General features: G+C 42.7%; 1 long non-coding RNA gene across 1 annotated transcript; it reads left to right on the top strand.

Annotated features, from left to right (window-relative positions):
- The first annotated feature begins 24,025 nt into the window (after positions 1-24,025).
- On the top strand, positions 24,026-70,104 carry LOC140475931 (uncharacterized). The gene is made up of 4 exons (XR_011960362.1): positions 24,026-24,102; positions 25,421-25,566; positions 64,633-64,696; positions 67,570-70,104. It is a non-coding gene; the product is annotated as an uncharacterized lncRNA (long non-coding RNA).
- The last annotated feature ends 1,985 nt before the right edge of the window (positions 70,105-72,089 follow it).

Genomic DNA, 72,089 nt, shown 5'->3' with positions numbered 1-72,089 from the left:
GGATTTCATGAAGGTATTCATCTGTGAGAGTAGGGGTTATGATTAAAACAAATTAGCCTTTAGCTCACAGATATTAATTAGATTATCTTGTTGCTTATTTGTGTTCTGCTGAAGTTGCATGAGTAATAATAATCACTAATTTTTGTTAAAGTTATAAACATGGTCCATCTAAGATCTGAAATTTGTAAAGTCTGGTTAAGAACAATCAGGCAGTTTTAAGGGTTATTGAATGTTTTAATTTCACTGTGTTGACTGGGGCTGATTTGATTTGGCTTGCTCTCCCTGTATCATAATAATAGGCATATTGGAAGGATTAATATGTTGATCATGTTATAAGTACACATTCTGTTGCCATGAAGTTCTGCACTGATACTTGAACCTGGAACTTTGCCTTAGAGGCCAATTTATTACTCACTGTGTCACAAAACTTCTAAATTTACCTTCAACCATAGGTCTAATTATTAAATTATACTCCTTGGTTCAAGACTCATCAAGAGTGGAAATAATTTTTCTTTGTCTACCCTTAATTCCTCTTATTGACTTGAAAATTTTGGTTAAGTTTCCCCTTATTCTTCTAGATTCTAGGGAAAACAGCCCTAGTTTGTGCAATCTTTTGTTTTATTTTAACTCTTGGAATCAACAGCACTCTGATAAATCAAAGCTGCTCTCGCTACAAGATCATTATGTCCTTCCATAAGTATGTTCCTGGAACTGCTTACAGTTCCTGGTGTGGTCTAACCAGGGTTTTATACAGCTGTAGCAAAACTTTGATCTCTACTATTCTGGTTCTTAGAAAGACAAAGACTCCAATGTCCTTTTTGCTTATTTTATAGACATGCCCTTTACATTTAATAATCTACTGTACATGTACTTCCAAGGACTTTGGACTTCCAGCATCTTTAGTTTTTCACCATATAGAAAGCACTCTGTTCTAGTGCTTTTTAGTCCCAGAGTATATGACCTATATTTGCCCACATTGAAATCCATTTGCCACTGTTAAATCCATTCACATGAGCTGTTGATATCTCTTTGATCTAGTGTTTACAATACCATCAATATCTGTGGGAATGATGGTTTTCTTTCGTAAAGGACATTAGTGAACTAGACGGTTTTTAGAACGTAATACCATAATGCAGGAGTAGAAAAGTTTCTTCCCTGGGGTTGGCGAGTCCAGAACTAGAGGGCATAGGTTTAGGGTAAGAGGGGAAAGATATAAAAGAGAACTAAGGGGCAACTTCTTCATGCAGAGGGTGGTATGTGTATGGAAGTGGTGGAGGCTAGTACAATTGCAACATTTAAAAGGCATCTGGATGGCTATATGAATAAGAAGGGTTTGGAGGGATATGGGCCGGATGCTGGCAGGTGGGACTAGATTGGGTTGGGATATCTGGTCGGCATGAACAAGTTGGACCGAAGGGTCTGTTTCTATGCTGTACATCTTTATGACTCTAAGTAGGCCATTTGGCCCATCAAGCCTGCTTCACAACTCAGTTAGATCATAGTTGATCTAAAATTCCTGAACTTCAGTTTCTTAGCTTTCTTTCATAACTCTGGATTGCTTAACTAATTAAAAATCTCTCTCTCTCAGCCTTGAATATATTCAATGACCCAGCTTCAACAGCCCTTTGTGGAAAAGAATTCCACATATACAATTGACAATGGATTCATGGTCATTGTTAGACTCTTAATTCCATTTTTTTTTGTTATTGAATTCTAATTCCCCTGTTTACCCTGGCAAGATTCAAACCTGGGTCCCCAGAAAATTATCTGGGTCTCTGGATTAACAGCCCAGCGATAACATCACTAGGCCATCACCTATTTATCTGTATTCCTTCTCACATTCCTTTTTGTACTCCTCTCCCTCCCACCTCCTACTTTTCTTCAACAACAACGACTTGTTGAAGTGCCTTTAACATAATTAAACACCTCACAATGCCTAACCAAACCAGTTAAGGAGATATTAGTTCAGATGACTGAAATTAATTCCTTCAGGGATGTGAGAGTTGCTGGCTTGGCCAACATTTATTACTCTCTGCAGGTTACCATGGCGATGGTGTTGGGAGCAACCTCCTTGAACCACTGTTAGGTGAATTGGCCATGCTAACTTGTCCATAGTATTCAGGGATGTGTGGGTTAGGTGGATGCACTCGTCAGGGGTAAATGTACAGTACTAGGTTGGGGGAATGGCTCTGGGTGGGTTGCTCTTCGGAGGGTCGGTGTGGACTTGTTGGGCCAAATGGCCTGTTTCCACATTGTAGGGATTCTATGATTTCTATGATATTCTCAACCCTCTAATAAAATAAAATTCCTCCTCATTTCTCTTCTGAATGGATGACCCCTTATTTTAAGAGTGAACCCTGTGGTCCTAGACTCTTCCTTCAGGAGAAACAACCCTTCTGCATCTACTTTGTCAAGTCCCCTAAGAATCTTGTTTCTTCAATAAAGTGTCTCTCATTCTTCTAAACTTCAATGAATACAGGCTAAACCTGCTTAACCTCTCCTCCAAATCAGGGATGAGCCTATTCAACCTTTGTTACACCACCCCCTCTGCCATGAAATCTTTCCTTAGATAAGGGGATGAAAAGTATTCACAGTATTCCAGGTGTGGTATAACTAGTGTCCACTATAGGTGTGGCCAGACCTCCCTATGTTTATACTGCATTGCCTTTGGATTAAAGGCCAACATTTCATTGCCTTCCCTGTTACCTGCTGAACTTGTATGCTAGCTTTTTGTAACTTATGCACAAGGATTCCCAAATCCCTCTGTGCTGTAGCTACTTCAGTCCTTCCCCATTTAAATAATATTAAGCTCCTCTATTTTTCCTACCAAAGTGTATAACCTTACATTTCCCCACATTATATTCAATCTGCCAAGTTTTTGCCCACTCATTTAACCTATCTATATCCCTCTGTAGACTCTATTGTCCTCACCTTGCCTTCTCACTTACTTTTCTGTGTTCTACAAACTTGGCTGCATTACATTCACTTTCCTCATCCAAATCATTAATATACATTATAAATGATTCTGGTGCCATGACTGTATATTGTAGCACTCCACTAGATAGCATTCTGAAAAAGCCCCCTACTTGTCCAATTCTGTCATCCACTAGTTAGCCAATGCTCTATCCATGTTAATATACTACATCCAACACCATCAGCTCTTACTTACTGAACCGTCCAATGTGTGTTAACTTATCAACAGCCTTCTTGAAATTCCAAATATATTACATCAACCATTTCTCCTTTATCTATCCTACTTGTTACCTCATGGAATAATTCTAATAAATTTATTAGGCATGATTTACCCTTTGTCAAGGGTACTGACTCTGCTTCATCAAATTACATATTTCTAGATGTGCTGCTATTTCATCCTTAAAAACAGACTCTAATACTTTTCCAGTATCAAAATTGAAGCTAACTGATTTATCATTACCTGTTTATTGTCTTGTTTCATTTTCATTCGTAGTTTCCCAATCCTCTGGTATTCTTCCATAATCAAAGGATTCTTGGATGATTGTATTCATTACCTCTGTGGTTATGTTTTAATATCCTAGGATGCATCCTATCAGATCCAGGGGACTGATTGATCATTTCCCTAGCACTTTTTCTCTGGTGATGCTTGTTGTATTTATTCCCACTTATCCTATTGCCCCTTGATTGTTTAGTATTTTTGGAAAGCTATCAGTGGCTTCTACAGAGAAGGCTGATACAAAATATTTATTCAACTTCTCTGTCTTTTCTTGGTCCTGCATTAATAATCCCCCCGCATTGCTTTCTAAGGGGCCTATATACACCATTGTCTCCCTCTTCCCTTTTACATATTCAAATAATCCCTTATTGTCCATCTAGATATTATTTCCAAGTTTATCCTCACACTTTATCTTCTCTCTTTTTATTCCTTTTTGGGCAAATTTTGTTGGTTTTAACACTTTCACATTCCTCCCACTTACAACTAATCTTTGTCACATTGAACACTTTTTCTTTCAATCTGATGTTATCATGAGCTCCCCATGGTTGGCTTATTCCGGACCCAGAATCCTTTATCACTGAGATATATTTCTTCTGTGGGCCATTTTCTTAATATCTACCATTATTCCTCAACTTATACTGCTCAATCACAATCCCAGTCCACTCTGTCTAGCTCTGCCCTCATTCCTTTGGAGTTGCTTTTATTTAAGTTTAGCAAAGTTAGTTCTGACCCAAGTTTCTCCCTTTAAAAGTGAAAGCTAAATTCTACCATCTTATGGTCACTGTTTTCCACAGGATCTTTTACACTGATGTCATTTATTAAGTTGCATCATTACACATCACCAGGTCAAAATAGCGCAATGCTGGTTGGATCTACAACATATTGTTTTTATTAAGTATGCTGTATAAATTCTTTCTGGTTGTTATCTCTGCCAATCTGACTATCCCAATCTTCTTTAATATGAGAACCATCCGTGATTAATGTACTGCCTTTTTACTTGCTCTTATTATTTCCTGATTTATTTTCTGTCTCACTATCTCGCTCCTGTTAGGGATCCTGTAGATACTCCTTTCAGTGCTTTCTTCCCCTTTCTGTTTCTTACCTTCACCCATATGATTTCTACATCTTCTGATCCAAGATCATTACTTATTATCATACTTACTCCATCCTGTTGTAACAATGCAACCCCACCACCCTTTTCTTCCTGCGTGTCCTTTTGAAAAGTCACATACCTCTGAATATTTGGAACCATATCCTTGTAATGGCAACAAGATCATACCCATTAACCTGTTTTTGTATCATTAATTCATTTATTTTGCTCTGAGTATTATGAGCATTCAAGTAGATAACTATCAATGTTGATTTTCTTTTACCATTTTTCCACCTTTGACACTATTTACTACTGTTTTTAAATGGTGTATACTCTGTCTTTTCCTTGACGGGTGTGATTGCTTTACTGGCAAGACCAGCATTCATTGATGAAATAGTGATCCATGACTGAGCTTGTCTGGTATGTGACTTCACATAGAATCACAAGAAGGTGGCCTTTCAGATCAACTAATCTGTGCTGACGTTTATATACATGCCTCCTCCCTATTTCATTTATGATGTTGAAGTGCTTGTGTTGGATTGGGGGTGGACAAAGTCAGAAGTCACATGACACAAGATTAGAGTCCAACAGATTTATGGGAAATCACACTTCACCTGAAAAAGGAGCAGCGCTTCAAAAGCTTGTGATTTCAAATAAAATTGCTGGACTACAACCTCGTGTCATGTGACTTCTGACTATTACATCTACCAACTGTAGTATCTTCCATGGTTATTTTCTAGCACTTATGTTGTGTGAATGTTACATGCCCAAGCCTACAAGTAAGCAGGTCTTAAGGCTATTTGCAAGCATAAATAACTAACCAGAGCTTATACTAGGATGATTCCCTAGTGGAACGTTTACCCTTCCATTTTCATGAACTTTAGTTTGGCGAGGTCACTTTGATGCCACCTTCACCAAAAAGTCTATGTTGGCTTCAAAGACAATCACTCTCACCTTACCTCTGGAATTCAATTCCTGGATCATATTACAGTGGGTCAAAGCTGTACAGAGGTATGGCCTGAATTGCCTTATGCAATTGAATGCAGTCTCTAACATGGATAAACATGCTTCTGTTAATACTTGACCATATGGCAACAATCTGAAACTGATCACACCATTAGGAGACAATAATCAGGAGCTTGATTCTTATCCCATAAAATAAAAGGAGGAGGAAAATCAAAGAAAAATGTTAAACTTCTCAGTATTTTAGTCAACCTAGCAACTATCACCTAAGTTACAATGTAAGAGATTTTGTTTCGCGTGTTATGATCCTGCTACGGACTGTTAACATTTGAAAAAAGAAATAGGAATACCCAGCAATCAATTGACATAATCCAACTACTTTTCCCACATAAAGCCTGAACCAAGTTTAAAGCCCCACTAGCATTTCATGTGGTGAATGATAAAGTTAGGATTTTCTCTGCTTGAAGTGCCAGCCTCACTGATTAACGTCTTCTGTTGGCTCTCTCAATCCTGTGAGTTGCAGTCTACACCAAAGCAATGTTGCAACTACCTCTGTCAGATCCCAACTGAACGGTTTACTTCTGCCAACAAACACACACAAACAACTTAAACCACCCTCACAACCAGTTTCCATGACAATGTGGCATGCATTAGGATATCCTCAAATAGAAATAGAAATTAATTTTATCTTCCACGTTACTCTTTAATTCTATGACCCACACGAAAAATGTATACTGTATTGCTAATGGAATTCATGCCCCTTTATCCAAACCTTTTGGCTGCATTTCAAGTTTAGAGGTGGATTACTCATTGTTCACCTTATTTCACGATCAACTCTGACGTTGTAAGGTAAACATAGGTTAATTAAACTTAGGCTCGTTTGATTTCCCTTTACTTTAGGATTGTTTATCAGTTTCCAACTAGATGTGCACTTATTTTATGCTTAATACTTCACCTTCCAAACTAAAAATTACATTCATGAAATTAAAAGTTATATTTTAAAATATATGAATAATGCATTGAAGATTTGCAACACCAGCCTTACAACTGTACATCACTATTATGTCCAGAAATACATATATAAGATGAAGAAGGAAAAAAAGTGAACAGTGCCAAACAGATGGCATTAACCTTATGCTTATATTGACAATTTTAATCTTAACTTTGAGCTCATTCTCAGTCTAGTATGAAACTGATTAAAATATCATTGAAAATTTAAAGCACTCATAGGCAGGGAGCAAGTTATTCACATTACGTATATTCAGATTTTTTAAAAAATAGTCAAAATCAATCAGTAATAAGTGCTAAACCTCCATTAAGAAGAGATGGTTTGGTGTTAAAATTCTAATTCCTAAAATGAATTGGCTGCAATAGCATTGTGATTGGCACTGAATTTCAATTATTCTATGACAAAGCTCCAGAGCTCTCATATTATTCTGTAAAGCAATGCTGTTGGCAAATCTCCAAAGGAACAGAGTTTTTGGCCCATCCCTAATTTAAAATCTTTGCACATTCCACTGCACTGGAGGCTAAAAGTACAAAAAGGTGTAAGAAAAGTAACAATCCAAATCTCTGACTCACACACTATCCCACATTTTACAGATATGTCATACAAACATGCTTAATGGTTCTGACTCTTGCTTAGCCTGTGCACTGTTGGATTGTGCCTAGTTATATTTTAGATGTGAAATGGTTGCCTAAGGGTCAAATGTAGCAGTGGACCTGAATGAATGTGAGCCACCTACTATTATGTCCAGGGCACATGCCAGATGTATTTTAAAAAGCCTACTATTATTTTACACGAGCTTGTAGTGAATATTATATGAGAGCCCATTGGATTTATTCCTTCATCACTGTTCACTCTTTATCACCTCTCACTCTCATTCTTAATACTCTCACTTGGCTCTTTCCTTCTGTTGTGAAGCACTATCATGATATTCCTCCTGCATACCAAATGATTAAAGGTTTCCTTCCTTTTTTATTGATTTGAGAAAATTATTTTAAAAATCTTTTATGTACATAGTGCCTTTCGTGACTTCCAGTGCACTTTAGAGACAAAAATATATTTTTGAAGTGTAATTAATGTTCTAATTTGGAAATGCAGCAACCAATCTGCATTCATCCATATCCTACAAACAATCCTAAAAAGATAGGAATCTGTGTTTTTTCCAGCGATTTTGTCTGAGGGATAACTTGGTCTAAATCCAGACATGTTTGCTTGTAGATTCCTTGAACAAGTGAATGTTGAGGTGCCAAATGAGAGATTCCCTCAATCAAATGCACCATTTCCTGATTTAGTACTCATCTTTGAGGAGAAATGGGAGTCTGCTGACCTCATTGTCCATGCTGAAATCCATTTCCTCCATGGTCCACACTTTGTTACACCACTTACCACTGCCTGGGTCCCACAGCAATTAGAGATGGCACTGCTTATTACAGAAGAGGTTGCAGTTTGCAGAACATCTGCCCCCATTAACCTTGAACCAGTAGGAAGGCCCAGCACATGAGCCTGGTAAGTGAGACAAGTTGCAGTATACCTTCTTGAAAAGAGGTGACATGGGGATTTTACTAGCTCCCCAGCTGATAGCCATGAGCTCAATTATGTGCCCAACGTTTTGCGTTCTGATTTCCTATTTCCATGGGTTTTGTTTTTATTTTAGGTATCCAATATCTGCAGTGCTGTCTTTAGCTAAGCATGTTATTACCAGAGGAGAATAGCATCCAGATATTTGTCATGTACCCATGTCAAGAATTCCCAATCTTGCAAGCTCTAATACAGATATAAACAAACACAGAGAATGCACTCTGGGAGGTTCAATGTAACGAGAAAAGTATACAAGAAATTGTAAGATCCTTAGGAGCATTGATATACAGAGGGATCTTGGGGTGCAAGTCTAACTCCTTGAAAGTAGCAACACAAGTGGATAAGGTGTAAAGAAGGCATGCCTTCATTGATCAGGACATTGAATATACAAGTTGTCAGGTCATGTTACAGCTGTATAAAATTTTAATGAGGCCACATTTGGAATATTGTGTGCAGTTCTGGTTGTCACATGATAAGAAGGATGCAGTGAGAGATAAAGGGCATATGCCTGAAACATCAATTCTCCTGCTCCTCAGATGTTGCCTGACCTGTTGTACTTTGCCAGCACCACACTCTTGACTCATATAAGAAGGATGCAGAGGCTTTGGAGAGAGTACAAAAGAGGTTTATCAGGATGTTGCTTGGAGTGTATTAGCTATGAGGAATGGATGGACAAACTTGGATGTTTTTGCTAGAGTGTCAGCAATCGAGGGGTGATTTGATAGAAGTATATCAAATTATGAAAGGCATGGATAGGGTGAGTGCTCTGAATCTTTTTTCCAGGGTGGAAATGTCAAATATTAGAGACCGTAGATTTAAGGTGACAGGAGGAGTAAGTTTAAAGGAGATGTATGAGGCACAGAGCATGTTGGGTGCATGGAACATGCTGCCAGGGGAAGTGGTAGAAGCTGATACAATAGCAACATTTAAGAGGCATTTAGGCAGACACATAAATAGGCAAAGAATAGAGGGACACAAACCATGTGCAGGCAGATGGAAATAGTTTAGAATAGCATCATGGTCATCACAAACATGGTAGGCTGAATGGCTGTTCTATGTGCTGTACTGTTCGATGTTCAATGCTGGAGAAACTCAGCATTTGTGGAGAAAGAAACAGAATTAACATTTTGGGTCAAGTCATACCAGAGTTAACTCAGTTTCGCTCTCCACTGATGCTGTGAGACCTGCTGAATTTCTGCAGCATTCTCTGTGCTTGTTTCCAATTTCCAACATCCACAATATTTTGATACAGACATGGCACTGTGAGGCAACGGTGCTAACCACTGAGCTGCCATGCCACCCCTGTTTAGAGGTCTTGAGGCCAACCTGGACACATCCATAAACTTAACAAAGAGGGACTGGAATAATCTTATTAATAAATCCGACTACAATCAGCAAAATACACACTATTCTTAACGACTAATCAAAACTGATATCCTACTGCTCAGCATGACGATAGCTTTACTTAGTAAAAAGGTGAAGAAATGTTGGAGCATCTAGCTACCAAACAATACATACAATAGGGTTTGTCCTGATAGGTCACTATGTCCATGTATGTACAGGTTTCCCACACACACAAAGGTGACATCCCTTTACACCTTATGCTCTCAGCAACCAGTTCTGCACAACATAAACTGACCAAATGGCTGGGTGAATTGCTACAACCAGTTTTGAGCAAGTTTTCCACTTAAATACTGAAGGGTTCCTTCACATTTGCAAAGACTACACATGGCTTATATATCCACAACATAGCAGGGCACATTGACTCATTTGACATGGCTAGCTTAGTCAGCAATGTACTATCCAAGGAAGCTATAAGTATTTGCACTGCAACATGACATCATGATGATATAGACCTGTCATTAGTGTGTGAATCAATATTCACTGAATTTATGAACTCAACAACTTGCATAATTTAGTTCAGTTTTTACAATACTGCATATATCCAAATAGTATTTGCTGACATGGGACTCCCCCAGGCCCATTTTGTCACAAACATCGATTTGCTTTGTCAGAATTACAGAAAAATCTCCTACCCCTTGATATTTCCAATATGTATATGGTAGAATCCATAGCAGAAATTTCCTATGCTCAAATTTGCATTGGAAATGGAGCATTCAAATAAAATCCCTTTCCTCATTGTCCAAGTTGAAAACTCAGTCATATGTGTGAGAAACATACCTTCAACAGTCAATATACATGTTGAAATTCCCACAGTTTCACGCACTATAAGATTGGCCTTATCAAGAAATCTGACAAATAAGGCTCCAGCCATTTGTTCACTGTGCAAGCTTGTTGCTGGAATAGGATGTATCAAAGGTATCCCCTGATCTAATTTCTCACTGTATATCATGCAAACTCATGAGAGGTCATAGGGTGGCAATCTTGGCCTTTAAAAGTGTCCAATCTAATCAGATTCCCTTGGAAGGATGAAGTGTATCAAGCATTTGAGCACCAGGAGAGGCTAACTATTTCATGATGTTACTGTGCACTAGGAACATGAATGATGTTTGCCACTGATGGGATGCTGTATCAAGTTGAAAAGATATTCTACCTGTCCCACAAGTGAATTGTGTGGTATAAGAATTTCAGTGCGAGTGTGATGCCTGATATTTTGACCATACACCCCAAAGGCTGGCAGCTCAAATTACAGAGCATGTCCTTTCGGCTGTTCAAAACATGCACTGATCATAACCAACCAGCCTGCACTTGCAAAATTCATCACACAGTCATCAACATTAGATGTGATTCTGCAAATGGACAACATTTACTGGATATTCCTGGGGTGCAAAGAATTACACTGACAACTAATGTATGATTGTCAGTTGGACCCACATTTTGGTGCACAATTGAGTACTGGAAGCTCACATTATTAACAAACAGGGCCTGTATTTGCAGACAGAAAGTACATGTGCATGAGCTGTGCCTGTTTCAAGTGAACAACATAAGTGACAGTATTCTCTGGTTCATTTATTTCTTACTAATCAAAGTCAAGTTACCTGGTTTAAAATCTATACAAAACCTGGCAGTTAACATTCAAGAAGCTTGACACCATCCAAGACATACAGCCCACTTGAACCACCATAAACATGCACTCTCTCCACTACTGATGCTCAGTAGCAGCAGTATGTACTGTCTACACGATGCATTGCAGAAATTCAACAAATATCCTTAGACAGCACCTTCCAAACCCACAACCACTTCCATTTAGAAGGGCAAGGGCAGCAGATATATGGGAACACCACCACCTATAAGTTCCCCTTCAAGCCACTCACCATCCTGACTTGGAAATATATTGCCATTCTTTCACTGTTGTTGAGCCAAACTCCTAGTATTACGAGTGCACCTATAGCAGAGGGACTGCAGTAGTTCAAGAAGGCAGTTCTCCACCACCACCTCAAGGGCAACTAGGGATGGGCAATAAAAGCTGACCAGCTAGAGATGTCCATGTTCCATGAGTGAAATTAAAAACAACTGCTACTTTCTCCATGACAACGTGTCTGGTAATTAGAGTCCACTTGCCAATCAAACATCACTCTCCTCTTCTAATGTGTAACATTTGGGTTACACTTTGAAATGGTGTTCTTCCAAATTGTCTGTAAGTGCAAGACAAAAATATGTCAATTTTTCAGCAATATTCAAGGGATAGTTCATTGCATTATAGGAAAAAGTGCAGGTTACATTGACTAGTCCACCATAATTATAATGACTATCATTAGTCAGAGATAACACTCATTTCTCCATTAGGACCTCAAACTAGTCTGTTTTTTCTCCATTCAAATATGGTGTGACATCAGATTGAGTGGAGTTTAATGGAGCTTCAGCACTAACTCTTTCAGAACCATTACTGACTACCTTTCAGAAGCACTTGCCAGATTTGCCACTGTTCCAAATGAAGAGCTGCCTACAAGAACTATAATGCAAAAGGGCAACTCTCACCATTCTTATTTACCTAACGGCTAATCACCAAAACTCATTGAGCTTTCATCCAAAATGATGGGGTGGGCTGACAGCCTGAAAATCATCCCCAAACAGTTTTACCATGGCCATGTTCTTCAAATAATCTACAAACCTCTTCTCATTTATACTTTAACATCATTCCCTTGGCTTTCTCAGTCAATATACTCTAGTCACGATGTGATATTCATGCGAGGTGCCTTCTGTATCATGAAACACAGTAGCTGTTTATTTTATCACAGCTTGGGTAATTGGTGAACTTTAAAATAATTAATCAATGAATTCATTAGAACCATAGACCTATGTTTTTTTTCCTATCTGTAATTATATGATTGTGTTATAATGTTGCAGCTGGCAATGAAAAAACCTCAGATGTAATGTAATAATTCCCTTTAAGGGCATAATGAGAGTTAATGAAGGAATCATTCAAACCAAGTAACTGGGGAACAGTAAATTAGTTGCCAGGCAGCTGAGAAAGAACAGCAACACAATAGAGGACTCATATTATTCCTCAGTAGCTCTCTTATCATTTGGCAATTAATTCTTATGCATTTCCAGCAACTCCATAATTAAGTATCATCAGTGTGGTTAAACAAGGAGAGTCAATCAATATTACCTAATATGACTGTTTTTATGCTTATATACCTCTTATGTTTTACAATCTTTCTGCAGAAGCTTACTATTTGTAGGTGTATTTCTGATGATAGGGAAACAAACCATGAAGTCATGGAGAATCTTTCTCATTGCCATTTCTGGTAGGATTTCAGAAAGTTAAAATGTGTCATTTATTGGTTATTATTTAATGGAACAGATTTTGGAGCACCATAAACTGCACTAAATAACTTGCTGCAATTGGAAACATAATCAAGGTGCAGGCTTGGTGAGCCAGGCTCAAAATCTAACTTTATTCAGCTTTGCTCTGGATATCAACTTCAAATACCCAGAACCAATGGGACAGATATGTACCATAATAGTGAGAGACTGGTAGTAGCTTAGCTAAGCAGTCTAAGGTGATGTAATTGGTGGTGCAGTGGTAGTGAGCTTACCTCTGGGCCAGACACTTGAGGTTCAGGTCCCATCTGCTGTATTAAAACATGTCAAATTATGGTGATTAAGAGTGGAGCTACAATGGATCGGAACTTTGTTCTTGAGATGGTGAGGGGAGTTGAGACTGGGTTTGAGAGGACATGAGAGGAGGATGGGATAAGGCAGTGGTAGTAATAAATGTGAGGTCCTTCTGATGGACCCAATGGATGTAAGAGGAATTCCTATTAGGACCCCCACCAGCCCTTGCAGGGAAACCTGCCAGGCTAGTTGCGTGGAGTGAGTTTCTCCTGCTCACAGATTAATCCTAGTTGGGGCAGGATAAGGCATTAGTTGCCCACTTAAGGGACTCAATTGGTCCACTGATGGATGAATTACCAACTGCTGGTAAAATGGGAGAGGTGATAGCCTAATGGTATTATCACTGGACTGTTAATCCAAAGATCCAGATAATGTCTGAGGACCTGGCTTCGAGTCTTGCCATGGTAGATGGTGGAATTTGAATTCAATTAATAAAATGATGACCATGAGTCCATTGTTGATTGTCAGGAAAAACCCATCTGGTTCACTAATATCCTTTAGGGAAGGAAACTGCCATCCTTACCTAGTCTGGCCTACATGTGAGTCCAGACCCACAGCAATGTGGCTGACTCTTCACTGCCCTCTGGGCAATTAGGGTTAGGCAATTAATGTTGCCGAGCCAATGACACCCCCAGCTCAAGAATGAATAGAGAAATCAAAACAAAATGGCAGTGAGTCAGAGGCACACAAGTAGGTGGCAAACAGATGTTCACTGATTTAACAAACACTCCCTCACTTCCAAACCTGCCAGTGGGGAAAACTTAATCCAACCCGAGAGTTTTGCATACATATTGTTACTAACACTCAACTTTACTCATTATACAGCCAGTGCTGTTTGGTTAGCCACACTGATTGAAACTTCTCATTCTGACTTTTAGCTGATGACAGGGTTTCAACGGACTATAGAGATTTATTGATATTATGGGATTAACTATCAAGAAAATAACTTTAAAACAAAGTATACATTTCAAGAGAACCTTTTGATGACTTCTGTGGAAATGAGTTTTAAGAGAATTGTAAAGATGCTGCCAATTCATGATCACCCACAATCACACAATATCAGAATGCATCCCACTGATTGTGTATTTTTAACAAGTTGTACACAGGTTTGTCTATTGCAAGAGGCTTGTGATCTGCATTAAGGCTCATCCATAAAAAACTATACTGTTTGCAATGGATTCTCTTTCACCTTCATGATTCTTGATGTGAGCCCATTTCTGAATTTCAGGCTATGCTTGTTTTTCATTCCCATTATGTACAGGTATGGTGACATACAGCTGAAGATAAAATATTGCAAAGATCTAACAATCAGTTTGTACCAGTGCAAGCATCATTAATAAACACCACGCACAATATAAGGTAATAGGAACAGACACATCTTTCTCACTCCTACCTTTTTCATTTTTAATAGCAGCCCTTGGTATTTGAATCCTTTGCCACAGTGATTCATTTTCCTGGAACAAGTTGCTTCATACATTTAAAAACTTCATTTAGAGCACTTCAAAACTTCCACTGCTCTAAAGAAAAGAACAATGAAATTTTGTAACATTCACACATAAGCTACAGAATGTTATCAGAATCATCTTTTATCTTTACCACATAATTCTCACAATCAAAGGCATTAATATCATCCTTCTGATTATTTAAACACAATTAAGGAGTATGAATTACAAGTATTATGATTGTTAACGCTACTTTTACCTTATCATAAGGACTTGTTAAAAATAGCCCAGTTCTTTCACGCTTTTGCCCGCCCAGGGTAAACTGCACAAAACTCAGATTATAGCAACATTTTATTGGCCTAATCTTTCCAGGAATATAATCAAATATAGGATATACGACTAATGTAAGTGAATGGACTAGCTGGGAGGACATTGCACCATACAAACCCCACCCATCATTATCCAGCACCATAAAAATCTGGGTGTTTAAATAATGGATCTAATGCTTCTCAGGAATAAGTCAAGAAAAATTGCTACGTGATTAGATGTTTTGACAGTGAACTCACATGCTGATGTAGATGTCATGATCCATAGTCTGCCACAATATTTACTGAGGTCAGCCTCCGATTTTGTTCCAAAGTGAAAAAGAATCAGTAACTTCAAAATTATGCAGTTTTCTTTTTGGGTGGGAAGTGGAAGAGGGCTTTAATATCTTTTTTGGCTTTAGCACTCTTTTCAGTTTGACTTTGCCTGCTAAATATTTAGGTAACTCTTAATGAGCTGAGGGATCCAACAGAAAACAGCTTTATTGCTAGTTTTTGATATTTTGGTTCTTTCACCCAAACTCACATGATTTTTATTGACAGTAGTCAGTCCCAGATTAAATATCAGTTTGTGATTTAAATTAAATTAACCAGTAAGTCAAGAATTGAACAGAAGCACTGCATGTAAACAATAATTACAGGCCTACCTATTCCTCAATGGAAGATTTACAACAATAAACAGCTGTATCTGTTCTACGAAACAGCTTTGTAAGTAGGACTAGACACAAGGTCATTCAATAAAACCTGATTTAACAGTTGTTTACAGATCATTGACTAACCTCTCTGGGTATTTATCTCTGACATGGCCGTGTGCGTCGAAATAATGAATGTCAATGGGTTATTCACCTAATTCACATTGAAGGACAGAATTCAGCATAAGGATTACTGGATAATGATCAAAAATAACAACAATGGTTGATACTTCCCTTCCTTAGTACTGAAATACAGAAATCAATAGCAGTTACCCTTCTGCAGCTAATTAGCTAACCTAATAGAGTTCAGTCCTATGCACTTACATTGCAGTTTCATTATCCAGAAATAATTAATGGACAACTGATTCTCTTTGGATAAAAAATCTTTCATTCTGACACCATTTCCTAGGGTAGTTTTAATACTACTGTAGTGAAGATGACACCCATGTGCATGAACACTTTTAAAAAAGAATCTTGCTCTTGTGTTGGAGATACATGAGCAAAAGTGAATTTATTATTCAATATTAGTTATTCTGAGAAAATGATGATGTGATATTTCCTTGAATAACTGCAATCCTTGATCTAGTATGGTTTCTTTGGATCTTCTCAAGAGCTCAGGCCGAACTTCAGGATTACTTCAAACAATGTGTACAAACAGACTGTACATGAAGGTAGGATTGCTGAGCAATCTGTTCTGTGCTGCATAGATTCCAATCTCCTAGCAGAGTACCAGCACATGACCAGAGCTGATGGCTACATCACATTTAACTCAGAGGCTCATCTACATATTTATTAAACCCTTTCTCTATATTTGTGGTGATGGTCCTCCTGTATTCATGTCAGCTAGGTGATTTTAGGATATAGGCCCAACAATGGTGAAAGAATGGTGATATATAGAAAACCCCAGAGGGCACCCTAAGATAGTGATTCTTCAACAGAGTTTCTGCTCTTTTTTTTCAATGGTGGTAGATGTCACTCGTGTCAAAGGTGTTGTTAAAGCCCCTGTGGTGAGTTGCTGCAGCACATTCTGTGGATCATACAAACAGGTTCCACAGTGGGTTGGTGCAGAATGGTGGCAGATATAACTGTAGGTAAGCTGTCCTATCCTAGATGCAGTTTCTATGTTTGTATTCATTCAGTCAAAAGTATTCTATCAGATTCCTAATCTTATCCTTGAAACAGTGCTTTGAGGAAGCACGAGGTAAGCTGATTGTCACAATATACACAACTTCGATTCTGCTCTTATAGCTTTGTTGTTGATGTGGTTGTTCCCATGTGGTGTCTAACTAATGGTAACCCACCAATATGCTGGTGACAGAGGTTCGAAGATAGTGATATTGTTGCTACCATGTGTGACTTCACTGTCCGAAAGCTGAGCTGTTGTTACCATGTGTGACTTCATTTACAGAGACTGGATTAGTGGTGCTGGAAGAGCACAGCAGTTCAGGCAGCATCCAACGAGCAGCGAAATCAACGTTTCAGGCAAAAGTCCTTCATCATTTACAGAGAGCTGAGCACTACAGAAACATCAGTGGATAGCCCCACCTCAAATGTTATAATGGAAGAAAGGTCATTGATGAAACAGCTGTAGCTGAGGACATTGTCCTGTGGAAGTGCTGGGCCACTTTCCTGGGGCTGTGAAGCCTGGCTTTTGCAAACTACAACCATCTTACTGCACAACACACATAATTACAGCGAGCAGAGGGCTTTATCAGCAAACCCTTTAATTTTTGCAAGAGTTCCTTGGTGCTATAGGACAGCTGCTCTCATGTCTGAATTCAATCTGTGATGAGGTTTGAGATAGAGTGGTTTGGTCAAAACCTAACTGATGAGAAAAATGTTGTCACTTAATGGCACTACCAAAGGTTTATTTTACTGATGATTGAGAATGGTACATGATGCAATAGTTGACCAGGTTACATTTTTCAGTTTTTTTGTTGTCAGGACATATCTGGATAATCTTCCAGATTGCTTATGGAGAGTAACAGCTGTGCTGACAGTTCAGATATCTCTGGTACACTATAGTCAGGATGTCATGGGATCTATAGTATCCAGTGTATTCCATAGTTCCTTAATGTTTTGCAGAGTGAATCAAATTTGATGAGGATGACATCTATAATGATGGAAACCTCTACGTAGGCATAATAGGATCATCCAACAAGATATTTGCAAACATATCAGCCTGACCTTTTGTATTTGCATATTGAGATCTTATCTAGTTGATAATTGGGAATTCATGCAGCTTATAGAGTCATGAGGTTTACAGCATGGAAACAGGCCCTTTGGCCCAACTTGTCTATGCCACCAGTTTTCACACTGAATCTAGTGCCATTTGCCGGCTTGCTGTTCCACTTCATCGTGCCTGGTTGTCCATTGCTTTTCTTCCTGTAGTATATATCCAATTTTGATCTGACCCATTAGCTGTGAAACCATGCTGTCCTGTCTATAGCTTGCTGTTTTTGATGCTGGTAATAGCTTGAAAAGGATTGTGGCTTATTCTGAGGAATGCCAAGCGCTGCTTCTACATTCCGCATTGACACAGCTGAGAAAGTTGCTTACATTTCATGTTATATTCACAGCATTTTGCTAGCATTTGTCAGATTATGATGGTTTAAAAAAAATGTGCAATGCAAGTGATTTGCATGCTGCTCCTTTCCAGGGTATGCAATTATTTGGAAGTGTGGTTCTTATGAAGTGAACTAACAGAATGATGGTTGCCATGCATTAATTTTGATCCAGATTTTCCTACTATCCCACAGATATAAACCTCCTTCTTCAACTGAAGGTCTCTGTTAAACCTTAGCGAATTCAGAGTTCTTGCCACGGCCATTCTGTAAGAAGTATGCTGGAAAAGCCAGTTGTTATTTTCTTTGCTGATGGCTTTGACTATTAATAGTCAACTACAATGTGAAAACATGGTCACACATTAGCAGCTGGAATGTGGTGACAGGCATTCTACGAAGTAAAGACCATTCTTGCTGGAGTGGAAAGTATCTGTACCCTGATGTTGGATGTGCAGTTATATAGGAAGCATAACCACAGACGCTCTCCAATTCTCAAACACTGACCCGCTCCCCCTATCCCTCCACCTCCCAACCACCCCAACTTGAATTTGCATTATCCATGAGAGGGCATTGAGCAGATGCTCCTGGCACAACAGGTACATTTTGCATGACCATCTGCTCACACACCTGGATGTTTTAATGCCTCTCAGTGGTCTGCTGGAGGGTTGCTAGATGCAGAGTTTATTAAACACTCTCCTGATCCTTGCAGACCTTGTCTTCCTACCCTCCATCCCTTGGTCTTCAGTGTAAGGACAAATAATCAGTTTTAACAGAAATTCCATTTTCAGAGGTTAACTCACTTCACTGGTGGACACCAACTGACAAAGTCAAGAACAGCTTCAGGAGACTAATAAAGCTCACATTCCTCAATCTCCAGTCTTTTCCCATATCCCACATGAATAGCGAAGTTGTATCTCTTGTCAGACTGATCTCTATCAGCTAGACTTAAAGTATACACAAAACCTAACAGGAGTTCCAAATCCAGAACACAAGCTTAGGGTCATTTGACCCAAAATGTTAACTGTGATTTCTCTCCATAGATGCTGCCAGGCCTGCTTAACCTTTCCAGCAATTTCTATTTTTGTTTCTGATTTGCAGCATCCACAGTTCTTTCAGTATTTTCTTTGGCATTTAACTCACTACCACTTCTCTTCTAAGTATGCCCCACCTTGAAGACGTTCTGCTCCTCTGTCCGACAGGATTTCCATTCCAATCTTTCCTCATGTCCACTGTCATTAATTTTACCGTTGCTCCTAGGGTTTGACCAGGTATTTGCTACAGCTCATTTCCACACCCACATTAAGTTCCTCAATGACTGCCAGTTCTGAGGAAGGGTTACTCAACCTGAAATATTAACTCTGATTTCTCTCCAAAGATGCTGCCAGACCTGCTGAGCTTTTCCTGAAATTTCTGTTTTTATTTGTGACAGTGTATCTGGGTTTCATCTCTTTGAAGCCTTTCACTTGGAATCCAGTTGGTGTTATGTCAGGACCTTAACAGAACCTCAAAAACAAATGTATATGAAATTTATATGAATTTATACTATTAAAAATGTAAAAGTTTTACTTTCAATGCTTTTAGCATATAAGAAATTATCAGGATGTACTGTACTTTACAAAGATTTCTGTACAAATGTTATTTATTGCACAGACTAGGTTCTCATCTGCTCCTTCCTAATCTAAAATGAATTGCCTTTCAAAATGCTTCACAGAGTAAACTGCACTCAGCAGTTTCATTTTAATTCTGGATTAGTGGTGCTGGAAGAGCACAGCAGTTCAGGCAGCATCCAAGGAGCTTTGAAATCGACGTTTCGGGCAAAAGCCCTTCATCAGGAATAAAGGCAGTGAGCCTGAAGCGTGGAGAGATAAGCTAGAGGAGGGTGGGGGTGGGGAGAAAGTAGTATAGGGTACAATGGGTGAGTGGGGGAGGGGATGAAGGTGATAGGTCAGGGAGGAGAGGGTGGAGTGGATAGGTGGAAAAGGAGATAGGCAGGTAGGACAAGTCCAGATATGTCATGGGGACAGTGCTAAGCTGGAAGTTTAAAACTAGGGTGAGGTGGGGAAAGGGGAAATGAGGAAACTGTTGAAGTCCACATTGATGCCCTGAGGGTGAAGTGTTCCGAGGTGGAAGATGAGGCATTCTTCCTCCAGGCATCTGGTGATGAGGGAGCGGCGGTGAAGGAGGCCTAGGATCTCCATGTCCTCGGCAGAGTGGGAGAGGGAGTTGGAATGTTGGACCACGGGGCGGTGTGGTTGATTGGTACGGGTGTCCCGGAGATGTTCCCTAAAGCGCTCTGCTAGGAGGCGCCCAGTCTCCCCAATGTAGAGGAGACCGCATCGGGAGCAATGGATACAATAAATGATATTAGTGGATGTGCAAGTAAAACTTTGATGGATGTGGAAGGCTCCTTTAGGGCCTTGGATAGAGGTGAGGGAGGAGGTGTGGGCGCAGGTTTTACAGTTCCTGCGGTGGCAGGGGAAAGTGCCAGGATGGGAGGGTGGGTTGTAGGGGGGTGTGGACCTGACCAGGTAGTCATGGAGGGAACGGGCTTTGCGGAAGGCGGAAAGGGGTGGGGAGGGAAATATATCCCTGGTGGTGGGGTCTGTTTGGAGGTGGCGGAAATGTCGGCAGGTGATTGGGTTTATGCGAAGGTTGATAGGGTGGAAGGTGAGCACCAGGTGCGTTCTGTCCTTGTTACGGTTGGAGGGGTGGGGTCTGAGGGCAGAGGTGCGGGATGTGGATGAGATGCGTTGGAGGGCATCTTTAACCACGTGGGAAGGGAAATTGCGGTCTCTAAAGAAGGAGGCCATCTGGTGTGTTCTATGGTGGAACTGGTCCTCCTGGGAGCAGATCCGGCGGAGGCGGAGGAATTGGGAATACGGGATGGCATTTTTGCAAGAGGTAGGGTGGGAAGAGGTGTAATCCAGGTCGCTGTGGGAGTCGGTGGGTTTGTAAAAAATGTCAGTGTCAAGTTGGTCGTCATTAATGGAGATGGAGAGGTCCAGGAAGGGGAGGGAGGTGTCAGAGATGGTCCAGGTAAATTTAAAGTCAGTGTGGAATGTGTTGGTGAAGTTGATGAATTGCTCAACCTCCTCGCGGGAGCATGAGGTGGCGCCAATGCAGTCATCAATATAGCGGAGGAAAAGGTGGGGAGTGGTGCTGGTGTAATTACGGAAGATCAACTGCTCTACATAGCCTACATAGCCCCGTGGCCCAACATTTCAACTCCCCCTCCCACTCTGCCGAGGACATGGAGGACCTGGGCCTCCTTCACCACCGCTCCCTCACCACCAGACGCCTGGAGGAAGAACGCCTCATCTTCCACCTCGGAACACTTCAACCCCAGGGCATCAATGTGGACTTCAACAGTTTCCTCATTTCCCCTTTCCCCACCTCACCCTAGTTCTAAACTTCCAGCTTAGCACTGTCCCCATGACCTGTCCGGACTTGTCCTACCTGCCTATCTCCTTTTCCACCTATCCATTCCATCCTCTCCTCCCTGACCTATCACCTTCATTCCCTCCCCCACTCACCCATTGTACTCTATGCTACTTTCTCCCCACCCCCACCTTCCTCTATCTTATCCCTCCACGCTTCAGGCTCACTGCCTTTATTCCTGATGAAGGGCTTTTGCCCAAAATGTCGATTTCGAAACTCCTTGGATGCTGCCTGAACTGCTGTGCTCTTCCAGCACCACTAATCCAGAATCTGGTTTCCAGCATCTGCAGTCATTGTTTTTACCTAGTTTCATTTTAATGATTACATGGAGACAACATTTAGCAAATTCTGGATGGGCCCTTGCTATGCCTGCCTCATTGTCCCTCTTCAGAACCTGTACAGGCACTGTGCCCAATTCTTTTGCCATTACATCGATGACTGTGTCAGCACAGCGTCCTGCACCCAGCCTGAACTGCCGCAGTTCATCGACTTCATCCATAACTTCCACCCCGCCCCCAAATTCACTTGGTTCATCTCGGACACCTCCCTCCCCTTTCTTGACCTTTCCATTTCCATCTCTGGCGACAGTCTCCAGACGGACGTTTACTATAAACCCACAGACTCCCATCCAGGTGTACCTGGACTCTACCTTCTCGCACCCAGTATCCTGCAAGAACTCCAACCTATTCTCCCAATTCCTCCGCCTCCACCGCATCTGCTCAGATCTGGAGACATTCTACTCACAAGTGTCCCAGATGTCCACCTCTTTCGAACAATGTGCTTTTCCTCCCTCTGTCATCCAGACATTGTCCATCGCACCACCTCCACTCCCTGTTCCATTGCTCTAGACTACCCTCCTGACACACTAAAGACAGAGACCCCCTTGTCCTCACCTATCACTCAACCAGTCTCCGCATCCAATGCATTATCCTTAAACACTTCTGCCAACTCCAACTAGATCCCACCACCAAATACATCTTCCCCTCCCCATCTCTCTCTGCCTTCCGCTAGGACTGTTCCCTTCTACAGTCCTTGGTTTGTGCCACTCTCCCCACCGACCCTCCGAACCCCTAGGTACCTTCTCTTTCGACCAGAAAAGGTGCAAAACCTGCAAGGACACCACTCCCTTCACCTCCATCCAGCGCCCCAAACAGTACTTCCAGGTGAAACAGAGGTTCACCTGCCTCTCCTCCAACCTAGTTTACTGCATCAGATGCTCCTGATGTAGTCTTCTCTACATCAGGGAGACCGAACATAAAGTTAGGGAATGGTTTGCCGAGCATCACAGCCAGGCCCACAAGGGCTGACTACACCTCCCAGTCAGAGGCCACTTTAATTTCCCTTCCCGCTCCCTTTCCGAAATAACCATTGTTGACCCCCTCCATTGCCACAACAACTCACACCGCAACTTGGAGGAAGACCTCATCTTTCACCAGGGCAGCCAATAGCCCAGAGGACTCAACATTTGAGTTCTCCAATTTCAAATAACCTCCCTTCCCATCCCATCCCCCACTCTCTTCCCAGCCCATCCCCCTCCCTGCCACCAACCAGGTCTTACCTTCTTCATCTATCTCCACTTCACCATCCTGCCCCTGCCACCCCCTTTATCTGCAGCTCCCCCATACCCACCCAGAGTCCTTCAGAAGGCTTACACGGGGAATAGGTAAAAAAATGACTGCAGATTCTGGATTAGTGGTGCTAGAAGAGCACAGCAGTTCAAGCAGCATCCGAGGAGCAGTAAAATCGACGTTTCGAGCAAAAGCCCACGGGAAATGTCGACTTCTCCGCTTCCTGCCTGTCTATTTTCGATTCCAGGATCTGCAGTTTCTTTTTGTCTCTAGCACTTTCAATTAAAACCAAAGCTTTGAGCTGGCTACAGTTTTCTTTGCTGTGATATATATTCAAGAAAAACTGGGGAACTAAATAAACAAAGTCTTATTGCCATTTCAGTGTGTAGTCCTTCAAAAAAAATGTTTCATTGATACTGCACCGGGTTAGATTACTCTGAAGATCCCGCCTCCTCAACCTCCCCTCATCTGAGATATAGTGGACCCCAGGTTAAACTCATCATCAATTGACTTTCTCTAGAGAAATCCTACAGGATTATGGCAACATAACCTTTTACACTGATTATTTAATAGAAGTTATATTTAAAAATTCCTTATGACAATTCATAATCAGGGCAGCAATAGCATGGTTATATTTCTGGACTCGTAATCTGAATGCTTGAAACACTATTTTGGAGACATGAGTTCAAGTTCAATCATGGAAACCGTTCAGAATTAAAATAAAATTTAGAATGAAAAGGTATTTGTGGTAATCTGACTGTGAAACGGCTGGGTCGCTATAAAAACCCTACCTGATTTATTAATGTGCTTCAGAGAACGCAGGAGCTGGATTAGGGCCATTCATTCGCTTGAGCCGAGTGGGAGCTACCGATATAGAGTGACAGAAGGTAAAGTGGGCGCGAATTTATTTATTTTTTTAAAAATACCACAATCCCTGAGCCAAATCCTGGATCTTGCCTCCATCTCGACGCCAACCATTTAACAATCCCAATCATGGTGTCAGAGAAAAGGATGTAGCTTTGTGCTCCCATTTCACTTTCAATGATTTATTTTCACAGATGTATACGGGGGAGGGGAAGGGAAGCTCAGCAGATGCCACATGCTTCACTCGAGAGGAAAAAAAAGGATGAGTCACTCAAGTTTAACGTTCGTAGCATTGGGTTCACTTCATGAAATCCAAGCGCTGTCATCGTCAGCTCTTTCAATCAGACTAACAATGTATGAAATACAGGAGAGTTAACAAACAATTAGAATTTTTAAAACTGAAGCAGAAGGAGAAGGAAATTTTCGGTACTTTAGTCCCGTGATATGCTGGGACCATTAGCAGGCTGAGACCCACATTAAATTAATTCCTGGCTTTGGAGAGAGTCTTTCACCGAGTCTTGGTTCTATCATTCCACACCAAATTTCCTCGACCAATCCCAAAGAACGGGTGGGATGATGTGATTCATCATTTGAGGAAAGTTTTGTTTTTATTTAAAGGGACCCTGATAAGGCTTAAAATGGCAGCAATAAGTGCAGAATTGAATCTACCAAGGGGAAGATATATGGAAAATCTGTTCATCTTACTTCTCAGACTTGCACCATGTCACAGAGATTGATAGCGATTTGATGACCTTGAATAATCCAATAATACAAGTGCCCTATAATCTTCATGTGGCAGCCACATTATCACACCACCCTGCAGTTTCCCGCACAGCCCTCCTCTGACCAATACTGGGCTAGTCCAGAACCCTAGGCTAATAGTTTGGGGTCATGGGTTCAAATACCACCATGAAATTTGGATTTAATAAAAAATCTGGAATTTAAAAAGCTATCCTAATGGTGACCATGTAAATAATGCTCATTGTTATATAAAAAAAAACTCATGAGGTTCACTAATGTCCTTTAGGGAAATAAATCTACAGTCTTGTAGTGACTCCAGATCCACAGCAATGTCTTTCACTTTTAATTGCCCACTGGCCAATAAGGGATGGCAACTAAATACGGGCCAACCCAGAGACTCTCACTTCCAATGAACAAATAAAAGAAAATACATTTTACTGTCACACACATTCCTTTTCCTCCTGAAACCTCCCCACCTTGAGAGACATCATTTACGTTCACCCTCATCCCTCACATGACCCTCCTGAAATGATCACCATCCATCCTCAGCAAACTGTCCACTTCTCACACTCCTAAGTTTCTGTATTTTTCTCATTGCAGGAGAGAGCTCACAATTCCAGGGAGAGCAAAGAGTCTCGAGGGGCTGGAGCTGCAGCCATACTCCCCCTGTTCTCAGTGGAGGAGGGAACACCAGAGACTGGCAGCAATACAGTCCACGACGACCAGATGGACACATTTGATGTCAGGTAGGCGAAAGTGAGAACAGCAGATGCTGGAACTTAGAGTCGAGTGTGGTGCTGGAAAAGCACAGCAGGTTAGGTAGTATCCGAGGAGCAGGAAAAATCGACATTTCGGGCAAAAGCCCTTCATCAAAAATGAGTTTAGGAGCCTTGGGGGTGGAGAGATAAATGGGAGTGGGTGGGGCTGGGGGGAAGGTAGCTGAGAGTGCAACAGGTGGATGGAGGTAGGGGTAAAGTCAGAAGGGAGGGTGGAGCAGATAGTTGGGAAGGAAGATGGATAGGTGGGATAGCTCAGGAGGGCAGTACTGATGTGGAAGGTTGGAACTGGGATAAGGTGGGGGATGGGGAAATGAAATTGTTGAAATCCACATTGATGCCATGGGGTTGGAGGAGCCCAAAGCAGAGGATGAGGCTTTCATCCTCCAGGGGTCAGGTGGTAAGGGAGTGGCGATGGAGGAGGCCCAGGACCTGCATGTCCTCAGCAGAGTGGGAGGGGAATTGAAGTGTCGGCCACGGGGCGGTAGGGTTGGTTGGTGTGGGTGTCCTGGAGATGTTCTCTGAAGTGCTCTGTGAGTAGGCAACCTTTCTCCCCAATGTAGAGGAGACAACATGGGGAGCAACAGATACAGTAAATGACGTGTGTGGAAGTGTAGGTGAAACTTTGATGGATGTGGAAGGCTCCTTTAGGGCCTTGGACCAAGGTGAGAGGGGAGGTGTGGGCGCAAGTTTTGTGATTCCTGAGGTGGCAGGGGAAGGTGTCGGGAGGGGAGGGTGGATTGTTGGCGGATGTGGACTTGACAAGGTAGTCACGGAGGGAATGGTCTTTTATCGAAAGTGGATAGGGGTGGGGAGGGAAATATATCCCTGGTGATGGGGTCTGTTTGTAGGTGGTGGAAATGGCGGAAGATGATGCGATGTAATTGGATGTTGGTGGGGTGGTAGGTGAGGACTGGGGGGCTTCTGTCCTTGTTGCGGTTGGAGGGGTGGGTTTGAGGGCGGAGGTGCAGGAGGTGTGGATGAGATGCACTGGAGGGCATCTTCAACCACGTAGCAGGGGAAATTGCGGACTTTAAAGGAGGAGGCCATCTGGTGTGTTCTGTGGTGGAACTGGTACTCCTAGGGGTAGATTCGGCGAGGCAGAGGAATTGAGAATAAGGGATAGCATTTTGACAGGCTGGGAGGAGGTGTAATCCAGCAGCTGTGGGAGTCGGTGGGTTTGTAGAAAATGTCAGTGTTGAGTCGGTCACCGTTGCTGGAGATGGAGAGGTGCAGAAAAGGGATGTGTCAGAGATGGTCCAGGTGAATTTAAGGTTGGGATGGAATGTGTTGGTGAAGTTGATGAACTGTTCAACCTCCTCGTGAGAGCATGAGGTGGCACCGATGCAGTCATCAATGTAGCGGAGGAAAAGGTGGGGAGTGGTGCAGGTGAAACTGCGGAAGATAGGCTGTTCTATGTAGCCGACAAAGAGACAGGCAAAACTGGGGCCCATGCGGGTGCCCATGGCTACCCCTTTCGTCTGGAGGAAGTGGAAGGATTCAAAGGAGAAATTATTGAGTGTGAGGACCAGTTCAGCCAAACAAATGAAAGTGTCAGGGGAAGGGTCCTGGTGAGGGCTTTGAGGCCCTGATCATGGCGGATGGAGGTATATAGGGGACTGGATGTCCATGGTGAAGATGAGAAGTTGCGGGCCAGGGAAATGGAACTCTTAGAGGTGGTGGTGGAGGGCGTGGGTGGTGTCCTGAACGTATGTGGGGAGTTCCTGGACCTGGGGGATAGGACAGTGTTGTGGTATGTGGAGATTAATTCGGTGGGGCAGGGGCAGGCTGAGACGATAGGTCTGGATTAGTGGTGCTGGAAGAGCACAGCAGTTCAGGCAGCATCCAACGAGCAGCGAAATCAACGTTTTGGGCAAATGCCCTTCATCAGGAATAAAGGCAGTGAGCCTGAAGCGTGGAGAGATAAGCTAGGGGAGGGTGGGGGTGGGGAGAGAGTAGCATAGAGTACAATGGGTGAGTGGGGGAGGAGATGAAGGTGATAGGTCAAGGAGGAGAGGGTGGAGTGGATAGGTGGAAAAGAAGATAGGCAGGTCGGACAAGTCAAGGAGACAGTAACTGAGCTGGAAGTTTGAAACTAGGATGAGGTGGGGGAAGGGGAAATGAGGAAGCTGTTGAAGTCCACATTGATGCCCTGGAGTTGAAGTGTTCCGAGGCGGAAGATGAGGCGTTCTTCCTCCAGGCGTCTGGTGGTGAGGGAGCGGCGGTGAAGGAGACCCAGGACCTCCATGTCCTCGGCAGAGTGGGAGGGGGAGTTGAAATGTTGGGCCACGGGGCGGTTTGGTTGATTGGTGCGGGTGTCTCGGAGATGTTCCCTAAAGCGCTCTGCTAGGAGGCGCCCAGTCTCCCCAATGTAGAGGAGACAACATCGGGAGCAACGGATGCAATAAATGATATTGGTGGATGTGCAGGTGAAACTTTGATGGATGTGGAAGGCTCCTTTAGGGCCTTGGATAGAGGTGAGGGAGGAGGTGTGGGCACAGGTTTTACAGTTCCTGCGGTGGCAGGGGAAAGTGCCAGAATGGGAGGGTGGGTCGTAGGGGGGTGTGGACCTGACCAGGTAGTCACGGAGGGAACGGTCTTTGCGGAAGGCGGAAAGGGGTGGGGAGGGAAATATATCCCTGGTGGTGGGGTCTTTTTGGAGGTGGCAGAAATGTCGGTGGATGATTTGGTTGATGCGAAGGTTGGTAGGGTGGAAGGTGAGCACCAGGGGCGTTCTGTCCCTATCTCTTGTAAAAATGCCATCCCATATTCCCAATTTCTCCGCCTCCGCCGTATCTGCTCCCAGGAGGACCAGTTCCACCATAGGACACACCAGATGGCCTCCTTCTTTAGAGACCGCAATTTCCCTTCCCACGTGGTTAAAGATGCCCTCCAACGCATCTCGTCCACATCCCGCACCTCCGCCCTCAGACCCCACCCCTCCAACCGTAACAAGGACAGAATGCCCCTGGTGCTCTTCTAGCACCACTAATCCAGTATTTGATTTTCAGCATCTGCAGTCATTGTTTTTACCCTGAGACGATAGGTCGGCTAGGGTAGTCAGGCTTGTGAATCTTGGATAGGATGTAGAACCAAACAGTGTGGGGGTTCCTGAACTATGAGTTTGGAAGCTGTGGGTGGAAGATCCCCTGCGGTGATGAGGAAGATGATGGTTTGGTGATGGGAGGTGAGGTGGTGGTCAAGGGGGTGGTTGGAGGAGGTGCCTTCAAGTGGTGCCTGGCTTCAGCAGTGTAGAGGTCAGTGCGCCAAACTACCATTGCACCCACCTTGTCTACTGGTTTGATGGTGAGGTTATGTTTGGAGCAGAGGGAGTGGAGGGCTGTGCGTTATGAGGGTAAGAGGTTCGAGTGAAGGAGGAGGGGTGGACAGGTTGAGGCGCTTAATGTCTCGGCGGCAGTTGGAAATAAAGAGGTTGAGGGCAGATAACAGACCGGCACAGGGCATCCAGGTGGATGGGGTGTGTTGGAGCAACCGAAGGGGTCCTCTAAAGGTGGGCGGGAGTCTTGGTTGGAAAAGGTAAGCTCGGAGGTGGAGGTGATGGAAGAAGTGTTCAACGTCATAATGTGTATTGAATTCGTTGATTCATGAATAGAGGGGGTGAATGTAAGGCCTTTGCTGATGGCTGATCGTTCTTCCTCAGTGAGGGGCAGGTCTGGGGGAAGGTGAAAACTCGGCAGTCCTCAGTAAAGGCCCTGCGTGAAAAAGTTGCTCTTTAGGTCCCTTTTATATCTTTTCCCCCTCACCCTAAACCTATGCCCTCTAGTTCTGCGCTCTTCCACCTCAGGGAAAATACCTTGTCGATTTATCCTATCCATGCCCCTCATAATTTTATAAATCTCTATAAGGTCACCCCTCAGCCTCTGATGTTACAAGGAAAACAGCCCCAGCCTGTTCAGCCTCTCCCTATAGCTCAAATGCTCCAACCATGGCAACATCCTTGTAAATCTTTTCTGAACCCTTTCAAGTTTCACAACATCCTTCTGATAGGAAGGAGACCAGAATTGCATGCAATGTTCCAGGCAAGAAGTTGTGGTTGCGCCCAATTACAGTGTAAAGTTGCAATTCAAAAAGAATAAAGTGAATTGAGACTGAAGAACCACCCCTAGCAGATTAAATCTCTCCGTGCAGTTATCCGCACTTTGCCAATCTCAGCCTTTATACAGTTGCTATCAGATGCATTATGAGCAACAGTGAGTTCTGACTGTGCATTCATCTCCCCCAACTGGTGAGATGTGGAGGCTTCTCCAATCTATGGATGACAGTAAAAGTCTGAAACAGAGATTCAAGAAGAACAATAGAATCACAGAATCTTAGAATTTTACAGTATAGAAAGAGGGCATTCAACCATTGTGCCAGTACTGGCTCCTGAAAGAGCTACATAGCTAATTCTCCCATAGACTCCTTAACACCATTCAGTCTCTACAGATTTCCTCATGCAAAGAAATTACATGGTTCTTTTACACAAAAGAATTATGAAAATACAAATTACTGTTGACTTTTATTTATTTAATAAGCAATAAAAATTTTAAAAGTCCCAAAAAAAACTATCAGAAGTTAAGGATTTTAATCAGTTATTATTTTAAGTGCCATTCCTGTTATGATCAGAACAGCCTGCAGAAAAGGATTTACCCTCAAATGCTGAAAAGCCTGAATACTAAATGAAAGATCCATTATTTTTGTACAATGGTGTGTCTAGATCTTGAGGGAGTGGGATTTTTGCATCAATCTATTCTTCAGGGCAGATATGATTGCATCACAAGATAATTTAACCATCTCCAATCTTGCCAAAAATTGGTTTTATTAGAAGATTTCAGTGTTACGACTCTACTGCTCTGGGCTCAAATCTGTTGTGTGTTCATGCACTAGGAAATGTCTTCATTTCACACCTAAATTGCATTGCTCACTATTTTGGATCAGGTATCTCTATAAGTGTCCAAAATCCACAAAAGAAGTATTTAAAGGAACAATCAAGTTACGAGTAGTTCTCCACTAACATAGTTTCTCCATGACACAGCTTTTAATGTACTACCCATTATTCTAATAACACACAGTTGAATACAATAACCCATTTTGTCTCCAGCTCCCGGTGCAGAGGAATAAAATTCAGCTTCCTGAGCAATTTACTGCTTGTTCAGCTCATTTTGGCCATTAAAGTCTTGAGTGAGAACTCTTTCTAATGTAGTTCCTTAGCACCTTCATCATAAATGCAAAGGTATTGTGGAAAATTAGGAAGTCAATTTCCAAAGTTCCAAGGTTGCAGATGAGTTGAATGAAGATCCACCTCTGATAAGCAATCTTATGTATGAGGCAAGAAACATCAAAAGATATTATTTTTGCTTATCTTCGGGTCAATTTTTCTGTTTTATATTAACTCTGTGTTTGTATTGTGTGCTTGTTTGAGATTCCAGAAATGTAACCCAAACATTTACATGGGATTTTATGGGAATATGTGTTTTGGATAATGCGGTAATTTTTAGGAATGCAATTACTGCATTAATTGATATCTATCCATGTATGGTTGAAAAACCTGTAGCTTTTGGAGGACCCTTGTCGGACTTTGGTGCGTGCCTAGTCTTATGTTGTGCTAAGCTTGCTCAGCAGTATATGGTGTGAACTAGTATAAAAGGCAATTCATCTGTGGATCTTGGAGCCATGGTAGGTTAGTTACCTGCTTGCCATTCTAGTTAACTCAGGGCATTTATTAGCCTGGTTGCTGAGTCTGGAAAGTTTTTTTTGTGAAGAAGGTTTTGTTGCCATTACTGTGTTTTTGGCTGGTTTATAAATAGTTCAGCTGAACACAGGATTGGGCCTCATTGAGGGATGGAGGAGAAGGGGCAACAGTGAGGAAATCAACAGAGAATAACTCAAAGTACAGCTAATTTGTGATCAAAGACCTCACATCATACAGAACTATATCCAGCACCATGAGTCATGAATTAGTCATTGTTCACCAGTTCTCTGTAATGTCTTTTACTGTCAGGCTCTACAGGTTAGCCACTGAATGACAAGGTTTATTATATGATGATACATGACTCCACTATCAGGAACCACTCCAAAGGTAGCCAACAAGAACCCTGGCACACAAAAAGCATGATTATAATCGGTAGCTCCAAGCAACAATTCCATTGCTGGATCATTCTGGAGAAGCTTTGTATTCCAGTGCTGAGTGGCTATTCAGATTTGTGCTTGCCTGCTGTATGCTGCATAACTTTACCATGACAAGCGACCAACCCATCAACCACATAGGGAGCAAGAACACACCAAGAGGAGAAACAGGAGGAAGAGCAGAAGATGATTTGATTGCCACAACTCCTAGAGATCAGCTCATCCAAAAACACACCATTTAAGCCATCTCCATAATCCTCAACATATACGTGGTCACTCGAAGTTACCATTGCCCTTGTCCCCAATCAGATTACCTTCTTTCAGTTCAACCTGATGGCTCTGATGTCGGTGCAAAGAAAAACTCCAATAGCAGCTCCAACTCAATGAGCATCTTTACTAAATATCTCAATTCCAAATCGAACAGTTATCTTCAGTAAGCTAGATGCAGTGCTGTCATTTCAATCTGCCATTGGTCCTCCCCAATTTACACCTTAGAAAGAGGCCATTTGTTCCGCCATATCTGTGCTATCCAGCCTAATCCTAGCTTTTTGTGTTTGGTCCATATTTTCTGTAGGTTACTGCACCTCAAGAACATACAAATGTTTATTTTAATGTAATGCATCTTTCTGCCTCTACCACTTTTTTGGGTCATGAGTACAAGATCCCAGCAACAGCTGCATGATGAAATTCAGATCACCTCCCCTCTAATCTTTCTAATTCCTTCAATTTACACCCTAGTTATCGCTACGAATGGAAATAGTTCATTCCTGCACACTCTATTCACTGTATTCAGCTCATAGTCTTAAGTATCTAGGTTCCAACGCAAACAATACAGTCTATCTAATCATTCCTCATAGCTAGAATGCCTTTTGCCAAGGGAGTCACCATCTTTTGTTCCGTCCCAGTGTTTGTGTGTACATATATAATATAGTGCCACATCCAGTGAGAGGGTATGATGGAGAGCTCAGGCATCATCAGACAGATTGGCTTTTGCTCTCTGCGTCTGCCCTCCCCCATTGGGTGTACAGAAGCAGCAGGGGGTATCATATAATCAGCACACTGCAACAACTCACCAGACCTTTTTCCACAGCTTCTTCCAAAACCATGATCTCTACCACTTAAAAGCAGATATAATACAAACATCACCTACAAGTTTGCCTCCAAGCCACACAGCATCTTGACTTCAAACCAGAGCATTTTTCCTTTATTGTCACTGGGTTACAAACCCTAACCTTCTTCCCTAACTGTGGCTGCATTTACAACATGCCAGATGACAGCAATTCAACAAGGCAGCTCATCAGAACCTTCTTTAGGGCAGTTTGGCACAGACAACACGTGCTGACCTTGCCAACATGAATGAAAAACACCTGGAATGAAAGAGAGGCATTGTGCAAATTTCCAGTGTAAAAGGTAGCACAAGAGAGAGCAAGTGGTTGGTGCAAATGTCTGAATTTAGTCATAGGCTGGGGGAGGTGCATGAAGGGAAGTATGGATATGGTGTGAAGAAAGCCTGGGCAACAATCCCTCCTGTGCTGCCATCACAATAGACATGACTCTGCCCCCTGGGGGACCAACTGGTATGAAAGAAAGTAGGGGCACTTTGGTCGTTGAGGTAGGGGCAGGGTGTTGCTGCCAAGATTGCAAATGTTGGGGAAATGGAGGATGCAATGCTTCTCAAACTAGAATAAAATACGTCCAGTTAGCAGGAAAACCATGCTTTGAAGTATATTGTAAAACTATTGTTTCATTCACATACATTGAATTCAATCAAGGTCTGCTCAGTTGCCCTATTACCCAGCTTCCTGATGCAGGAATGACCCCACGTACTCCATGCTAGCAAGAGGGTGCTTCTACCAGGGTTCCAGTTCACTGTGGTTACACAAATAATTTTTTCTTACTCTTCTGTGGCATGTGGGTGTCACTGACTGGTCAGCATTTATTGCCCATATTTGTGGCCCTTGGTAAGATGCGAGGGAGCTGCAATCTTGAACCGCTACAGTCCACCTGCTGTGAGTTGACCCACAATGCCCTTAAGGCTTGGCATTCCAGGACATTTGCCCAGCAACAGAGAAAGAACAGTGACATGTTTCTAAGTGAATGGCTTGGAGAGAAATTTGAAGGAGTTGATGTTCCCATGTATCTGCTGCCTTTCTCCTTCTAAATGGGAGTGGTGGTGAGTTTGGAAGGTGCTGTCTGAGGATCTTTGGTGAATTTCTGCTGTCCATCTTGTAGGTTGTGCACACTGCTGCTACTGATCATTGGTGGTGGAGGGAGTGGATGCTTGTGGATGTGGTGCCAATCCCTTTGTCCTAGATGGTGTCAAGCCTCTTGAGTATTGTTGGAGCTGTACCCATCTGAGCAAGTGGGGAGTATTTCATCACTCAAGACTTATGCATTGTAGATTGTGAACAGGCTTTGGGGAGTGAGGAGCAGAGTTATTTGCCACTGTATTCCTAGCCTCTGACCTGCTCTTGTAGTCACTGTACTTCTGTGCTGAGTCCACTTGAGTTTCCGGTCAATGATAACCCCAGAATATTGATAGTAGAGGATTCAGTGATGGTAACCCCGTTGAATGTCAAGGGGTGGTGATTAGATTGTCTCTTATTGGTTACAGTCATAGCCTGGCATTATGTGGTATGAGTGTTCTTGCGGGTTGTCAGCCCAAGCCTTGATATTGTCCAGATCCCGTTGCATTTGAACTTGAATTGCTTCTGTATCTGAGGGGTCATGAATGGTGCTGAACATTGTGCAATCATCGACGATCATCAAAACTTCTGTCCTTATGATGGAGGCAATTGATGAAGCAGCTGAAGATGGTTGGGCCTAGGACACTACCATGAGGAACTCCTGCAGAGATGTCCTGGAGCTGAGATGACTGTCCTCCCATAACCATGACCATCTTCCTATGTGATAGGTATGACTCCAACCACCAGAGAGTTTGACCCTAATACCTATTGATTCCCGTTTTGCTCAGGCCACTAGATATCAAGGGTTGTAACTGTCACCTCCCCTCTGCAATACAGCTCTTTTTTCCATGTTTGAACCTTGGCTGTAATGAGGTCAGGAGCTGAGTGGCCCTGGCAGAACCCAAACTGGGTGTTACTCTGCAGGTTACTGCTGAGCAGGTGCAACTTGATAGCACTGCTGATGACACCTTCCACCACATTTCTGATGATTGAGGGTAGACTGATGGTTGGATTTGTCCTGCTTTTTATGTACAGGACATACCTGGGCAATTTTCCACATTGTCAGGTAGATGCCAGTGTCATGACTGTATTGGAAGAGCTTGGCTAGGGGAGCGACAAGTTCTGGAGCATAAGTCTTCCGTGCTTTGCTGGAATGTTGTCAGGGCCCGTAGCCTTTTCAGTATCCAGAGTCTCCAACTGTTCCTTGATATCATGTGCAGTGAACCAAATTGACTGAAGATTGGTGTCAGTAATACTGGGGCCCACTGGAGGAGGGCGAGATGGATCATCCACTCAGTAGTTCTGACTGAAGATTGCTGCGAATGAGCAATAATGAACAATACTGGACAAAGGTGGCCCTGAAAAGTACTAATATAGAACATGTGAGACAATTAGCTGATTTATGGGACAATTGCATAAAATCTGGATATTGATCACTCTGCTATGCCTCCTTATCTTCAAAGGGAGAGTGCAGGCTGAATGGCAGCCTCCTGGGTGATGAGTGTCCTTCCCCTGCCAGAGGGACAGGTGAGTGTTAATGACAGATGTATGAGGTATTTAATAATGGTGCCTTTCATGGTGGATTAGCTTGTTTTACAGTGTGGAGAAATGAAGGTTGCAATACTGGAGTTTTATGTTTGTTTGTGGAAAAATGGCAGTCTGAAATATGGTGCAGTGATTGGAGGAAAGGGAAAGGGGATGAATGAAGGAAGCACTATGAGTCGTGAAACTGCACATGATACAGAGAAATCTGAGAGAACATCTGAGCAGAGAGGGAGAGAACTGCATCGTTACCTGAACAAAAACAACTGACTGGAGAAATTCAGCAGATCTGGCAGCATCTGTGGGGAGAAAGCAGAGTTAACGTTTAGAAGAAAGATCATTGGACTCAAAATGTTAAATATGCTTTCTCTCCACTGATGCTGTCAGACTTTCTGAGTTTCTCCAAGAGAGAAAGTGAGGACTGCAGATGCTGGAGATTAGAGTCAAGAGTGTGGTGCTGGAAAAGCACAGCAGGTCAGGCAGCATCCGAGGAGCAGGAAAATCGACAGTTTGGGCATAAGCCCTTCATTAGGAATTAATTTCTCCAGTATTTCCTCTGTTTTGGTTTCAGATTTCCAGCATCCATGATGCTTTGTTTTATTTTAGTTGTTTCCTGAACATTCTGACACCTGATGAAGTCAGTCTAAATTCCAACTGTGACCTGAAAGCTAGGTTCCTGTCATTAACCTGCTTTTTGAAATCTTCCTAATTGTGGTGAAGCTATAACCTGGAGGAGTGTGCCTTGAGGGAAAGGATGTAGTTCTTTAGCTCTACAACAAAAACTGAGAGTGCTGGAGAAATTCACCAAGTCTGGCAACATCTGTGAAGTGAAAAATAGAGTTTCTGTTTTGAGTCCAGAATTTTCTGTTGTGCTACTTCTGCTACTTCAGCCAGTTCTGATAAAGGGTGTGTCTATTGGTGCTGCCAGACCTGTGAGTTTTTCCAAGACTTTCTGTTTCTCTTTCAGATCTCCAACATCCACAGTTCACTGTTTTACTTTCTCTACTCCCTGCACTAAGGCCTTCAAGGCAAAAACAGGAAACATGGATGACCTACTTGTTACACCCATTTCTCAATTCATAAATGTTTCCCTTTGTCTGTAGCTAGGATATCATTCACCTTTAAGTGATGTTGACTGTCTGTAAGTGGCATTATATTATCTAGCTTTCCAACAGGTATATAATACATGTAGCACAATGAACACTGGTTATACACTGTGATGATGCTGTTCCTTTAACAAGGTTATATTGTCCTTGGCTTTTTTTTTCTGAATATCCATGTTACACCTGCTAAAACCAACTAGCAAAGTTAGAGTTCTGGGCTATTTTCTTGAAATATGTTGAGGGGGTCTGGCCTGGTCCATAACAATACTGACTCATAATAATCAACAACTATATGCTGCTTGAGAAAACATTGTATATTGTGCAAACCCATTTCTGAGAAAAATCTAATTACTAGCTCTTCCTATTTAAATTCCTTCATGGCTCCACCCTGCCCCATATCTGTAACACCACCTGTCTCAAAGCATTTCTGCTAATCTTCAGTTTCTCTAGCTCTGGTCATTTCTTCCGCCCTACAATAACAACCTTGCTTTCACCATTTTCTCATTTTTTGGCTCACCGTTTGTTTTTATTTCTGAAAACACTTTGAAAGTTTTTTTAAAAATCTATTAAAAGTATTATATAAATGGAAGAAATGTTGAGTAGCAATAGTACAATGGAGAGTTACCTCAATTCCTATTGACTGTAGAATTGCTAGAGCTCTTTGTCACACTCGGTCAAGTGTAGCCTTTCTGCCTGGGGCTATCTCTACTTCACCTCTGGAATTCTGCTCTTTTGACCATGTTTGATTGAAAGCTGTAATGAGGTCAGGAGCTGAATGATACTGGCAGAACTAAAATTGAATGTTACTGAGCATATATAATTTTCCACATTGTTATGTAGGTACATGTTGTAGCTGGATTAGTGGTGCTGGAAGAGCACAGCAGTTCAGGCAGCATCCAAGGAGCAGCGAAATCGACGTTTCGGGCAAAAGCCCTTCATCAGGAATAAAGGCAGTGAGCCTGAAGCGTGGAGAGATAAGCTAGAGGTGGGTGGGGGTGGGGAGAAAGTAGCAGCTAAAGCCAAACGCCAACTCGAGGACACCTCTTCCTACTGCACACTCGACCATGACCCCACCCCCCATCACCAAACCATCATCTCCCAGACCATACAGAACCTCATCACCTCAGGAGATCTCCCACCCACAGCTTCCAAACTCATAGTCCGGGAACCCCGCACTGCCCGGTTCTACCTCCTTTCCAAGATCCACAAGCCTGACCACCCTGGCCGACCCATTGTCTCAGCATGCTCCTGCCCCACTGAACTCATCTCTACCTACCTCGACACTGTCCTATCTCCCCTAGTCCGGGAACTCCCCACATACGTTCAAGACACCACCCACGCCCTCCACTTCCTACAAGACTTCTGTTTCCCTGGACCCCAACGCCTCATCTTCACCATGGATATCCAATCCCTCTACACCTCCATTCGCCATGACCAGGGCCTCCAAGCCCTCTGTTTTTTCCTCTCCAGACGTCCCCAACAGTACTCTTCCACTGACACACTCATTCGTTTGGCCAAACTGGTCCTCACCCTTAACAATTTCTCCTTTGAATCCTCCCACTTCCTCCAGACAAAAGGGGTAGCCATGGGCACACATATGGGCCCCAGCTATGCCTGTCTTTTTGTTGGCTATGTAGAGCAGTTGATCTTCAGTAATTACACCGGCACCACTCCCCACCTCTTCCTCCGCTACATTGATGACTGCATTGACGCCACCTCGTGCTCCCGTGAGGAGGTTGAGCAATTCATCAACTTCACCAACACATTCCACCTTGACCTTAAATTTACCTGGACCATCTCTGACACCTCCCTCCCCTTCCTGGACCTCTCCATCTCCATTAATGATGACCGACTTGACACTGACATTTTTTACAAACCCACCGACTCCCACAGCGACCTGGATTACACCTCTTCCCACCCTACCTCTTGCAAAAATGCCATCCCGTATTCTCACTTCCTCCGCCTCTGCCGGATCTGCTCCCAGGAGGACCAGAACACACCAGATGGCCTCCTTCTTTAGAGACCGCAATTTCCCTTCCCACGTGGTTAAAGATGCCCTCCAACGCATCTCATCCACATCCTGCACCTCCGCCCTCAGACCCCACTCCTCCAACCGTAACATGGACAGAACGCCCCTGGTGCTCACCTTCCACCCTACCAACCTTCACATTAGCCAAATCATCCACCAACATTTCCGCCACCTCCAAAAAGACCCCACTACCAGGGATATATTTCCCTCCCCACCCCTTTCCACCTTCTGCAAAGACAGCTCCCTCCGTGACTACCTGGTCAGGTCCATGCCCCCCTACAACCCACCCTCCCATCCTGACACCTTCCCCTGCCACCGCAGGAACTGTAAAACCTGCGGCCACACCTCCTCCCTCACCTCTATCCAAGGCCCTAAAGGAGCCTTCCACATCCATCAAGGTTTTACCTGCACATCCACCAATATCATTTATTGCATCCGTTGCTCCCGATGCGGTCTCCTCTACATTGGGGAGATTGGGCGCCTCCTAGCAGAGCGCTTTAGGGAACATCTCCGGGACACCCGCACCAATCAACCACACCGCCCCGTGGCCCAACATTTCAACTCCCCCTCCCACTCTGCCGAGGACATGGAGGTCCTGGGCCTCCTTCACCGCTGCTCCCTCACCACCAGACGCCTGGAGAAAGAACGCCTCATCTTCCGCCTCGGAACACTTCAACCCCAAGGCATCAATGTGGACTTCAACAGTTTTCTCATTTCCCCTTCCCCCACCTCACCCTAGTTCCAAACTTCCAGCTCAGCACTGTCCCCATGACTTGTCCGGACTTGTCCTACCTTCCTATCTCCTTTTCCACCTATCCACTCCACCCTCTCCTCCCTGACCTATCACCTTCATCCCCTCCCCCATTCACCCATCATACTTTATGCAATTTTCTCCCCACCCCCGCCCTCCTCTAGCTTATTTCTCCATGCTTCAGGCTCACTGCCTTTATTCCTGATGAAGGGCTTTTGCCCAAAACGTCGATTTCGAAGCTCCTTGGATACTGCCTGAACTGCTGTGCTCTTCCAGCACCACTAATCCAGAATCTGGTTTCCAGCATCTGCAGTCATTGTTTTTGCATGTTGTAGCTGTACTGGAACAGCTTGGACAGGGGTGCAGCAAGTTCTGGAGAATAAGTCTTCACTTCTCTTGCTAGAATGTTCAGTCTTTGCTGTATCCAGGGTCTCCAGCCATTTTATATAATGTGTGGAGTGAGTCAAATTGGCTGAAGGCTGGCATCTGTGATTGTGGGGACCACTGGCGGAGGCAGAGATGGATTATCAACTCAACAGTTCTGGCTGAAGCTTGTTACAAATTCTTCTGCGTTATCTTTTGCACTAATGTGTTATTCTCCCTGATCATTGAGAATAGGGATATTTGGGGAGTTTCCTTCTCCATTGGCTTGTTTCAGTGGCCAGAACTTTTGTAACCAGCCTCTCACAGTTGTTGCTTGCTCCCCAGCAGCACTTCAACTAGAAACTAGGCTTCATTGCCTGTTGTGAGACTAGTGCTACAGGTTAGACTGATACTCCATAATTTTTTTAAAAATTGCTTCTTGGGCTGAGGGGTGACCTTTATAGAGGTTTACAAAATTATGAGGGGCATGGATAGGATAAATAGACGAAGTCTTTTCCCTGGAGTCGGGGAGTCCAGAACTAGAGGGCATAGGTTTAGGGTGAGAGGGGAAAGCTGTAAAAGAGACCAAAGGGGCAACTTTTTCACGCAGAGGGTGGTACGTGTATGGAATGAGCTGCCAGAGGATGTGGTGGAGGCTGGTACAATTGCAACATTTAAGAGGCATTTGGACGGGTATATGAATAGGAAGTGTTTGGAGGGATATGGTCCAGGCGCTTGCAGGTGGGACTAGATTGGGTTGGGATATCTGGTCAGCATGGATGGGTTGGACCGAAGGGTCTGTTTCCATGCTGTACATCTCTATGTACTATGACTCTATGTGAACACCATTGGCAAGGCTAACATTTATTACCCAGCATCAGTGGAAGGTGATATTGAGGTGCCTTGTTGAACTCCTGCAATCCATTTGGTGTGGGTATACTACAGTAACAGCCATTGGGATCCAAGGGAGAGTGGCAAATTGAACCTAAAATTGTTTTAATGGCAGGAAGAATATAGTAATGGCTGATGGTTGTTTTTGCAACCAAAAGTTGTCATCAGCTGTTGTTCCACAGGACACAGTTTTATGTCCCTTGCGTTTTTGAAGTTATATTTATAATGTAGACAAATGTAGGTGTGTGTTGAGCTTTCACATGATAAAGAAGTAGACTGTGTGGCTAACAATGAGGAGAGAAGCTGGAGATTGTCAGCTGGTCAAAAAGGTGTAAGGTAGAATGATAGAATTCAGTCCACAGAAGTGTGAAGTAATTCATTTTACAAGTTGCAAATAAGTCAAGGGAGCTCAGATTAAATGAGAGCATATGAATAGTGTGGAGAAAGAGAGGGACATATTGCTACAGGAAAATGTGATTGCACTGGAGATTTATCAGGATTTTGCAAGAACTGGAAAATTTTATCTAAGAAGAAAGATTGGATAGACATTGTTTTGCTGTGTGTTTAGGGTTTTGCACTATTTAGTCTCCCAAAATATGGTGCTTGAGTCCATGGTGCTTTCTGTAAGAAGTCTTTATTTGCATTTTGTTCTATGCAGACATTATCTCAACACAAGGTAGGGGTTTCCAGTTTGGTTACTTAATCACATGATTGACATGATTATTACATCATCATTATGACATTCTATACATTTCCTCCCATGCTGCAGACTGGTGTTTTATCCGATCTCCTTGATCTGCTTCTGATCACTTCCTTCTGATCAATGTGTGTTCTTCTCTTGATTGGTTGTACAGTTTTCTTCTTCCTCTTCTTCTGGGTAATAAGTCCACATTTCTATTGGTTTCTAGTTTAATATCAATACATTGAAGTTCTACTTATAATCCTGTGGCTAGGTATTTCTGGGTTGTAATGTTTTTTTTCTATTGTCATCTTTTCTCTGTTGATTGTTACCCATATATACTTCCTAGTTTCATCATGGTAAGTTTTGTGCACTGTACGTTTTATTGAAATTTCAACTTTAAATGTCCTTTGCTCTTCCTCTCACTTTCTCACTGTTACACTATTATGGTAATTCTCTGGTTTACATTGGAAGAAAAGTCATGGTTTAGGCAACTGAAGGCCTTAGATATTAGAACACAGAACATAGAAAAATACATCACAGAACAGGCCCTTTGGCCCACGATGTTGTGCCAAGGTTTAATCCTAATGTAAAATATAGTAACACCCTACCCACCCCTCAACTCACTGCTATCCATGTGCATGTCCAGAAGTCGCTTAAATGTCCCCAATGACTTCGCTTCCACCACCACCGCTGGTAACGCATTCCATGCATTCACAACTCTCTGTATAAAAAAACCTACCTCTGATGTGTCCTTTATACACCTTCATCCTAATATCTTCAAACTATGACTTCTCGTACCAGTCAATCCTGCCCTGGGGAAATGTCTCTGGCTATTGACTCTATCTATTCCTCTCATTATTTTGTACAGCTCGATCAAGTCTCCTCTCTTCCTCCTCTCCAGAGAGAAAAGTCCGAGCTTATTCAACCTTTCTTCATAAAGCAAGCCCTCCAATCCAGGCAGCATCCTGCTAAACCTTCTTTGCACCCTCTCCAAAGTCTCTCTATCTTTCCTATTGTAGGGCAACCAGAACTGGACACAATATACCAAATGTGGCCTCACCAGGGACTTGTTGAGCTACAGCAAAACCTCACGGCTCTTAAACTCTATCCCCCTGTTAATGAAAGCCAAAACACCATATGCTTTCTTAACAACCCTATCCACTTGGGTGACAACTTTGAGGGATCTATGTACTTGCACACCCAGATCCCTCTGTTCCTCCACACTGCCAAGAATCCTGTCTTTAATCCTATATTCAGCATTCGAGTTCGACATTCAAAAATGAATCACTTTGCATTTATCCAGGTTGAATTCCATCTGCCATTTCTCAGCGCAGCTCTGCATTCTGTCTATGTCGCGCTGCAGCCTGCAGTAGCCCTCTATACTATTGACGACACCTCCAACCTTTGTGTCGTCTGCAAATTTACTAACCTACCCCTCAACCTCCTCATCCAAGTCAGTTATAAAAACTACAAAGAGCAGAGGCCTAAGAACAGAGCCCTGCGGGACTCCAGTCAAGACTGTCCTCCAGGCAGAATACTTTCCATCTACAACCACTCTCTGCCTTCTGTCAGCCAGCCAATTCTGAATCCAGATAGCCAAATCTCCCTGCATCCCATACTTCCTGACTTTATGAATGAGCCTATCATGGGGAACCTTATCAAATGCCTTGCTGAAATCCATATACACCGCATCTACTGCTCGACTGTCGTCGACCTGTCTTGACACCTCCTCAAAGAATTCAATAAGATTTGTGAGGCATGACCTGCCCCTCACAAAGCCATGCTGACTGCCTTTAATCACACTATGCTTTGCCAAATAGTCATAGATCCTATCACTCAGAATTCTTTCCAAAACTTTGCTGACCACAGATGTAAGACTGACTGGTCTGTAATTGCCAGCGATTTCCCTATTACCCTTCTTGAAAAGAGGAACAACATTCACCTCTTTCCAATCCTCTGGTACGACTCCCGTGGAGAGTGAGGAGGCAAATATCCTTGCCAGCGGCTTAGCAACCTCCTTTCTCACTTCCCGGAGCAGCCTAGGATAAATCTGGTCTGGCCCTGGGGACTTATCAATCTTAATGTTTTCCAAAATTTCTAGCACATCAACTTCATCAATCTTGATCTGGTCAAGACTGTATCCCAGCTCCTCTAAGTTTTCATTTATAACAAGTTCCCTTTTCTTGGTGAAAACGGTAGCAAAAAACTCATTTAGGGCTTCCCCTATCTGCTCGGACTCCACGCACAAGTTCCCTCCGCTATCCCTGATCGGCCCTACCTTCACCCTGATCATTCTCTTATTCCTCATGTATGAGTAAAACGCCTTTGGGTTCTCCCTAATCCTTCTTGCCAAGCCTTTTTCGTGCCCCATCCTGGCTCTTCTCAGTCCATTTCTCAGCTCCTTTCTAACAAGCCTGTAATCCTCTAAAGCTGTGCTAGATCCTTGCTTCCTTAAGCTTACATAAGCTGCCTTCTTCCTTTTGACGAGAAGTTCCTCTGTTCTCGCCATCCAAGGTTCCTTAATCTTACCTCTCCTTACCTACCTCAGAGGATCAAATTTGTGCATCACTTGCAACAACTGCTCCTTAAATAGTCTCCACATGTCTGCTGTACCCTTTCTGTGGAACAATTGCTCCCAGTCTATACTTCCCAACTCCTGTCTCCTATCTTCCCTCGGTAACTGCTCCTTTCACTCTCCAAGGCTATGCTAAATGTGAGGCAGTTGTGATCACTGTCACCAAAGTGCTCTCCCACCGCGAGATCTGACACCTGTCCTGGCTTGTTGCCTAGCACCAAATCCAGAATGGCCTCTCCCCTTGTCGGTCTGTCGACATACTGAATAAGGAAACCCTCCTGAACACACCTGAAAAATTGGCTCCATCCAAACCATCTACACTTAGGAGGTTCCAGTCAATATTCGAAAGTTGAAATCACCCATAACAACAACCCTGCTACTTTTGCATTTTTCCAGAATCTGCCGCCTATGAGTTCTTCAATCTCTTTACTGCTATTGGGTGGTCTGTAGAAAACCTCCAATATGGTGGCTGTTCCCTTGCTGTTCCTAACTTCCATCCACACTGACTCAGTAGACAAACCTTCCTCAACAACCTTCGTTTCTGTAGTTGTGATGCACTCTCTGATTAGCAATGCTACACCCCCTCCTCTTTTTTCACCCTCCCTGTTCTTTTTAAACGTTCTAAACTCTGAAACATCAAGCAACCATTCCTGCCCCAGTGAAACCCACGTCTCCGTTATGGCCACAATATCGTAGTCACGAGTACTGACCCATGCTCTCAGTTTGTCACTCTTATTTCAGACACTCCTTGCATTACAGCAGACAACTTTAACTGATCCCTTTGTTTCTTCTCATGAGAAACCTTCCTTTTAGATTCAATATATCCTGTCACTGTCATGTCTGCAACTGACCCCCTCTCAGACATATGGCTCTGATTCCCACCCCCCTGCCAAACTAGTTTAAACCCTCCCGAATCACATGAGCAAATCTCCCACCCAGGACATTATTACCCCTCCAGTTCAGGTGCAACGTATCCTTCATGTACAGGTCCTACCTTTCCCAGAAGATATCCCAATGGTCTAGGTATCTGAAGCCCTCCCTCCTGCACCAGCCTTGCAGCCACGTGTTAAGCTGCATTCGCTGACTGTTCCTCATCTCACTATTTTATGGCACCAGTAGCAAACCTGAAATCACTACTCTATTCATCCTGCTGTTCAGCTTCCAACCTAACTGCCTATAGTCACTTTTTTCAGATCCTCAATCCCTTTCCTGGCTAGATCATTGGTGTCAATATGTACCACAATTTCTGGCTGCTCCCCCTCCCCCTTCAGAATCTTGTAAACCCGATCGGCAACATCCCAGACCCTGGCAACAGGGAGGCAACATACCTTCCTGGAGTCCTGTTCCTGACCACAAAATCTCCTGTCAATCTGTCTGACTATTGAGTCCCCGACCACTAGCGCTTTTCTGTTTTCCCCCTTCCCTTCTGAGCCACAGTGCCAGCCTCAGTGCCAGAGACCTGATAACTGTGGCTTACCCCGGTAGGCCGCCCCCATCAGCAGTATCCAAAACGGTATACTTATTACTGAGGGGAATGGCCACACGAGATCCCTGCTCTGACCGTCGGTTCCCTTTCTTCCCCCTGACAGTAACCCAGCTGTCCTTTTCCTGTGTCTGGGGAGTGACCACCTCTCTGTATATCCTCTCAATTTCACCCTCAGCCTCCTGGATGATCCGTAGTTCATCCGGATCCCACCCACTTAAAAACCTCCCCAGAAGTCCTTTGCTCCTCCCTGGCACCTCTCGGCAAAACATTGACAGCTCATTTTCAGGTTAGCATGGAGCTGCTCCTGGCTTGCCATCCTGCACTCTCCACTGAACCTCGGTTAATCCCCTGGTTTGATGGTAATTGTTGAGTGGGGCATATGTCATACCATGAGATTGCAGATTGTGCTAGAGTGCAATTCTGCTGCTGTTGATGGCTCACAGCACCTCATGAATGCCCAGTCTTCAGTTGCTAAAGTTATTCAAAGTCTGATGGCACTGGATACTGCAAAGACTATGAGCCCTGACAACATTTAGCACAGTGGTAGTGCCACACAATATGAAGGAGGGTATTCTCAATGTGATGACGGAACTTTGTATACACAAGGACTGTGCAGTGGTCACTCTTACTAATATTGTCATGGATAGATGCATCTGCAGACAGCACCTTGGTAAGGATGAGATCGAGTATATTTTTCCCTCTTGTTAGTTTCCTGCTGCAATTATGTCCAACTCAATCAATAGTACTGCTGTTGCACCACCAAGAGTGGAGTTATCTACCAAAAGGACACTCTGCAACCTTGGCATTTCCTTCAAGTGTTGTTCAACATCACGGAGTATCAGCTGTGGGGCTGCAGGATACGTGGTTATCATCAGGAGGCTGTGCCCAGACTAGTCTGTGAGGCAGACCTCCTAATTTTACCACTAGTCCCCAGGAGGACTTTGATTTTGTGAGGCTCTTTAGGCTGTTACAACAGATGCATTATGCAGAGGGCGGTTTAAGAGTTAGATGCAGTGCTGTGATTCTGGAGTTACCCCACGTATGCCAGAACAATATGGACAACAGTTAACCTTCCACAAAGGCCATTCATGAACCAAATAGATTTTTACAACAATTGATTCATCATCATCATTAAATGTTTGATTCTAGATTTTTATTGAATTCCAGTTCCAGCATCTGCCATCATGGTATTCAAACCTGGTTCCCTTGATCATTGCCTGAATCTCTGGAATACTATTCCAGTGATAATTGTGCCACCACCACTTTGTAATCAAATTTCTTATCAACCCAAATTACTACATGAGAACAAAAACAATAATTTTGAAATAGTCCTGTTTATAAGATGACTGATTATTTCCTGGCCAGCCAAATTCTGATCCCCTCTGGAATTGAGATGAATGCATTCATGCAGGAAAGGGCAGACTCGCTTTCCAGACATAGTTGACTGACTGTCCTTGAATCTCTTTTATTCTGTTTGGTTTTGCTATTGGTACCATGAAAGATTATGCCACCATCTATTTCCCTGCTCAGATATATAATGCTGGATCAGTTCAAACTTTCCAGGCTGAGTTAAATAGATTTTTGTTAGGTAAGGCTATTAGTGGATGTTAATAATTCCAAATGCAGCATTTAGCTTCAGTGCATTAGTAAAATGTAGTGTATTTCACAGGCACGTATATTCAACATATGGCTATCTATGTTTGTGAAATGGGTAAGTAATGCACTCAGTGACTAAATAACACTAACACACTCTACGTTTTGTCTTTCTGTTAAATTTTCATTGCCGGAAAACCAAACATACACCTGCCTACTTTATGCAAATCCTTATTGAGACTAATTTTTATTTACTAATATGATGTTGTACATCTGGATCCATAATTAGCCAAGTTTGGCTAATTTTGAAGAGTGCTATAAATCTCTTTCTAACAGGATTTTGAGAACTGAAAACAGCATTCCAACTTTGGAGTGAACAATGTACAAATTCATCATAATTTTCTTGCTTTTATAGTGCTCCTAAATGTAAAATTTAAGACTACTTTTAAATAATTTTTAATATAGTAACTTATTCAGCTACACCCTTCTACCTCTCAAAAATGTATATATCTGTGGCCTTGAATCATTTTGTTACACTATTCTGGATGTTCCCATTTGGTGTAATTCTTTTCTGCAGAATGCATCAACTTCTGTTATTTGAATTGTTTTATTATTGGAAAGAAAACTGATCCCAGGAAAAATTGCTTGATATGCACCATAACCTGCATTTTCTTAGCCTGAAAATGTCTTTTACATGACTCTGCTTTCTGTCCCTTTCTATTCCATTGACTTTTCCTTCTGGCCATGTTTTCTTTGATACAATTTGTTTTAATCTTTATAAATCTTGAGCATTGCAGAAAAAATAAATATTTTGCTGAAACCTTTCATCTTGCAATCATCAGGACAATTCTTGGGAAAAGCTGAAGTAAAAGGAAATAAATATATTTTTAAAAATCGAAAGAGCTGTGGATGCTGTAGATCAGAAACAAAAGCAGAAATTGCTGGAAAAGTTCAGCAGCTCAGGCAGCACCTGCTGAGCTTTTCCAGCAATTTTCTGTTTTTGTTAAACATTTTTTTAATTGTATGGGAGGAGCATATGCAGTAAATTGTTATCCTTTATTTGGATATTTCTTGTGAATTGTCATGATGAGTGCAAGACAAAAAGTTTTGAATTTCCTTTTCCCCAAGGAGATAAGAACAATTTAAGAGAGCTGGTTAAAGCAAGTTTTTTACACAGAGGGCGGGAGTGCCTGGAACTCATTGCCAGGAGAGATGGTGGAAGTAGATACGATAGCAACTTTTAAGAGGCGTTTAGACAGACTTGTGGACAGGCTTGGAATAGAGAGATACAGACCAAGTGTAGGCAGATGAGATTAGCTTAGCATAACATCATGGTCAATGCAGATACGGTGGGCCAAAGGGTCTGTTCCTGTGCTGTACTGTAATATGTTCTGTGTTCAGCAATACTCAAGTTCTGTAATACCAAACAACTACTTTCATGATTCTTTTAAGACTTATTTCTTTTCTTTTATACAACCTTGTGCTCAACAAATTTAATTGTTGCAAGCAATCATGGGAGGGGCAAAAGAGAAGAAAAAAGGTAATGAATCAGGTTTTAACACTGATGTAACTGCAAGCTGAACGGTGCTCCCTGTGATTTTGAGCAATTTATGAGGAAGCAACACCACGTGAAATGTGAATCACTAATGGTTGCTGGAGGATTTCCAAATTTCCGCTGATATTTGCACTTCATGGAAAGTGCAGCTCGTTGTCAGCCTTCCTGTGAATTTCCTAAAATTGCTGCATTTGCGCATTCATTGCCAATTAAAATTACTGCACAAATTTAGATTGTTGTGTGTGAAGTATTTATTATAAAAAGAGGTTAATGTGCTAGTTCCATCAGGCACCTGGTGACCGAGTGGTAGTGTCAGTGGACTATTAATTTAACTAGGAGACATTGAGGTCTGCAGATGCTGGAGATCAGAGTTGAGAGTGTGTTGCTGTAAAAGCACAGCAGGTCAGGCAGCATCTAAGGAGCAGGAGAATTGACATTACAATCCATTGAGAAATCCTCTTCAATAGATTCCTAGTGAAGAGCTCCGGCCCGAAACATCAATTTTCCTGCTTTTTAGATGTTGCCTGACCTGTTGTGCTTTTTCAGCAACACACTCTCAACTAATAATACAACCACCCAAGTTAATGTTAAAGTAGGTCCTGTGATGCAGAGGTAATGTCACTACCTCTGAGTCAGATGTTCCACCTGCCCCAGAGATACACTATAGCATGTCCAAACAGGTTAATTTTAAAAATAACTACAAACATTGCTGAATGAACGATGTCTGCACTGGCTCAGACATGTTCACTTGATGGATGATGGCCATAAACTCAAAGACCTTCAGTCCTGTGAACTGGTTCAAATCTTCTATGGATCTACTGCAAGGACACCTGCAGCAAGATGTAAAGATGGTGGATGTTGTTGCTGACAACTGGGAGACACCCACTGACAGCCAAAACCTCTACAGATGACTGTTTGGAAAAGCTTTGGAAGAGATGGGCAAAAATTAAAAGCTGGCTGAGAAGAGGGCCCAGGTGAAGAACATGCTAGATAATTGTGCACCTTTTCAGTGTACACTCTTCATAGAAAATGTGGCAGAGACTCTTGTACCAATATTGGGCTCCTGAACCACGATAGATGATGGCATGTAATTGATTACAATGGCATAAACCATTTTCTTACAAGTGCCTCTATTATGTGTCTCTCCGTTAACATGCAATCTCTCCAACCCAGACAGCAAATAATTTATTAAGTGAAACTCTGTTCATAATAGTAAATTGTGATTGGAATATTTTTAAATTTATCTCTCCATTTCACATGGTAGAAATTTGATGCTGTTTAATATACTGTCTTCTTGGTTAAATTTTTTACTCAAATCTTTAGATCTCATTTGTTCAGGCCATTTATCAGGTCACTGATGTCCCATAGCCCTCATTGTGCTGTTAACTGCTCTGACTTCCGGCAACTTAATGTTTTTGGAGTTCATGAATAAGGAAAACTGTCTAAATCATGGAGAATTCTAAGAGATAGTTAATTGGGAGAGGCTATTCACAAGTAAAGGGATGGTTGGAAAGTGGGAAGCCGTCAAAAATGAGCTAACCAGAGTTCAGAGACAGTATTGTCCTGTCCGTGCAAAGGCCAAGGTTAGCAAGTGTTGGGAATGTTCGATGACGAGAGAAATTGAAGTTCTTGCCAAGGAAAAGAAGGAGGCTTATGCCAGGTCTAGACAGTAGAGATGAAGTGAATCCCTAGAGGAGTATAAGGCCAGTAGGAGTGTACTTAAGAGGGAAAACAGGAGGGCAAAAAGGGGGCATGGATTTAAGGAGAATCCAAAGAGATTTTACAAACACATTATGGGCAAAAGAGTAACAAGGAAGAATAGGGCCCTTTCAAGATAAACAAGGCCATCTATGCGGGGAACCACAGGAGATAAATGAAGTATTAAATTAGTATTTTGTGTCAGAATTTACAGTGGAGAAGGTCATAGAAGCTAGAAAACCTGGGGAAATAAATAGTGATAACTTGAAAAGTGTCCATATTATACAAGAGGAGGTGCTGGAGGTCTTAAAATGCATAAAGCTGAATAAATCCCAAGGATCTGTTCAGGTGTATCCCAGAAATTTGTGGGAAACAAGGGAAGAGATTGTTGGGTCCCCTGCTGAGATATTTGTATCATCGATAGCCAAAGATGATGTGCCAGAAGGTTAGGTAACATTGTGCCACTATTTTTAAAAGATGGTAAGGAAAAGCCAGAGAATTATAGACCGGTGAGCCTGATGTCAGTGGTGGGTAAATTGTCGGAGGAGATTCTCTGGGACAGAACTTACTTACATTTGAAAATGCAAGGACTGATTAGGAATAGTCAACATGGCTTTGCATGTGGGAAATTGTGTTTCAGTAATTTGATTGGGTTATTTGAAGAAATGACAAAGAAAATTGATGAAGGCAGATGGGTAGATGATGTATACATGGTGTTCCGCAAGGCAGTCATCAAGATTCAGCATGGTAGAATGGTCAGCAAGGTTAGATCACATGGAATCCAAGGGGAGCTAGCCAATTGGATACAAAATTGGATTGAAGGTCGGAGGCAGAGGGTAGTGGTGAAGGGCTGTTTTTTGGACTGGAGCCCTGTGACCAGTGGTGTGCCGCAAGGGTCAGTGCTGGGTCCACTGTTTTTCATCATTTTATATAAATGATATAGTATGGGATCTCTGTCTCAGGCTTGCTGCAGTTCTCTAGCGAAGCTCAGCATTTCCCACTTGGGGACCCTGCAGCCTACTGGACTCAATGTCAAGTTCAATAATTTTAGGCCCTGAACTCCCCCATGTCCTAGCCCCCTACCCCACACACCTTGTTATCTTATGGTCGGCTGTTACACGCTACCTATTGTTAGCCACTAACAGTGTCCATAAACAGCTATTCGCCCTCCCAACCAGATTGTTATTGACTCCTCTGTCTGTTCTTCTCTCTCTTTGGGCTTTATCCTCACCTCTCATTTATTCCTTACCTCCTCCCCCCACCCTGTCTTCTGCATATAAACCAACATTTTCCTAGCTACCATCAGTTCTGAGGAAGGGTCACCAGATCCGAAACATTAACTTTGATTTCTCTCCACAGATGATGCCAGACCTGCTGAGTGTTTCCAGCAACTTCTGTTTGTGTTTCTGATTTATAGCATCTGCAGTTCTTTCAGTTTTTATTTAATGAATGAAGGAGATTTGCTGTAAGTTAAGGTACAGGAGTTTTGGAAGATTTCAAATGTATTTAGGATGAAAGAATGGAGGACAGTCAAGAAAGAGTTTCAATACTCGTATGTGATGTTCCCTTCAACTTTCTCTAGGCTGGCTGCAGCTGGCTTGTTACACTAAACAGGAGACAAGGAGATCTGCAGATGTTGGAGATCAGAGTTGAGAGTGTGTTGCTGGAAAAGCACAGTAGGTCAGGCAGCATCTGAGGAGCAGGAAAATCGACGTTTCGGGCCAGAGCCCTTCATCAGGAATGAGGCTGGGAGCTTTGGGGTGGAGAGGTAAATTGGGGGAGGGTGGGGGAGGGAAGCTGGATGGCAGATAGCTGAAAGTGCAATAGGTGCTGAACTGTAAGGTTGGAACTGGGGTAAGGTAGGGGGAGGGGAAATTGATTGAAGGGTTGAAGGGTCCCGAGATGGAAGATAAGGTGTCAGGTGGTTAGGGAGTGGCAATGGAGGAAGCCCAGGACCTGCATGTCCTCGGCAGAGAGGGAGGAGGAGTTGAAATGTTCAGCCACGGGGCAGTGGGGTTGATTGGTGCGGGTGTCTCGGAGATGTTCTCTATAGTGCTGTGCGAGAAGACTTCCAGACTCCCCAATATAGAGGAGACCGCATTGGGAGCTACGGATACAATAAATGATGTGTGGAAGTGCAGGTAAAACTTTGATGGAAGTGGAAGGCTCCTTTGGGGCCTTGGATGAGGTGAGGGAGGAGGTGTGGGCACAGGTTTTGTGACACTGAACAGTCCATTTAAGATTAAGATGGCTATGGGCATCTTAAAGGAGGTGTTGTTTGTGTGCATCTTTTTTTTTTGTTGCCTGTTTGGCTCATTCCCAATGACAGTGACCACATGTTGGCACAGTTGCCAGGGAAGACTGGTCAAAACTCTAAAGGGACAATCACAGTTTAACAGCAGATGGGTTGAGCTGAGGTGGAGTTGAGTGATGTCAAAGAGGAATGTGCAATCCATGATTCACCAAGATAACTATCAGCAAAACAAACTACACCCCGTATACTTCATGGTTGATTCACATGAATAGTATTATCCACACTATTATAGGTCTGTGCATGTTTATCTAACCTGCTTGAGATATGAGGTTGGATCTCAATGAAGTGTAAGCAAGCCAGAGAGTGGTCCCTTTCCGGGGAAGGCTGTCTTCCACATGCTAATCAGTGAGGGATTGAGCAGGCCTTCCCTGATCTCAAAACCCCTGGAGGTGGAGCTGCAGGCCACTCATAGCCTAACAACTCTTGTGCTCTGTCCTTTCTCAGGACATGACTGCAGGAGTCCCAAGATAGCGAAGGATCCAGGACAAAGGTAAATTATATGAAGGGATTGCAGGGGTTGGCACTGTTGGGATGCAGGGGGCTCAGCAACAAGAGCAGAGGGGTTCCATCCTTCCAAACTTTGAGCTCCTCAATCAGCTACTGAGCGCCCTTGATGGAGGTAAGTCCTCCCACCCGCCCTTGATGGCCACATGGTTCTAGTTGCTGTACATGCTGCATGGCCTCAAGCCTGCAAGACCACTTGCAGCTGGGCTAATCCCAATGGTGATACTGAGGCTCTTAAATGGTTGTTAATTGGAAAATTAATGGCCTTAAAGGACAACATGCCGGGAAGATCACCATAGGCATTCCCACTTGCACTTAATTCTGGAGGAGGTGGGAAGGAGATAGAGGTGGTATTCCAGCACTGTGGTTGATTAACTTCCCTTTACACATCTACAGTCACCTTCTCCAGGAGCAGAAAGTCCTGCCCAAGGTGACATATAGCTCGCCATCTGTTGTCATTGTTCACAATTCGCCTATTACCTCAAACCTCTCCCATTCAGTCTCAGGCTGCAGTTTATGGTGTCTAAACATGTGAACTTTGGTTTGACCCAAAATCAGCCTGAAATTCCTCTTGTGGGAAAGAGTGATTAAATGTTCCAACCCTGACACACACCCTTAATATTCGTGTTCAATTGTTTAAGAACATATCTCAGATATCTCCTTTCCAAATTGAAAAAACTAGTTTCTCCAGTCTTTCCTCTGCAACTCAGATTCAGGTTCCTAGCTTTACAGTGACCAGAACACAGCAGAATATTTAAGATGCTGTCTGTCCAGACAGTTGTCCAGTTTGACCACGATTTCCAGTGACATTTAGTGATTGATTTTAAGTGAGATCTACACGGGTGTTTCAGGTGGATAATGCATTTGAGAACATTACTGAAATGAAGTGTACACAATCATAATGCTGGGCTTGGTCATAATGAGATTGAATGGTTGGTTGGCAGGCAATCATGTTGGCGCAGAATACCAATCCATGTTTCTGAGCTCAATAATACAGTTCCTTTTTTCCAACCTCTTGCACTGTATCTGTTCATGGTCTCTCTCCTTTTTCCCACAATTGTAATGATCACGCTCCTCACCATCTATTGTGATGGTGCTATTTGAGTGCTATTTAAGTACTTACCTCGAAGCCAGTGGTCTTTTTTTGCAGCAGAGTGCAGCGGGAGCTGGACAGAGGTGAGGTCGGAGCACAGAGGTTGTTGTGATGGTTAGTGAGTGCTATTTAAGTAGGTGTATTAAGTAGGACGTCACCAACAGAGTGCAGGGAATCCTCAAGAGCAAAGGTGAAGAGCCAGAGGTTGGTGCACATTGACACAAATGACGTCGGGAAGAAGAGGAGGGACATTCTACAGCGGGACTTCAGAGAACTCAGAAGAAGGCTAAAAAGCCGGACTCCCAGGTTGGTTATCTCCGGTTTGGTTCCAGTTCCTCAGGCTGGTGAGGGCAGGAACAGGGAGATAATGGACTTGAATGTGTGGCTGAGGAACTGGTGCAGGAAGCAAGGATTTAAATTCTTGGACCATGTTTTGCGGTAAGTATAAATTATGCAAGAGTGACGGGTTGCACCTCGTGGGGGGGGCAGCATTCTTGCAGGCAGGTTTGCCATTGCCACCAGGTGTGTTTAAACTAAGAAGTAGAGGGAAGGGGACAAACAGGAAATTCAAGAAAGAAGTTAAAGGGAAGGTGAGAATAAGAGGAGTTAAGAAAGACAACAGAATCGATGGAGCAGAAAATTCAAGAAGGGATCAAACAGTATGGTCAATTGAAATAGGGATGGATAGGAAGGGTGAGTGGAATAACAAATTAAAAATATTATATATGAATGCACAAAGCATAAGAAATAAGATGGATGAGCTTGAGGCTCAGTTGGAAATTGGCAGGTACAACGTTGTTGGGATAACTGAGACGTGGCTTCAAGTGGACAGGGCCTGGGAAATGAACATTCAAAACTGTACGTGCTATTGAAAGGACAGACTGACAGGCAGAGGGGTAGGGTGGCCCTGTTGGTGAGGAATGATATTCAGTCCCTTGCAAGGGGGAACATAGAATCAGGAGATGTAAAGTTAGTGTGGATAGAGTTGAGAAATTCTAAGGGTAGAAAGACCATAGTGGGAGTTATCTACAGACCCCAAAACAGTAGTCTGGATGTAGGGTGTAAGTTGAATAAGGAGTTGAAATTGGCCTGTCGCAAAGGTATTACTACAGTTGTTATGGGGCATTTCAACATGCAGGTAGACTGGGAGAATCAGGGTGGTACTGGACCCCAAGAAAGGGAGTTTGTCGAATGCCTCCGAGATGGATTCTTAGAACAGCTTGTACTAGAGCCAACCAGGGAGAAGGCAATTCTGGATCTGGTGTTGTGCAACAAACGGGATTTGATCAGGGACCTCGAAGTAAAGAAGCCATTAGGAGGTAGTGACCATAATATGATACCTTTTAATCTACAATTTGAGAGGGAGAAGGGAGAATTGGAAGTGTCAGTATTACAGTTGAACAAAGGGAACTATGGAGCTATGAGGGAGGAGCTGGCCAAAGTTCAATGGTTCAATACCTTAGCAGGATGGCAGTGGAACTACAATGGCAGGTATTTCTGGATATAATGCAGAAGGTGCAGGATCAGTTTATTCCAAAGAGGAAGAAAGATCCTAAGGGGAGGCAGAGGCGGCTGTGGCTGATGAGTGAAGTTAAGGACTGTATAAAGATAAAAGAGAAGATGTATAACATAGCAAAGATGAGCAGGAAGCAGGAGGACTAGGAAACTTTCAAAGAGCAACAAAGGATAACTAAAAAGGTAATACGCAGAGAAAAAAATGAGGTACAAGACAAACTGGCCAAAAATATAAAGGAGGATAGTAAAAGCTTTTTTAAGTATGTGAAAAAAAATGGTTAAGACAAAAATTGGGCCCTTCAAGACAGAAACGGGTGAATTTATTATGGGGAACAAGGAAATTGCAGAAGAATTGAATAGGTACTTTTGTTCTGTCTTCACTGGGGAAGACACAAGCAATCTCCCAGATGTAATTGTGGCTGAAGGACCTAGGGTAATGGATGAACTGAAGGGAATTTATATTAGGCAGGAAGTGGTGTTGGATAGATTGTTAGATCTGAAGGCTGATAAGTCCCTGGGACCTGATGATCTGCATCCCAGGATAGTTAAAGAAGTGGCTCTAGAAATCGTGGATGCATTCGTAATCATTTTCCAATGTTCTATAGATTCTGGATCAGTTTCTGTGGATTGGAGGGTGGCTAATGTTGTCCCACCTTTCAAGAAAGGAGGGAGTGAGAAAACAGGGAATTATAGACCGATTAGCCTGACATCAGTGGTGGGAAAGATGCTGGAGTCAATTATAAAAGATGAAGTTACTACTCATTTGGATAGCAGTAACAGGATAGGTCAGAGTCAGCATGGATTTATGAAGGGGAAACCGTGCTTGACTAATCTTCTGGAATTTTTTGAGGATGTAACTATAAAGATGAACAAGGGTGTGCCAGTGAATGTAGTGTACCTCGACTTTCAGAAAGTCTTTGATAAAGTCCCACATAGGAGATTAGTGAGAAAAATTAGGGCACATGGTATCGGGGAAAAAATACAGACTTGGATTGAAAATTGGCTGGCTGACAGGAAACAAAGAGTAGTGATAAACAGGTTCCTTTCAGAATGGCAGGTGGTGACCAGTGGGGTACCACAAGATTCGGTGCTGGGACTACAGCTGTTTACAAAATACATTAATGATATAGATGAAGGTATTAAAAGTAATATTAGCAAATTTGCTGATGACACAAAGCTGGGTGGCAGGGTGAAATGTGAGGAGGATGTTATGAGAATACAGGGTGACTTGGACAGGCTAGGTCAGTGGACGGATGCATGGCAGATTCAGTTTAATGTGGATAAATGTATGGTTATCCACTTTGGTGGCAAGAACAGGAAGGCAGATTACTATCTAAATAGAGTCAAGAGTTGAGGAGAAACTTCTTCACCCAGAAAGTGGTGGATGTATGGAATGCTCTGCCCTGGAAGGCAGTGGATGCTTTCAAGAAAGAGATGGATAGAGCTCTTAAAGATAGTGGAATTAGGGTTATGGGGATAAGGGTACTGATTGTGGATGATCACTCATTATCATAATGCATGGTGGTGCTGGCTCGAATGGCCAAATGGCCGACTCTGTACCTATTGTCTATTGTCATCAATCACAAGAGCACATGAAATAACCTCTCACGTTTACTCCTCACATACTGCTGTGATTGCAACTGATGGTACCAGAATGTCAACTTCACCACCCCCTGAAGCTTACTGGCCTGCTGTGTTCTTCCAGCCTCCTGCTTGTCTACATGCCCTTTACTGTAACAGGAACATAATGCCTCTGAACTCTTGTCATCTTAGCTTTGAAAGCCTCCCAGTTTCCAAGAAATCTTTTTTTCCCTGTGTACAGTCTACTTCAATCAACTTTTGAAAGTTCCTGTCTCATTCCATCAAAATTTGCCTTCCTCTTACTTGAACTTTTGTATATGGCCTGTTCTTTTTCATAACTAGAGTTATGATCACTGGCCCCTTTTAACGCCTCAGTCACTTACCCAGTCTTATTTCCCAAGAGAAGGTAAGTTTTGCTTCTTCTCTAGCAGATACATCTGCATTTTAATAAAGAAAATTTTCTTGAATGCAATTAACAAACTCCTCCCCATCCAAGCCCTTAAATGTCAGGCAGTCCCAGTCAATGTTTGGAAAGTTAAAATCGCCTACATTTGCAACAATATAATTCTTGTTTCAGGCTAAACACGTCTGCTGGGTAACTTGTTCCCTGAACTACTTCCCGGAGAGAAATTAAACTGGTTTCTAAATACAGCACTAGTATCTTCTGAACGAATCTAAAGCCTTCCTTCTGAAAACAAAGCTTTTGGCCTGCCCTGTACCTATTGTGTAGACACAGTTGCCTACTCTGACAAAATGTTAAAGTTAAATTGTGGTTCCGGAAGGACACTCTGACTTTGTTTTTTAAAGGAAAATCTTTCACAAAGTAATCAACATGGACATGTGTATATATTGAAATCCAAATTAAATAAAAGTTTTAATGTCCATAAATCATCACAATTCCCAAAGCTTGCAGCCTGTCCTCCTATCACTAACACCTATCTCATTCACTGTCATTTGCATAACTTGCACCTCCCTTTATGAGTATTCTCACTCAAGCCACTTACTGCTCATTCAATATCTCCCTGCTGTCCCAATACCTTGTTTCTTGCCCCTGTCAGCTTATCCACTGCATGAGGAAGTAGTTCAGGGAACAAGTTACCCAGCAGACGTGTTTAGCCTGAAACAAGAGTTATATTGTTGCAAATGTAGGTGAGGAATTTGTTAAATGCATTCAAGAAAATTTTCTTTATTAAAATGCAGATGTATCTGCTAGAGAAGAAGCAAAACTTACCTTCTCTTGTGCACCTGCCTTCTCTGTAATCGTTTATAATCCTCTCCACCTTCTGCAGATGTAGATTACGACACTCAGGGAAGAAGTAAAATGTGGGGGTGGAGTGCAACTCTCATCTGGCAGGCACCGGAAATAAGGGACACGACAGGAATAAATAGAATAAGAGCTGGCAATGCTAGCAAATCCACAGAGCAGCTTGTTCCTTGTTTTACTGTGTATACTTCAAGCAACTGTACCAACCTCAAAAATTCAACCAATAATGTCATGCCTTTCATGTGCAAACATTCAGCCTCTTAGTGGCATCCACAACCTCATCTCCTTCTTCTTTCCTGTTATGCATTTCTTAGCAGTAAGAACGTTCTCAAGAAATTCCCAGAGATGACACCTTGGAGGGAATAACTTTCCTGCAGACACACTATCATTCAAAAGCACCAGTACAACATTAGTGCCTGGCTAGGATTGATAGCATGTTGTAGAGAGACCTGCACATGAGAAAACACACAGCAGGAACATGTACTCATGTTAGGAACAGCATCAGGGAGATAATGTCCTCCTTTAACTTTACTGTATGGGACAGAGAGGAGGACACGTGGATTGGGCTTAGGGCTATGCAATAAGATGAATCATGTCTGAGGAAGATCAGCAATTTTGGATGCTGCCTGGCCTGTTGTGCATTTCCAGCACCACACTCTCGACTCTGATCTCCAGCATCTGCAGCCTCACTTTCTCCTTGAGGATCAGCGATTATATTATTAGCAACACCGTGTCTGTAAGTATGGACATGTCCATTACTAGTATCTGTGGAATTCCACTGTACAATCTGTCTTGGAATGAGTGGCCACCTCCAGAACTTCTGTAACCAGCCTCTCACAGTTGTTGCTTGCTCCCCAGCAGCACTTCAACTAGAAACTAGGCTTCATTGCCTGTTGTGAGACTAGTGCTACAGGTTAGACTGATACTGCATAATTTGTTTTAAATTGACTCTTGTGATGTGAACACCATTGGCAAGGCCAGTATTTATTACCCAGCATCTGTGGAAGGTGATATTGAGGTGCCTTGTTGAACTCCTGCAATCCATTTGGTGTGGGTATACTACAGTAACAGCCATTGGGATCCAAGGGAGAGTGGCAAATTGAACCTAAAATTGTTTTAATGGCAGGAAGAATATAGTAATGGCTGATGGTTGTTTTTGCAACCAAAAGGTTGTCATCAGCAGTTGTTCCACAGGACACAGTTTTTTTGTCCCTTGCTTTTTTGAAGTTATATTTATAATGTAGACAAATGCAGGTGTGTGTTGAGCTTTCACATGATAAAGAAGTAGACTGTGTGGCTGACAGTGAGGAGAGAAGCTGGAGATTGTCAGCTGGTCAAAAAGGTGTAAGGTAGAATGATAGAATTCAGTCAACAGAAGTGTGAAGTAATTCATTTTACAAGTTGCAAATAAGTCAAGGGAGCTCAGGTTAAATGAGAGCATATGAATAGTGTGGAGAAACAGAGGGACATATTGCTACAGGAAAATGTGATTGCTCTGGACATTTATCAGGATTTTGCAAGAACTGGAAAATTTTATCTAAGAAGAAAGATTGGATAGACATTGTTTTGTTTTTTGTTTTGCTGTGTGTTTAGGGTTTTGCACTATTTAGTCTCCCAAAGTATGGTGCTTGAGTCCATGGTGCTTTCTGTAAGAAGTCTTTATTTGCATTTTGTTCTATGCAGACATTATCTCAACACAAGGTAGGGGTTTCCAGTTTGGTTACTTAATCACATGATTGACATGATTATTACATCATCATTATGACATTCTATACATTTCCTCCCATGCTGCAGACTGGTGTTTTATCCGATCTCCTTAATCTGTTTCTGATCACTTCCTTCTCTTGATTGGTTTTCTTCTTCCTCTTCTTCTGGGTAATAAGTCCACATTTTTATTGGTTTCTAGTTTAATATCAATACACTGAAGTTCTACTTATAATCCTGTGGCTAGGTATTTCTGGGTTGTAATGTTTTTTTCTATTGTCATCTTTTCTGTTTGTTACCCATATATACTTCCTAGTTTCATCATGGTAAGTTTTGTGCACTGTACATTTTATTGAAATTTCAACTTTAAATGTCCTTTGCTCTTCCTCTCACTTTCTCACTGTTACACTATTATGGTAATTCTCTGGTTTACATTGGAAGAAAAGTCATGGTTTAGGCAACTGAAGGCCTTAGATATTATACTGCAAAACTCCTGCAACAATGTCTTGGAGCTGAGGACCTCCCACAAACAGCTTTATCTCCTTTCGCTTTTTAGAAGTTTTCAAGAAGTCACTCAGTTCCTGCAGTCTACTCCTGCTCAGATTAGTGAGGTGTTGTGTTATAGCCCATGGTAGTACTAGTGGTGCTGTAGGAAAGGCTCTTGTTACCCTCTGTCAGGATGACTGAACGTCTGCTCTCTATCCACCTCTCATTAATATCCACCATGATGCCCTCAGCATTGCAAACCTGTCAATCATCAGTCATGAGCTTCTGAAGGGCTGAAACCCATAGCAGCGTAGCACCAGGTCACTTAAAACTACTGGGAGAGCTTCTCATCAATGTAAAGATATGAGTAAATCTCCCTTCCTATATGGGATGATGTGATTGGAACAATATGGATCTTGTTGACCATGAGATATTGATTGGAGTTGTTAACCTGGGCAAATCAGGAAAGTGGCCATTCTAAGCACTGTCACCCCGGGGGTGGTGGTTATGGGATGGGCTGTCCTAGAGGTACCGGCCTCCATGCAGTTATTCTATGATTCTATGAACCTATGTTGTGGTTGGAGAGGGAAGATGAAAGGAACTTGTACTTTTTTGACATCTTTCATAACCTTTGCACATTCTGAGCACTTTATATACAATAAAGTACTTTTCAGAAGAGAAATGTTCAAAGACTTACAAGAATGGATTCCCTAGGTACTCATTCCTGTATGGAATTTGCATGTGAAGCATGACAAGTGATGAACAATAAAGTTTGCTGATGGAAGTTTTTTATAATATGAGATCTTATTTCAATATTTCTTGGAAGTGTGAATATTTCATTCACATTATCTGGTTCTATTGCCTTCATTTCTGTGAGATTCTGACCAAATTGTAGAAATGTATTTGATGCCATTTGTGGTTTAGCATACGCTAGTCTATGTAATATATACCACAGATAGTCAATGTCTTCTTGAGTCAGAGATCTCAAGTTTATTTCCAAACCTAACTACTTAGAAGGCTACAATATCACATGTAGTCTGGGTTTTGTGCTTACTGATGTTACTGTAAGCTGGACACTTATCTACCTGACTGATTGCTTTGCATTGATTCCATTACACAGAAAGAATGACTGAAGGTGAGGCATGTACCTTTGTACTGGCGCATCATTTGTTGTGATGTCATTTAGAGTCACAGCATGGAAACAGACCCTTCGGTCCAATTCGTCCATGCCGACCAGATATCCCAATCCAATCTAGTCCTACCTGCCAGCACCCGGCCCATATCCCTCCAAGCCCTTCCTATTCATATACTCATCCAAGTGCCTTTTCAATGTTGCAATTGTACTAGTCTCCCCCACTTCCTCTGGCAGCTCATTCCATACACGTACCACCCTCTGCTTGAAAAAGTTGCCCCTTAGGTCTCTTTTATATCTTTCCCATCTCACCCTAAACCTATGCCCTCTAGTTCTGGACTCTTCCACCCCAGGGAATAGACTTTGTCTATTTATCCTATCCATGCCACTAATGATTTTGTAAACCTTTATAAAGTCACCCCTCAGCCTCTGACGCTCCAGGGAAAACAGTCCGAGCCTATTCAACCTCTTTGTTCAGCAACAGTCCCTAGGACCTTACCATTGAGTGTATAAGTCCTGCTAAGATTTGCTTTCCCAAAATGCAGCACCTTGCATTTATCTGAATTAAACTCCATCTGCCACTTCTCAGCCCATTGGCCCATCTGGTCAAGATCCTGTTGTAATCTAAGGTGACCCTCTTCGCTGTCCACTACACCTCCAATTTTGGTGTCATCTACAAACTTACTAACTATTCCTCTTATGCTCACATCCTAATCATTTATGTAACTGACAAAAAGTAGTGGACCCAGCACGGATCCTTGTGGCCCTCCATTGTTCACAGGCCTCCAGTCTGAAAAATAACCCTCCACCACCACCCTCCGTCTTCTACCTTTGAGCCAATTCTGTATCCAAATGGCTAGTTCTCTCTGTATTCCATGTGATGTAACCTTCCAACCAGTCTACCATGGGGAACCTTGTCAAATGCCTTACTGAAGTCTATATAGATCACATCCATCACTCTGCCCTCCTCGTTCCTCCTTGTTACTTCTTTAAAAAACTCAATCAAGTTTGTGAGACATGACTTCTGACGCACAAAGCCATGTTGACGATCTCTAATCAGTCCTTGCCTTTCCAAATACTTGTACATCTTGTCCCTCAGGATTCCCTCCAACAACTTGTCCACCACCAACGTCAGGCTCACTGGTCAATAGTTCCCTGGCTTGTCCTTACCACCTTTCTTAAACAGTGGCACCACGTTAGCCAATCTCTAGGCACCTCACCTGTAACTATCGATGATACAAATATCTCAGCAAGAGGCCCAGCAATCACTTCTCTAGCTTCCCCCAGAGTTCTAGGGTACACCTGATCAGGTCCTAGGGATTTATCAACTTTTATGCATTTCACTTCCTCCTCTGTAATATGGCCATTTTTCAAGATGTCACCATCTATGTCCCTACATTCGCTATCTTCCCTGTCCTTTTCTACAGTAAATACTGATGTAAAATACTCGTTTAGTAACTCCTCCATCTCCTGCACCTCCCCACAAAGGTCACTTCACTGATTTTTGAGGGCCACAATTCTTTCTCTAGTTATCTTTTTGTCCTTAATGTATTTGTAATTTTGGATTCTCCTTAACTCTATTTGCCAAAGTTATCTCATGTCCCCTTTTTGCCCTCCTGATTTCTCTCTCTTAAGTACTCCTGTTATCTCATTTCTGAAGGCTTCCCATTTTCAATGGTTCCTTTACCTGTGAACATCTGCACCCAATTAGCTTTGAAAGTTCTTGCCTAATACCATCAAAATTGGCCTTTTTTCCAATTTAGAACTTCAACTTTTAGATCTGGCCTATCCTTTTCCATTACAATTTTAAATCTAATAGAATTGTGGTCGCTGGCCCCAAAGTGCTCTCCCACTGACACCTCAGTCACCTGCCCTGCCTTATTTCCCAAGAGTAGGTCAAGTTTTGCACCTTCTCTAGTAGGTACATCCACATACTGAATCAGAAAATTTTCTTGTACACACTTAACAAATTCCTCTCCATCTAAACCTTTAACACTTATGGCAGTCCCAGTCAATGTTTGGAAAGTTAAAATCCCCTACCCTATTATTTTTACAGTTAACTGAGATGTCCTTACAAATTTGTTTCTCAATTTCCCCCTGACTATTAGAGGGTCTATAATACAATCCCAATAAGGTGATTATCTCGTTCTTATTTCTCTGATCCACCCAATAACTTCCCTGGATATATTTCCAGGAATATCCTCCCTCAGTAACTGTCTTAAACGTACAATGTCTGTATTAATCAGCAGCTTGTACTGCAATACAATAGAATTTATGCCAAAATGTTCTTTTGGGTTTGTTTGAACAATTGTCCTTCCTTAAAGTCATATTTTAGTGGCACAAGTAATAAATCCTGTACAGTACCAACAAAGTCAGTTATGTTAAAAGAGCGCTCAGAAATTCCACAACAATATTATGGGCATTACATGTCTGTTTTGCTTTGTGCTTTTTTTTGGCATGGGTAAACTCACCTCTTGTTTTTAATTGGTACTTTTGGAGCTAGTAGTTAATAGATCTCTACATGTGGTGCCAGCATTACACACTAGTATTGTCCTTGATTTGACCCCTGGTTTACACACTTAAACAATCCCAGCTAGAATGAGAAACTGAGGAGGCTGTGATCTTGCACCATGAAGCAAGCAAGATACGATCATTACCCTCATTTGTACATTGTTTAGGTAATGCTTGGGTTTGGCTGAGCTGGCTATCCAGGTGGACCATGAAGTTCACACAAGTTCACGTGGAGAGGGCACTGTAAGAGCACTGCACCGAACTGAGAGATTAATAACAGTGATGATGATTTGTAGGGTGAGCGCTGTGAGATTTTGGTTCTTTATGTAAAACCACTCTATTTAACTTACAGCTTTTGAATACACGCAATGCTGAGAATTTGAGAATCAGGTCAGCATAAAAGTGGCCGTTAACAGGTTGGTGTCTTACCTTACTGGCTAATTAAATCAACAATTATGAGATGACCACTAGTGGGCAGTCTTATGCTAACTGCACCTCAAGCCAATTGTATTGTGACTTCAATTTGGAACATGTCAGGTGATGTATTGGACTGTCTGCAAACTCTTAAAACTGCTTTACAATACTAAGATCAATGGGATGTTGCAGCATGTCATCTCTCAGAATTGAAACAAACTGCCCAGAAGCCAACCTTTGCATGTTCATGTACTTTTTGTGCAACATGTATTGTGATGAGAATGACAGTATATCTCAGGCCTGGGACTCTAGCTTGCATTCTGCAGAAAATGATTTTAGATTGTATCATGAGTATAATAAAAGCCTAAAAGAGTTTAATAAGACAGGGCCTGGCAGCTTTTGCTTTTTGTCATCCTAACCACAACAACCACCAGAGAAATTACCTTTCATCCATATCTTTACCCACATCATTCTTTCGGAGATTTACTGCATAAACATTTCAAGCTTGTTTCAATATCCACTTTAGATCATTTCCAAATTTGTAAGTAAAATGTCTTAAGTTTTTAAAAGACATAAATTCTGATTCGATTAGTGAGTTTAACAAATTAGTTTCTTTCAAATCTGAATCAGTCTAAACTACGTGACAAGTCAACAAACTTTTTTTTGTTCATTAAAGATAGGTTTTCAAATGTTCTCTTAATTATTGCACAGGAATGCTCACTATGAAAATGTATTTAGGTCTCAAATTAATTGGTCATTTCATTAGTTGGTTTCACATATTGAGCTTTTAAAAAGAAAGTTTTTTTATGTTGAAACTGCACCTTATCAAAAGATAGGTGAACCTAATCACAGCAAGAGATATTTTTACTCTGACTTTTGTACCTCCAGGGAGAAGGTGATAGTGGTTGGGAGAGGGAAGGGAGGGGAGGGGAGGGTGCAGATGCAGGAAGAGATCCTGGCTCTACATGCCTGGCCTTTAAAAATGGCTGGTCCCATTTCCCAATTTTCAGTCCAGTGGCCTGATGTGTTGGGAGTCAGTCTGGATTACCTGGGAAGAGTGGAAGAAACTGACTATTCCTGAGGCAGGCTGGATATAGGGCCTAGCTAGAACTCTTGGCACTGAGATAAAAGTTTAAATGAAAGATTAAATGTAAAGCATCAATCCTACTCTCATACCTGCATTTCCCTCTCTATCCATGCCATCCCATGCTAACATTCCCAACCCTGTGTCCCTTCATAACCCCTGTGTTAAACTAAGCCATGGATCTACCACCCCCCAAGACCCCTGATACTGCTCATGCCGAGGGACCTACTCCTTAATATTCCATCTGCCCTGAATCATGGTACATTATAGTCTCTCTGTCAATTCAGTACCAACTCATAAGCCCCACCCACCACCCTTTTCATGCCAACTCTCATAATCCAGCAAGAGCTTAGCTCGGGAGGCATTCTGACAGAAAGTAATCAGTCTATTGATGATGCAACCATTAACCAAGTAACACTGCAATTGATTAAAAAATCCAATACTTTAAAATTGCTTTAAATAATTTTGAAAGAAAGAGAACATTTCACTGAAGTGCTAAATAACTTATGCAAACAAGATAAATCATTCAGAATATAGAAGATAGAAAAGTACAGCACAAACAGGCCCTTTGGCCCATGATGTTGTGCCGAGTGTTAATCCCAATGTAAAATAAAATAACTTAACCTACGCACCCCTCTACTCACTGCTATGCATGTGCATGTCCAGCAGTCTCTTAAATGTCCTTAATGACTCTGCTTTCACCACCACAGCTGGCAACGCATTCCATGCATTCACAACTCTCTGCGTAAAGAACCTACCTCTGATGTCTCTTTTATACCTTCCGCCTAATATCTTCAAACAATGACTCCTTGTACCAGTCAATCCTGCCCTGGGGAAAGTCTCTGGCTAAGTGCTTAAATCTTAGTGGGATACCAGAGGAATCAGTGCTTGGACCCCAATTATTCACAATATTTATTAATAATTTAGATGATGGAACTAAATGTATATCTCCAAGCACCCCGGCACCAGCATCATATTTGAAAGACCATTGTGTTAAGTATTGTTAGTGTGGGGCGGCAGTTTGATGAACTAGCCCCAGATTTGGCAGATAAATAGGAACTGGCAACCCACAATACAGTCTGCGATCTGGAGATCCTTGTGGACAGGGTGGTGTAGAGGAAAGACATCTTTGTGTCTCAGGACTGGCAGGGAAGACCGCAATAGCAGACCATGCCAGCATTGTCACCACCCAGCTCAGTGTGGTCACAACTATACAGAGGAATATCCAGCACTGTGGAAAGAAGATCAATGACTTCTCTGCTCTGCCAGGTTAGATACCACCATCTTCTTTCTGCTAATTCGCTCTTCATTCTGTCTCCGCTTCTTTACCCACCTCCCACCAAAGGCTCATGCTCTTCCCTCACTCTCCCTCACCCACCAAACCCTTCATCTCTAATTCTGCGTGGTCCCTGCACTGCCTGCGCCCTCAGGACAACTCACCACCTTTCACCCACCTGCACCAGCACTAACAGTGCTATGACCCACTTTCACCTATTACTCTATTACCTCACTCAACCCCTCCCTATCTCTCATCCCAGGAGAAAACAGTCCTGAGGAGCCAAGATGGACACCTTACATTCAGCTCCTCACCTGCAATGAAGAGAAGATCTTGATCCTCCTGGGACTGGGAGAAGTCCAGAGGAGACTCAGAAATATCCATTTCCTAGTAACCATTTGAGAAACATTGTACATTGCTGTGCTGCTCTCCACTACTCACACTGGGAATATATTTTTAAAATGCCTGAAACTTGATCTCTTAATCATGATGTACTCTCTCTTCTATCTTTATAGGCACATGTGGCATTAGCGCAGTGAAGAGGATGGTGCTGCAAGACATGAAGACAGCATGGATGCCTCAGAGGATGCATCCTGAAGGCTGTCTCCTGAAACCTGACACAGTGCTTTAGTGGGATTAATTCACAATTCAAATGGGATTATAATTATTAGATGGCTGTTTTAGCTGGTGAGGGCAAGATGGGCTGAAGGGCATCATTCCATGCTGTAGATCTCTATGACTCTATAATATTGCATGATGTAGGGAAGAGTGTTTGATGCACACAGCAGATTAATACCTAAGGTTCAGGAGGTAGTGCTCACTGGTGTATCCTAGCGTTAGTGTTTGTGAAGGGCTTCACAGAGTGAAGCACTCACCCCATCCCCTCAGGGTGTGGTGGAAGACATTTTCAGCTTCGTTGTGCAATTGTTATTTACAGCACGATGCAAGGAATCAGTGGTTGCTCTTCACGCATTAAGTTTTAGATTCAACCTCTTACCCATGGTGAACCCTCAGATGTACACATGCCCTGGGTAACCTGCCCAGTCAACCCAACAGGCTTTGAAATTTCCAACCCATCTATGTAACCGTTCATCTCCCCAATTTATCCCCTCGTCCTAGCCTGGGCATGTTGAATAAACATGACAGTTCTAGTAATGCATTGTCCTCACTAGGGAAGCAGGGATTTGCTAACTGTCAACGACACACCCTCCTCCTGCACCTACCTCTTTCTAGTCGAAGCTTTATCATCTCTCCCGGCATATGTTTAGTTGTGCAGCTTCACAATCGTTATGCCCCTCTTCATCCCAAAACATTTCTTGCTGCCTCCAATCCCCAGAATTGAACCTGCAGGTTCCCATCTACAACATTAGCCCCTGATAACCACCTTCCCATGATCCTTATTGATCAGAACTCCACGATCAACCCACTTGAGGGACTTAAACAGATAGCCTGAATGACAGTGATCACACCCTGATACCTGTTCACGTAGTCTTCCCGCTGTTCCCCGGATTGGTTCCACTGGACCCACAAGGCTGACCAGGGCCTAATCCCCAGACTGTAAATGGGCAAAATCCCTGACCCTGATCACAGAACAGTCAACAGACTCTACTCAAGCCTTCATCTAATATGGGAAGTTGTTCTGACTGACTGTGCTGGGAATCCCTGCCTGAGGGGTTTCTCCTTTGACATGACTGAGGATTAATTTCCTTTATTGAAGAAACATGGTCATTTAGTTGAAGCACTTTCAGTGTGCTTGGTATGTACTGTACACAGCTGGCACCTGGTGCAGATTTGACATTGTTGTGGTATAGTGCCAAACAGCAACATTTCCACCCCCTTCACAGATGATTGCTGACAACCATGGCATGCTGCCTGGATTTGTGTCTGTGCTGAACAGCAGGGCAAGATGGTGAGCCTTTAAGACCTGGTTTAAGTGACAAAATGCAAAACGTCGAGACAAGGTAAGCATTTACTGTGAAGTAGGTACAAAGTGAGTGAAACAGCTATTGAGTGCCCTGAGGTGCTCCCTCATTCAATTAATGAGAGAGGTCCCATTCCTGTTCAATGGAAAATGCCCCTGTACTCTATAGTACAGCATTAAAAAGCAGATTCATGCTGTGAGTGAATTGGAGGTGTAGCATGATAACGTAGTGAGGCTGCTAGGATTTGTGTATGTTTCAGATGCTAGGATTTGTGGACGCGGGTGCTGCGGTCACTGCCCATGGGGAATACCCTCAAACACTGGTGCCAGCTGGTTGAGATGGTGGTCCAGAGGAGTAAGCAGTGAGCTGCAGTTGTGTGTTCATCACTCTCCTTTTCATGTTGGGGATTGTCAGCAACAAGTTTTTATTTGGTTAGTGGGAGAATGGGAAATTGCCTATTAATGAGGTGATATTTATGAGTAATGAAGTACTAATGCATATGAATACATGTAGGTAGGCCTCTTGCCACTCACTAGTGAGAATCTCACTTTGCCATTCAACACTCAGTTGGAAAATGCTCTCAATGTTGAGAAGCCCTGTGTTGGACATATCTCTTGATTTTCCATTCTCAACATAGCCCACAACAGTCAGGGCTGGGAACTCTCCACCTCTGTGTTTAACTACTTCATTGATTGAAATTGTGAAGCCTGATCTTTACTCTTTCAGTTGCAAAATGGTTAACAAAATGAGTTCCGTACTTTTGACCATGTTTACATGTTACTTACTGAATTCTTGTTTCTGTATTTTCAAATATAGAAGGAACTACTATGTATTGAGTGTTAATAGTTACACAGTAAGAGACACTAATAGCTTTTCAAAATGACTAAATAGCCAAGGGGGAGAAAAAATCAACACAATAACTATCACCAGCAAGAAAGTGTTAGGAAAACTAATGGAGATAAAGGCCGATAAATGCCCTGAACCTGATGAGTTGTGTTGTAGGGTATTAAAAGAAGTAGCTACAGAGATAGTGGATGCATGGTAGTAGTCTTTCAACAATTTTTAGATTTTGGGAAAGTCCCAAAGGTTTGGAAAACTGCCAGTGTAATACCCTTATTCAAAAAGGGAGGGAGATAAAATGTAACTATAGCTGAAAATGTGTTGTTGGAAAAGCGCAGCAGGTCAAGCAGCATCCAAGGAGCAGGAGAATCGACGTTTTGGGCATAAGCCCTTCTTCAGGAATCTTTCCTGAAGAAGGGCTCATGCCCGAAACGTCGATTCTCCTGCTCCTTGGATGTTGCCTGACCTGCTGCGCTTTTCCAGCAACACATTTTCAGCTCTGATCTCCAGCATCTGCAGTCCTCACGTTCTCCTAAAATGTAACTATAGGTCACATCTCACAAACTTGATTGAGCTTCTTGAAGAAGTAACAAGGAGAATCGATGAGGGCAGAGCGGTAAATGTGATCTATACAGACTTCAGTAAGGCATTCAACAAGGATCCCCATGGGAGACTGATTAGCAAGGTTAGATCACATGGAATACGGGGAGAACTAGCCATTTGGATACAGAACTGGCTCAAAGGTAGAAGACAGAGGGTGGTGGTGGAGGGTTGTTTTTCAGACTGGAGGCCTGTGACCAGTGGAGTGCCACAAGGATTCGTGCTGGGTCCACTACTTTTCATCATTTATATAAATGATTTGGATGTGAACATAAGAGGTATCGTTAGTAAGTTTACAGATGATGCCAAAATTGGAGGTGTAGTGGACAGCGAAGAAGATTACCTCAGATCTTGACCAGATTGGCCAGTGGGCTGAGAGGTGGCAGATGGAGTTTAATTCAGATAAATACGAGGTGCTGCATTTTGGGAAAGCAAATTTTAACAGGACTTAGACACTTAATGGTAAGATCCTTGGGAGTATTGCTGAACAAAGAGACTTTGGAGTGCAGGTTCATAGCTCCTTGAAAGTGGAGTCGCAGGTAGATAGGATAGTGAAGAACGCGTTTGGTATGCTTTCTTTTATTGGTCAGAGTATTGAGTACACGAGTTGGGGGGTCATGTTGCGGCTGTACAGGACATTGGTTAGGCCACTGTTGGAATATTGCGTGCAATTCTGTTCTCCTTCCTATCGGAAAGATGTTGTGAAACTTGAAAGGGTTCAGAAAAGAGTTACAAGGATGTTGCCAGGGCTGGAGGATTTGAGCTATAGGGAGAGGCTGAACAGGCTGGGGCTGCTGTCTCTGGAGCGTCAGAGGCTGAGAGGTGACCTTATAGAGGTTTACAAAGTCATGAGGGGCATGGATAAAATAAATAGACAAAATCTTTTCCTGGGGTCGGGGAGTCCAGAACTAGAGGGCATAGGTTTAGGGTGAGAGGGGAAAGATATAAAAAGAGACCTAAGGGGCAACTTTTTCACACAGAGGATGGTACGTGTATGGAATGAGCTGCCAGGGCATTTATCGTCCTTTATCTCCATTAGTTGGAGGCTGGTACAATTGCAACATTTAAAAGGCATCTGGATGGGTATATGAATAGGAAGGGTTTGGAGGGATATAGGCCAGGTGCTGGCAGGTTGGGCTGAATGGCCTACTGCTGCTCTTACATCTTATTGCCTATTTGTGAGGAGTTCCAGAATTTTCACCCAGTGACCATAACTAAATGGTGACTTAATATCAAGTCAGGACAATTTCAGGACACTGCTGGAGGAGAATTTTCAATTGGTGCTCCTCCCATATTCCAGCATCATTTGTTCTTCAAGCTAGTACAGCTCACGAGGAGGTGTTGTCAAGTGAAATATTGCCTTTGTCGAAATTCAAGAGGATACTAACAATGCAATGTAAAAAGTAATAATGTATCAAATACACTTCTGAACAAAGATGAAGACCGGAAAAGCAACATACGTGCTCATGCATATTCTACAGTTTTATTTCCAATTAATGGTAGGGCCTAGGGTAGTGTTGTAGAACAGATGGACCTAGGGATGCAGGTACATAATTCTTTGAAGTTTGCGTCATATATAGACAGGGTGGTTGAAAAGGCATTTAGCACACTTGCCTTATATAGGAGTTGGAAAGTCATGTTGAGGTTGTACAGGATATTGGTAAGGCCTCTTC

The sequence above is a fragment of the Chiloscyllium punctatum genome, chromosome 4 (assembly GCF_047496795.1).
Source record: "Chiloscyllium punctatum isolate Juve2018m chromosome 4, sChiPun1.3, whole genome shotgun sequence".
NCBI lineage: Eukaryota > Metazoa > Chordata > Chondrichthyes > Orectolobiformes > Hemiscylliidae > Chiloscyllium > Chiloscyllium punctatum.
Note: the sequence above shows the minus strand (reverse complement) of the source record. Positions and strands in the feature narration are given on the sequence as shown.